The sequence below is a fragment of the Lemur catta genome, chromosome X, assembly GCF_020740605.2.
Source record: "Lemur catta isolate mLemCat1 chromosome X, mLemCat1.pri, whole genome shotgun sequence".
NCBI classification, from domain to species: Eukaryota; Metazoa; Chordata; class Mammalia; order Primates; family Lemuridae; genus Lemur; species Lemur catta.
Window position 1 is genome coordinate 30,317,526 of NC_059155.1, and position 72,089 is coordinate 30,389,614.

Consider the following 72,089-nt stretch of genomic DNA (forward strand, 5'->3'; position numbering starts at 1 on the left):
AAAACACTTCAAAACTTTGAACTTAGGAAACTGCCTTTGTATAAAACACTTCAGAACTTTGAACTTAGGAAATTCCAACTTGTCTTGCACCAGGTTGCACGAGCTCCATAGAGCAGGAATCTATTTTCAACAAGTGGCTTTAAAAAAAACAAAGACAAAACTTTAATATTTTTCATTTCTATCAACAACACATTTTAAAAATGCAACAGTGCTAAAATCCATCAAAGTAAAATGCACTGAATGAAAATTCAACTTACTCAGAAGTAGATTCAGAAGTAGATTCAGAAGTTGAGGTACTTTCGACAACTGAAATCAGAAGAGTTTTACGTTTAAAATAGCATATATGAAGAGTGAGATGCCCTTATTGTGGCTGATCAAAAATACTGCAATAAATATCAGAAATTCAAAGTAACACAATTAGGTATACATACCATTCTCTACTATAACTTGGCAAGTATGAGTTTTACGTTGACTTAAGTGTTTAGCCATACGATCTAAGCCAGAAGAATCAGTTAGGAAATCACATTTAAGGCACACTAGAGTAATGCCCCTGTGGAAAAAAGAAGACAATAAGAAAGAGAAGGTTCTTATCTTTTGTGGAAATCTATACATGGGTTCAATAATTATTTTTCCACGTAATAACTTGATTTTCATTTTATGTACCACGACCCTCATTTCCCAATTTTGTTATATAAACCTGATATATCTAAAATGGTTCTCTAGAAAATGGTACTATAGCCATGTCTAAATTATGCCAGCAAGTAATGCTGTATAAATTGTTCCCTCTCAACTTGTTATTAAAAGCTAGGTGTCAAGAGATCCAAAGTCCAGTCTTGGCTCCCTTAACAATTTTTGTAACATGTGCAAGCCACAATTTTTCCATGACTTTGTCTACCTGCAAAGCAAGGATGTAACATTCATTCAGTCAAATATGTAAGTATACATTTGCTGAGGACCTTCTTCACACACATTATAATACTGGGTATTGTGGATACAATAGTGAATAAAAAGGGTACAGTTTGTAGAGCTTATAATCTAGTGTCTTATTTAAGTGAGAATAAAATTATAAAAGAAATGTGAAGGTTTTAAAAATAAATCATATAATATAATTATTATCAGTTTATTAACAATGCATATATATTCTTTTAACATTGATCATATACTTTAAACTTAAATATTTCACCTGTATAGGAATAAAAACCAGTAGCATACCTTAGACTTACTTCTCCCCTGAGGCTCTAGTCTTAACAGTCTGTTGTATATTTATACCTGTCACTCTTACACATCAAAAATTATCTTTATAAAACTGAAATCATGTACTTTCTCCTCAAAAATCACCTCTCCTGACTGGTCCCTCTTATAATGCCATTTCCCTAATACTGAGGCTCAAAATTACAGTTATCTCTGATTTTCTTCTTCCTTAAAATAGTAAATGTTTTGAACATTTTATAATATTAACAAGTTATTGAGCACTTACTCTGTTCCAGTGTGAGGGTTTTAGACATATCATCTGATCTAAACCTTATAACAACCCAAAGAGGTAGGTGCTATCATTATCACTTTTTTACAGAGGACAGGGTCAGGATTAGTAACCTACCAAGGCCAGGACCAGGTTTGAAACTGAGCCCTTTGATTCCAGAAGCCCATGTTCTTAAATATGATACCACATTGCTAACTTAACCCAGGTCAGTACTAAATCAGTCTTAACCACAATAGCATAACCGGTCTATGCACCTCCTGCAGCTACAACTTACCTTGTATATCCCTCTAAATCGATCTTCCTTTAGTACATTTGATTCTATTCAAAATACCAATGGTTTCCCCAATGTCCTCCAAATTAAAATTAAGTCCAAACTCCTTAGCTTTGTTTTCAAGGATTTCACAATCTGGATCTAAGCTCAAAATTATTCCCCCAAGACTTTGATCTTTTTTTTTTTTTTTGAGACAGGGTCTCGCTTTGTCACCTGGGCTAGACTACAGTGGCATCATCATAGCTCACTGCAACCTCAAACTCCTGGCTAAAGTGATCCTCCTGCCTCAGCTTCCTGAGTAGCTGGGACTACAGGTGCATGCCACCATACCCAACTAATTTTTCTAGTTTTTGTGGAGATGGGTCTTGCTCTTGCTCAGGCTGGTCTTAAACTCCTGGCCTTAAGTGATCCTTCCACCTTGGCCTCCCAAATTGCTAGGATTACAGGTGTCAGCCACCGCACCCAGCCCAGATTTTGATCTTAATATCATATGAACTTCGTGTTCTATCCAAACCATACTACTAGTTATACATTGTGACTCAGAAAAATGTGTATGGTTTGTTTTTTCCTTTCTGCATTTTTATTCATGCTATTTCTTCCAACTAGAATAGCCCTGTGCCTCTTCTTATAAGTAGAAAACTCTCTCCTCTTTGAAATCATTAACTCTCATTGCACTTATTACAAATCTCCTTATATTACTGTAGTTATTTATGTTCACACCTCATAACCAATGTCCAATAGACATTCCTTGAAGGTTGGTACCAAAACTTTCTTCTTCATTACTGTTATCTGTATAAGACCTGCTACATCATGCTATATGTGATCGGCACACAATAAATAGCTAAAGAATAAACATTTCAACAAAATAGTAACCATAAAAAGTACATTATAAAATTATAAATATTCTAAGTCCCATAGACAGAAATGGACAGATTTTCTATTTAGATTTGAGACCCACTCAAGTTGAAAAAAAGCATCTCAGATCTTTAAAATTATATAGTTAATTTAAAAACCAAGCACACAATTAAGTTTGATAACAATATGGTAAAAATCAAATTAAAGTCTCATCTTTAGAATTAATAAATACCTTTTCATTCTTATAAAAAAATTCAGTAAATCTAATGCCTAATATAGCTTATTATTTAATTCCTTAAATTTAGCAATCTTCTAAACACAGGACTAATATATATTTAAAACAAAATCAAACTTTCCTCTGCCCATGAGCTGTTGGTCCAACATCAACCACACATGTCATTTTCAACATATACATTAATTTACTCAACAAATTTTTACCAAGTGCCTACTATGTGCTAGGTACTACTCAATGCCTGGCAAATGTCTGTCAACATGAATAAAATATGCGGTCAAAGGAATAAGAATGTGGAAAAAAAGGTGTTTAGTGGATTCTGAGCTTAGTGTGTGGTGTGACCAAAGTTAATTATCAATGCATTTAGAAATATTAATCAACCAGTCTTTCTGTACAGCAAAAAAGTTGTACACTTTTATTTCAAGAAAACCCCTAAGAATTATAAAGACTATATACTGATTTCAAGTATTACACTGTTTTAATAAACTTACTTCTATTCAAATGTTGTTGCAGAGCTTTATTTTTGTTCTTTTACAATGCAAATGCCTGAAGGTTTCATCTTAATACCTGGCACTGCTAAAAGACAGTTTAGCCAAAGATAATAGGCTATTTCCCCCTTTTGGTCTAAGGATATAATAAACAGAAATCTATCATGTTAAGTAGTAATCATTTAGACTTCCAAAACAGGCACTCCAACATCAGGTTTTAAAAAGTTATTACAGGCCGGGCACGGTGGCTCACACCTGTAATCCTAGCACTCTGGGAGGCCAAGGCGGGAGGATCGCTCGAGGTCAGGAGTTTGAGACCAGCCTGAGCAAGAGCGAGACCCCATCTCTACTAAAAAAAAATAAATAAATAAAAAAATAAAGGAATTACCCAGACAACTAAAAATATATAGAAAAAATTAGCCGGGCATGGTGGCGCATGCCTGTAGTCCCAGCTACTCGGGAGGCTGAGGCAGGAGTTTGAGCTAGGCTAACGCCACGGCACTCTCTAGCCCGGGCAACAGTGTGAGACTCTGTCTTTAATAAATAAATAAATAAATAAATAAATAAATAAATAAATAAATAAATAAATAAAAAGTTACTATGATTTTTCAATAGAGAAAATGGAAAAAGACCAACTAGTTACCTGAGAGTTCCTGAATGCTTCTTAAAAATACAAAACCGTTTAGCTGGGTGGCTGGTATGAGAGCTGGAGAGACAAGAGACAAACAAGATTTTATTCATTTTGTTACACAGCAAGTCATATTAATTTTATGATCACATTTCAAACCTATGCTTTATTTCTTAGTTTTGAATAAAAGATCACGATCTAAATAATAAAATCCTGTTGGTCACTGCTATGATTTGACCCCAAAATTCATGGTAAAATTTAAACACTCCAAGGTGATGGTATTAGGAGGTGAGGTCTTTGGGAAATGATTAGGTCATGAGGGGGGTTAGTGCCCTTATAAAAGTGACCCTAGAGAGCTAGCTTGCCACTTTCACCATGTGAGGATGCAGTGAAAAGTGCTGTCTATGAAGAATGTGCCCTCACCCAGACACCGAATCTGCTGGTACCTTGATCGCAGACTTCCCAGCCTCCAGAACTGTGAGAAATAAATTGGTTATTTATAGCTACCCAATCTACGGTATTTTATTAGAGTAGCCTGAACAGACTAAGACAGTCATCTCTATTTAATTCAAGACTTTTGGGCGGAGAGGATGGGTATATACATACATAATGAGTGCGATGCGCACCGTCTGGGGGATGGACACACTTGAAGCTCTGACTCGGGCAGGGGGCAGGGGCAATAACGTAACCTAAACATTTGTACCCCCATAATATGCTGAAAAAAAAAAGACTTTTATCTTACATTCCATTTTACCTGTATATTTTCTAATGATATATTTCCCTGAGAATATTCTTAGATGATCAGTACCTCACCATTATTAAAAAGGTACTCAGAGTTAAAAATGCAAAGAGCATCAAATTAAATTTTTTCAACTATTAAGAGCAAAAACAATTTAAAATATATTTGCTAATAATATACTTTTCTATAATAGAAATTATGAATAATAATTACCTATTACTTCCTAATCTTAATATGTTTGGGGAGGAGGGATAATCTTAATGATCCTAAAAGTAAACACTACATGTGCTAAATTCCATTGCTTAACATCAGTAAAATGAAACATTTAACAAGTCCTTTGCAATTACTAAGAGAACTTTTAAAGAAAGCATATTGAAGAGGAAGCAGACCTCATTAGGCCTCACTGCAAACCTACTGAATTAATCTCTGTCAGTGGGGCCCAGAAATCAGTTTTAATGAATTTTCCAGCTGATTCTTACGCAAGCTAAAGTATAAGAAGCACTGGCCCTATCTTGCACTGACAAACTCAAACTAGCCAGCACACACCAGGTCAACGGTTACCCCCAGACACAAGGTAACCATCACCAGCATAATATATATGCATGGGAAATGAAAGATTCTGGCTAGATATAATTCCAAGAAAATATCCTCAGGATAGGTGCCACGGTGAATACAAAGAGCTCCTCTCTTAAAGAGCTAACAGAGATGCATATAAGGCAGAATGGCTGAATGTTACAGAACTCAAAAAGGGAATGATCCCTATGAGTAGCTGTGTTGATCAGATATTGCACAGAAGGTGAACTGAGAAGGAAGGAGAGCAGCATTTCAGGGAATAATCAAGAATTAAAAAAAGCTGTCTTCAAAACAGTGTTGGAAGCAAAAAAAAAAAAAAAGAATAAAAAAGCCACTTTACTTATTTTTTGATCCCTAGAGCTAATAAGAGAAAGATTTTTATGTTATTTCTCTTCCTTTTTTTAAAGTTTTTTTTATTTCAGCATATTATGGGGGTACAAAAGTTTAGGTTATGTATATTGCCCATGCCCCCTCACCCCCCCGAGTCAGAGCCTCAAGCGTGTCCATTTCCCAGACAGTGTGCATCGCACTCATTATGTATGTATACAACCATCGCCTCTCCCCCACATCTGCCCAACATCCAATTAATGTTATTCCCAAATGTGCATTTAGGTGATGATCAGGGAAACTTGCTGGTGAGTACATGTGGTGCTTATTTTTCCATTCTTGGGATACTTCACTTAGTGGAATGAGTTCTAGCTCTATCCAGGAGAACATAAGAGATTCTATATCACCGTTATTTCTTATAGCTGAGTAATACTCCATGGTATACATATACCACATTTTACTAATCCACTCCTGTACTGATGGGCATTTGGGTTGTTTCCACATCTTTGTGATTGTGAATTGTGCTGCTATAAACATTCAGGTGCAGATGTCTTTTTTATAGAATGTCTTTTGTTCTTTTGGGTAGATGCTCAATAATGGGATTGCTGGATCAAATGGTAGGTCTACTTGTTTCTGTTTACTTTAGATACTGAATATGGAGAAACTACATTGGGGAAGATTAATCAATTTTGGGGGCCTATCTTCTGGCCACAGAGTTGTTGTAGGCTGAGAATAAAGGTACTCAACCTCTGAGAAAATGAAGCATCTGTGTATACAAAGCTCAAGCCTATAATAAAAGTGCACACGGGTAGAAGTGAGGGTGTACCATTCAGGGGGAGGTACCTGAGGCAACGAGGGAAGCAAGGTGCCATTGAAGTAGGGGAAAGGCACAGAGTAAGAGAACAAAATTGCTCCTAGCGGTGTACTGAGGGACAGGCTGGCTGGGGTCTGGTTTAGAGCAACTTAAGAGAGGGTGCAGAACCACTGTAGCAGTGGGGAGGCAGAGTGCTAAGTTGCAGAAGGTGGACTCTCAGGAAGCCATGTGGTGGCAGATCAAGACAGCTCCATAACTTGAGACAGTGAATTATTTCTAGCTGGTGCTCCATGTTTGTGCAAATGATGCCCTGAAACAGACTGAGCTTAAAGGTATCGAGGTAAAAGTGGTTTGAATCCCAGACAGACAATAATCTTTGACTTATTTTTGTTCTTTATAGATGCCAGTGAGTCAAAAGTGAAAATATTAAATAGAAATAAAGAGCTGGATCTCAGGAAAATTCAGCCTTGAAATCAGAAGATTTATAGTTGAAAGGTAAAAAAAATAAAACTCTGAGTGTTTAAGGTACCAAGAAAGGGATTATAAAGGGGCAAGAAGAGCTGAAGGAAGAAAAGACAATTAAATAGAGGAGTAGCTAAAAAGGAAGAAGAAAAACATAACTTGAAAAGAGTTTCATAAGTGAGTGATCAAAAATGTCAAATACTCTGAGGAAGTCGCAGAGGAGTAAGAATGAAAAATAGCGGGTATATTTAGTGATTAGGACATGACTAATAACCTTTAAAGGAGCAGCTTTAGCTGTAGGTCAGGGTGACACTCAAATTACAAAGGATAAAAAATGACAAGCTAGTAAAGAATATTCTTTACAAATATTGATGGCAAAAAGAAGACAAGAAAATATGCAAAGTAAAGGCAGATCTCTCTTACCCTAAAAAAAAAAAAAATCCTGAAAATATTTGCAGGCAGAAGCAATGTGGTAGGGAGAAAAATATGAATTAAAGGTCCAAAAAAATGGAATAAGGTGGAGGAAATGCAGGAGATGAGGAGCAAGGGTTAACTTTAAAAAAGTGTTAGCCGGGCATGGTGGTGCATGCCTGTAGTCCAGCTACTTGGGAGGCTGAGGCAGTAGGATCGCTTGGGCCCAGGAGTTTGAGGTTGCTGTGAGCTAGGCAGACGCCACGGCACTCACTCTAGCCCGGGCAACAAAGTGAGACTCTGTCTCAAAAAAATAAAATAAAATAAAATAAAATAAAAAAGTGGAACATATCTGTTTCTTTTTTCTTTTTTAAATCTTTTTCTTTTTTTTTTAAATGGCTGTCATTGTGCATGTCTGTTTTCTGAGATTAATGTCTAGATGAAGGGAAAAAAATCTTGAGATAGAAAAATGTTAATCTTGAGAAAAACAAAAAGGATGTCCTTTGAGTAATCAGTAGGCAAGGTTAGCAACTGAAAGACTAGAATAAAATCTTGAGGGTACTGAAAATGGTTTAAACAGATGTAGTAGATAAAAACAAAGAGGTACTTTTAAAAAGACAGGACCAAATTAAAGTTAAAGATCATGAATTCAAAGCTGATTGAATCAAGCAATTCATAGTCTAGAACCGAGCACAGAACAAAAAGGATAAAAGAGTCAAGGATAGCAAGGTTAAGCATAACTGAAGACATAAAGGATTCTAGGACAAAAACAAAGCAGCATTCAAAACAGATGACCTGGAGGGTGAGGTTGACTACAAAATTGGATTGGTGCTGCTGGGTTAGAAAAAGGGGTCAAGAGCCTGAAAGTTAGGGGGTAATGAGAATTCAAAATAAATATTGTCTATGATGAGGTAAGATGGGATGGTGGTAAGAAAAGGGATACAAGTTAGAGGTGGAAGAAGTCAAGGTAGTACTATGAGGTCAGGCTTGTCATCAAGGGGGAAAAACCCCTGTGAGCTAGGTGCTGAAGCTGTCAAAAAATGTGGGCAAATCCGTCAAAGCAGTAGCTATGATCAGAAAGTAATATAGAGGTCTTGCTATGATCTGTAAGAAAACCACTTTTATTGGTTATACCTTATTTCTAACTGAAAATAAATGGAACTATCTTGATTTGAATAATCAATTTATCATAGCTATATCTGAACACTTTTTAGCTATTTAAAATAAAACCCACCCTGAAGGAATAAAGGCCCAGTAATGAGGTCCAAACAAAAGTACTGTGGGCTCTGAAGTCTTTTCCTAGTATAGAGTACATAGCAGGTGCTCAAATAATTTAAATCAAATCGATATATGAAAAGGAATTCCAATAGTAGGATTATGACTGGAATATCGCCATAGTCTCTCATTTTATATTTCATCGAATGAATGCAAAGATGGATGGCTAGAAAGACAAATGCACAGATGGATGGGGGAGGGGGAAGAGAGGGAGAGAAAGGGAGAAAGAGAGAATAAGGTTCTGAGCACCATTAAAAAACCTAGAGCCTCTCAAAGTGACTGCTTTGAAGAGGATAACACTCAGGTTACATATATAGCTGTCCATCAGTATCCATGGGGGAGTGATTCCAGGATCTCCCATAGATAACAAAATCTGCAAATACTCAAGTCCCTGATATAAAATGGTGTAGCATTTGCATATAACCTATGCATACCCTCCTGTATACTTTAAATCATCTCTAGATTACTTACAATACCTAATACAATGTAAATGCCATGTACTTAGTTGTAGACTGTATTGTTTAGGGAATAATGACAAGAAAAAAAGGCTGCACATGTTCAGTACAGATGCAGTTTTTTTCCCCCAAAACACTCTTTATTCAAAAGGAAATTTCAGATGAACATTTTCCCCAGTAAATGAAGGTCACTGATGAGCAGGATGATATATACAAATCATCTGAAGAATATACAGCTGTTACAAACCTATTAATTGGAAAATATGATGAAAGGTTCACTGACTTTGACAATCATGACACTGTAATGATTAGCATTACAAATTAGCATTTCAGCTTCACCTAGTTGATATCACCAAGGCACCTAAAGAACTACAGATGGAATTGATTGAGCTCTCAGTAGATTACATTTTAAAGTCATTGTTTGATGCTAAGAAAGATCCAATTGAAATACAGAAAAATGCAGTAGAATACTCATACCTTGAGCAACATGCTCGAGAAATGCTTTCTTGCTTTTCAAGCACTTAACTGCTGTGAATCTACATTCTCCTACCTAACCCAAATCAAGATGCCCTTTAGTTCACAAATGACTGATACATGTACCTAGAGGATCAACTGAAACTGCAGACCTCCATGCTGCAACCAAATATTCAAATGCTTTCCAACAAAAAGCAGACACAACAGAGTCATTAAAAGGTTAACTTTAAAATTAACAAATAGTTTTGATTTTTTTGAAATTATTAAGTACACAGTTGTTAGATTTTTACAAAATAATGTACATTTTTAGATATATCTAATTGAAGTTTCTTGAATGCAGCCTTATTTGATTATAGCTGAATTTATGTGGCCTTCCAATATGAAAAGGTTCCCCACCTCTGACTTAGAGGATACCAAGAGGCTCCAAGACTGCTTCCTCAACCACCATCCTAAAGTCACACACAGAGTTTAAGCAGACACCATCTTGGAGAGGAGGAGCTAATCCCTCCACATGGATGCTGAATCCCATATATTTTAGCCTTCTTGGGAACTTATGCTATTGAGTATCTTTCTCTCTCTCTCTCTCCCCCTCCCTCCCTCCCTCCCTCTCTCTCTCTTTCTTGTATCTTTTTATTTCAGACGCAATTTTATAAAAAATAATTTCAGTCCACAGTTGGTTGAATCCACAGATGTGCAAACCCATGGATACAGAGAGCCAACTATATTTGGTAAACATACTGAAAACATTTAAAACAACCACTTTTCGAAAGATATCCATAAAATTCCCATAGAAAAACAAACTTCTGTAATAAATCCATTCTAATTTCATTAGTCTAACTGCTCTTACAGTTTTTGTCCCAGTGATTTTGAGAGTTACTATGCCGGAAAATAATACAAGGAACATAGCAGAAGTTCTCTATTGCTAGACCTTTTTAGCTCTTTTCTAATAGGACAACTTTGTTTCCAAAAAACAAACTTCCCAAATGGCAATTTTGATTGGCAGTTTACATGTTTAACTTACCTCATCATATGATTTATAAAGGCTTTGTTACAATTAGTGTTGTACTTGCAAAAATTACAGTGGGTAGATGTGGAAAAGTGGCTTGCAAAATCTTTTATTTTGGAATGACACTCAATGCACTTGTGAATTCCCCGATGACACCTTATGGAGACAGAAAAAAAATGATAAATATATATTGTAAAACCAAAGTAATATCAGAAAGCCTTATTAACATTTTATTAATTGAAACCAAGATGTTTAAATTAATATCTTTAAATACAGACTTATAATTTGAAAATTTGCTTTGAAACAACAGGTTAGAATAAGTGTAAAAATTTAACACCAGGCTGGGTGTGGTAGCTCACACCTGTAATCCTAGCACTTGGGAGGCTGAGGAGGAAGGATCACTTTAGGCCAGGAGTTCAAGAGTAGTCTGAGCAAGAGCAAGACCCTGTCTCTAGAAAAAATAGAAAACTTAGCCAGGTGTGGTGGTGTATGCCTATAGTCCCAGCTACTTGGAAGGCTGAGGCAGGAGGATTGCTCGAACACAGGAGTCTGAGGTTGCAGTGAGTTAGGATGACGCCACTGCACTCTAGCCTGGGAAATAGAGCAAGACCCTATCTCCAAAAAAAAAAAAAAAAAAATCACACCAGTTAATGTTTCTTTCCTGGGAATAAAAAGGATCAAATTAATCGAGTCAAATATCATAAAAGCATAAAATATAAGATTAGTGGAAAAGATGAAAATTATAAAATAAACACAGTAATTCAAGTTCTGCTTAGGAGTTATAAAGAGTACCTTTTTATCACTTGCTTATCTTTATTCCAGATAAGTGATTATTATGTAAATGTGATATGATAAATTATATATAAGTTTTAATATTTACAATTAAATTAGTATTGTGTATCAGGAATAAAAGAGATTACCTTAGGTTCTTCAAAGCTATGCTGACTTTACTTTTTCTGTTGCGTTGACTCTTTTGCTTGGAAGAGGGTTTTATTTTGCATTTGGAGATACGTCCACTTGGCTTACTTGTACTAGGTTTATTTGCAGTGGATGCAGTTGCATGAGACTTACTTGTCTTAGATTTACTTGCATTAGATTTTGGAGGAGTTTTAGGAGTTGTATTTTTAGACTTCAGAGGTAAGACCTGAAGAGAAGAAGTGCTTGGAGTACGACTGGAAGGTGTAGTTGATGGTTTTGATTGGTGAGGTCCAAGTGAAGCTCGAATAGTAACCTATAAAAACAAAGGCAATATATATTTTTAGAAAATTAATAATCACATTAGTGTTAGAAAATATCACTGTAAGTCCTCACATCTATAGTCAATTTTTTTTTTTTGAGACAGAGTCTCACTGTTGCCCTCGCTAGATCGTAGTGGTGTCATCATAGCTCACTGCAACCTCAAACTCCTGGGCTCAAATGATCTTCCTGTCTCAGTGTCCAGATTAGCTGGGACTATAGGCATGAGCCATCACACCTGGCTAATTTTTTCTATTTTTACTAGAGACAGGGTCTCGCTCTTGTTCAGGCTGGTCTTTAACTCCTGACCTCAAGTGATCCTCCGCAACCTGGCCTCCCACAGTGCTAGGATTATAGGTATTAGCCACTGTGCCGGCCAGTCAATTGGTTTTTGACAAGGGTACCAAAATAATTCCAATGGGGGAAGGAACCATTTAACAAAAAGTGCTGGAAAAACTGATACTAACATGCAAAAGAATGAATTTGGACCCCTACCTCAAAATGTATTAACGACCAATTTTTTTTTTTTCTTTTTGAGACAGAGTCCCTCTCTGTTGCCAGGGCTAGAGTGCTGTGGCATCAGCCTAGATCACAGCAACCTCAAACTCCTGGGCTCAAGCCATCCTCTTGCCTCAGCCTCCCAAGTAGCTGGGACTACAGGCACACGCCACCATGCCTGGCTAATTTTTTATATATATGTTTTTAGTTGTCCAGCTAATTTCTATTTTTTAGTAGAGATGGGGTCTCGCTCTTGCTCAGGCTGGTCTTGAACTCCTGAGCTCAAACGATCCACCCTCCTTGGCCTCCCAGAGTGCTAGGATTACAGGTGTGAGCCACCACACCTGGCCTAAAGACCAAATTTTAAGAGCTAAAACTATAAAACTCTTAGAAGAGAAATATAGTAGTAAATCCTTGTGGCCATGGGTTAGGCAATGGTTTCTTAAATATGATGCCAAAAGCACAAGCAACCAAAGAAAAAATAGATGAATATGCATTTCTTCTAAGAAGATATACAAATGGCCAATAAGCACATGAAAAGATGCTAAACATCATTAGTCATCAGGGAAATGCAAATTAAATCTCCATTGAGATATTCCTTCACACCAACTAGAATGGCTATAATAAAAAAAAATGGATAACAACAAGTATTGGCAAGGATGTAGAGAAATGAGAACACTCATACATTGCTGGTGGGAATGTACAATGGTGTAGTTACTTTGGAAAACAGTTTGGCAGTTTCTCAAAATATTAAAGATAACAGTTACCATATGATCCAGTAATTCCACTCTAACAGAAATGAAAATATATGTCCACATAAAAACTTGTACATGAATTTTTATAGCATTATTATTATTATTATTATTATTTTGGAGACAGAGTCTTGCTCTTTTGCCCTGGCTAGAGTGCCATGGCATCAGCCTAGCTCACAGCAACCTCAAACTCCTGGGCTTAAGCAATCCTTCTGCCTCAGCCTTCCGAGTAGCTGGGACTACAGGCATGCGCCACCATGCCCGGCTAATTTTTTATATATATTTTTAGTTGTCCAGATAATTTCTTTCTATTTTTAGTGGAGACGGGGTCTCGCTCTTGCTCAGGCTGGTCTCGAACTCCTGGGCTCAAACAATCCACCCGCCTCAGCCTCCCAGAGTGCTAGGATTACAGGCGTGAGCCACTGTGCCTGGCCAGCAGCATTATTTATAATAGTCAAAAAGGGAAAACAATCCAAAAGCCTACCAATTGACGAATGAATAAATGTGGAATATCCATACAGTGGTGTATTATTCAGCCACAAAAAGAAATGAAGTACTAAAACATGCTACAACATGGATGAACCTAGGAAACATTATGCTAAGTAAAAGAAACCAGTCCCTAAAGATCACATATTGCATGATTCCATTTATAAGAAATGTCCAGAATACGAAAATTCATAGAGACTAAAAGTAGGTTGAAGTTTGCACAGGGCTGGTGGAGAGGAAATAGGGAGTGAATGCTAATGGGTATGGGGTTTCTCTTGGGAGTGACAAAAATGTTCTGAAAGTGTTGTAATGTTTGTAACAACTCTCCAAATATGCTAAAGACCACTGAATTGTATAATTTAAATGGCTGAATTGTGTGGTATATGAATTATATCTCAATAGAGCTGTTACAAAAATATCACTGCAATAAGTCAAATATCATCATTTTAAAAGTAGCACAGATAAGTCTCCCATTTATTCTAAATGGTCATACCAATTAAATGAAATTTACCTTGATATTTATTTATTGTTATAGTTTTATATTGATGGTAGTTACATGGATATTAAAGAATTAGGAGTTAGTGCAAATTATATGAATATCAGAAGAGCACACGCCATGGCTGTTTTAATGCTTTGATAGAACTAAAAGGCTTTCAAAATTTAAATCTCAAAGCCTGAAGTAATAACTCTGGAAAGGCCTGTATGACCCTTTGGTAACTACAAAACAGATGTCCAGTAAATGTGACCTTCTCTTTCCAGGAGCTCACTGGACAGAATTTTTGCTTCTAAAGGTTATGGTGGAGGTTACATCAATTCCTCATATAGCATGGAGATTGTAATAATGCTTAGAATTTCCTTAACTGGAATATAAAATTTGTCATTTAGTATTTAGAAAAAAATGTTACTTTATATCCATTGGTTAATAATGGAAAACACAATCACCTACTAATATTCTCTTTAATCATTTGACTATACTGCCCCCATATGCTTGAGGAGCAACCTCTGTAAAGTCCTATGAAATACATGTGGTTTAGTGTCATACAAAAGCCCTATAGTGGGGAGTCATAAGACCTGAGGCTAAATCTCAGTACTACCTCTTCCTAGCCATGTGACCTTGAGAAAAAAATTTATCCTCTCTAAGCCTCTTCATCTGTAATTTGGAGATAATACCTGCCTTGCCTATCTCATTTGATCATTAGATAGATAACAGAGTGTATGAAAAAGCACACTAAAAGCTTAATTCTAAAGTGCCGTAAGATATTTTGTCATTTATAATAATATTCTCATTACTATTGCTATATTATTAATAAGAGGAGATACGAGAGAGGACTGCACTGCCTATGTTAGTATTCTGCACGTCTAATCCCAAAATGGAATAAATGGATTATAGTGAAGGACACTGGATGTTCAGAACATTGCTTTACATTATTTCAGTTAATTCAAATAGCAGAAATACTCACATTGAAAGGTATATACTCAAAGCCAAATATAAACGTTTGGGGTATTTCACTTTGGGTTATACATCCCTCCATTGGAGCAAATATTCACAAGCTAACTTCATATAAAGAAGTCAGAGAAAACACATGCATATAAGCAAACAGGGAAAGAAAGAGAAATCTGCAATCATATGTGTGCTTGCTCACTAAAAGCAGCAATGCTACCCAGAAACAGAATTTGCTTCTCTGACAGTAGATTCAGTGATACTAACTTCAACAAACCTATGACATTCAAGGCACTAAGACAGATACTGCGGACACAAGATAAATTAAACATGATTCCTGATCTCAAACACCTTATAGTCTAGCAGCTGAAACAAACATATACATTGACAACTGGAATAGCTCAAAAACAGCCCACAGAACATTGAAACAACCTGCTGACTTAGTCTACGGTTAATTTAGTTGTACTAGAAATACCATTACAACAAAGTACATGTCAATGTCAACTAAAAAATCAATTATTAAAAGTTATTCTTTCCAAGCATGAGAATGATAAAACCTATGAAGTTGGTTATAATTAATTAAAATAAAAAAATAGAAAAAAGAAGAATGATAAAACCCCAAATTAAGGTCTTAATAACAACCATAAGTGAACTTAAATATTATATTCAATTGATAAAACTAGGCAGAAATTTATTTCTATCATCACACAAAATATTAAAATACAACATATTTAAAACTCACTTTTGTTCCTGGAGGCAATCCTTCTAGTTCTTTAGGCTTTATAAATGTACGATGCTGTATCTTATGATCCATTTTCTCCTTGCAGGTCAAAAATTGTAGTCTGCATTTTGTACAACGATGAATTCCTTTTTTCTGTTTACAGAGAATATTAAAAATAATAATTTCTACAACACCACAAATTCTGGGAACTGAAACTGCTCTTAATTGTAATAACTAAATAATTTAAAAACCACTATTTTACCATCTTCTACCATAGATAATACTAAAATATTATTTCATTTTTTAAAAGCACTCCTTGTATTAGTATTTGAGTTTCAAAAGTATTTGTTACCAAATAAGCATCCACCATGAAAAATGTCAATTAGGTTCTAATTGGAAAAGTCCTACACTGATTATAGAAGCATAAATAAAAAGATTCCAATCTATTGTTTGAATTGACTGAGTCCTGTCTCAAACCTAGTCCAATTATTATTTTATCAGTGGGAAATAGAACCCAAGAGAAATTTAAGTCACTTGTCTATAGCTGGTTAGTCTTCTTTCTACTCTGTATTATCAATTTTGATCTTTACGTATATGTGCTCATTAATTTATATGTAAATTTAGAACATATAAATACAAAAGAATGTTTTCTTTAAAGATGTATCTCCACAAGCATCACTATTTCCATATAAAACACAATCATTTAGGAAAACCAAATGAGGTAACGCATATGAAAGAACCTAGAACAGTTACTGGTATACAGTAGGCATTTGATGAGTAAAAGTTCTTTACAAAGTTCAAAGCAATATATAAACATAATGTGTTTATATTACTAGCTCAGTTTCATCTTCAGACCTTTTCAGAGCATTGGATCATATCACAGATACAGTCAGCATAAACAGAATCATATCTGTATGTCCTCAAGAGAGTGGGGGAAAGAGAAGCAAAACTCAACCAAGACATATAGATAGCAAGTTAACAGGACAGATAAGAGTTCCCCAGAGTACAGTTCCCAGAAATCTTCTCTACCTATACCTATTACTTCATCCAGTTTCATGGCTTTAAAAAGCATCCATCCAACTGTCTACCTGACAGCTCTACTTGATATCTAATAGACATTTCAAATCAACATGGAAAAAATTGAAGTCTAGATTCCCTCCCATCCATCCTGAGTGGGGAAGGCCACAAAATCTGTTCCTTTCCTAGTTTTCCCAATATCTCAGTATATGGGAACTCCATATACTTGCAGCTGCTCAGGACAAAAAACAAAAAACCCCAAAAACCCAAAAAACAAAAAAACCCCACAAAACTTGGTCATTCTTAGCTGTTCTCTTTCTCTTACACCTCACATTCAATTCATTATTAAAACCTGTCAGCAATACTATAAAAAATTACACTCTTTCCACTTATTACCTTCAACCACTGCTACCACCCCTGTCTAAGACTGACATGAGGACTCTTACAATAGCCTCCTGTCTCTTCCTATTTCCACCTTTCCCCCCGCTACAGTCTATTCTTCCCATAACTGTCATAGTGATCTTAAAATGCTGCAGATCCTTCCCATGCTTAAACCCTCCAATGGCTTTCCATAACACTCCAGAATCCTGACTCTGGCTTACAAGATCCTACGCGATCTGGCTTGCATTCTATTGCTACAAACTCATCTCTACTAGTCTTCCTCCCACTTGTTTACCATGCTCCAGCCACAGTGGCCTCCTTGCTGTTCCTTGAATGACCTAAGTATATGCTCACCTCACTGCTTACTTACTGTTCCCTCTGCCTGGAATATCTCCCCCCAGACAGTTATGCGACTTACTCCCTTATTCCCTTTGGAGAGGCCCTCTTTGATCACCCCATAGAAAAACCAGAAACTATTCTTTCATCTGAGCCCTGGCACTCCCTATTTATCTGTATTTACTTTTCATGGTACTTACCCACCAGCTGGCATATATATATATATATATATATATATATATATATATATATATATATATATATATTCAGACATCAGACAGACACACATAGACACACACTTATCATTCTCCACCATATTGCAAATTCCAGAGGGCACAAACTTTGCTTCCCTTACTTCCCAATACCTAAAACAGTCCTTGACATGTTAGGCACTCAATAAATATTTGTTAAATAAATAGTGAGGCAGACAGCAAGAAACTGACAAACAGTACACATGAGCAGCAGGCACAATTTAACTACTACAAAATATGTGACATTCCATTCAGTGAGCATTTATTTGTCCAGAGCCATAATGGGAGACATTAATCTACTATTCCTTTAGTTGGACTCAAGTCATGCACATCTCTCTTATGCATGTATGCTTATAATATACTAAGGATGATGATGATACAGTATGTTTTTGTATAACATGATGTTCAACCAAAGAAACAGTGATTTATTCCAAGGGTAGAGAAAAATTTATCCATGTTGAACTTTTTGACAAGCATACTATATTGTTTGAATGATCTGAGGGATTTTCAAGGGTAATTATGACTATCTGTAATTTATGCTTTTAGACCTAATATTAATGTGGAGTATTAATCTGTGGTAAAAGCTTGGGCTGTAATTCCATTTTTGGCTCTGCCATTTATTAAGAAATACGTCATTGGGCAAGTTACTCTCTATAAAGCTTTGTTTCTTCATTTATAAAATGGAAACAATCATTACCTGCTTCATAGGGTGATTGTGAGGATTAAGTAAGAGAATGCATGTAAAAGCACCAGTAACTCAAATGGAAAGTGATTAGTATATGTTAACTGCTTGTTATTATTAAAGCGCTAATGAGGATATATTTAACACATCTGGACTCTTTCATCCTTCCTGAAAAGTTGCACAAATTGATTGGTAGCTCTAAAATCACTTAAGATATGATATATTACTTTTAGGAAAAAGTTGCAACCAAAGTCTTCAAAAAACCCAAAATGAACCAGAGTCAACAATTTTTATTATCTAAATTTGCACTAATAATGTCATTGTAATTACAAGCTTATAATCCTGCTTGGCTCTGGTTTTTGAGTCTTTTGTGAATAATTATGCAAATTGCAAATATCTTAAGGGAAGCCTGATGATCCTTCTTATCAATAGAATCCTTTCACTGATGACTCCCTACATCTGAGGTACTTCAAACTTAAAAAAACTGAGCACCTCAAATGAACTCAATGTTTATGTCCCCTCCAATTCATATGTTGAAATCCTAATCTTCAACGTGATAGTATTGGGAAGTGGAGCCTTTGGAAAATAATTAGATTATGGATGTAGAGCCCTCATAAATAGGCTTAGTGTCCTTATAAAAGGGACCCCAGAGAGCGCTCCTGCCCCTTCCATCATGTGAGGACACAGTGAGAAGAAGGCCATTATCAGACCCTGAATCTACTGGTGCCTTGATCTTGGACTTCACAGCCACCAGAACTGTGAGGAACAAATGTTTGTTGTTTAAGCCACCCATTCTATGGTAGTATGTTATAGCAGCCCAAATAGACTAAGACTGCACTTGCGGCATGCTGGTGGGCCCCAAGACTACTCCCAGATTTGATGATTCAGTAATCAATCCTTCAGCAACTAACTGCAGCAGTACGTGTAAAGTGTTTGACAGGGAAGCTCTCTTGAGTCTAAGAGCCCAGGTTTTTTATGGGAGTAAGTCACCAAATCTTCATACCCCCATAAGAAAAGCAGGTGGTCACTATAATCATATTTTTTCACAAATTATATAGACAAGCTTATACAATATGGCTCAAGGTTCCAGGCATGTAACATATTCTTATTAGTTAGTAACACAGGAAACATTTTAAGAGCTCAATTTCTAGGAGTTAGTCAAGTGCCAGTTATATAAGCAGGCCTTTCTGAAATTGTACAACATGTGAGCAACTCAGACCTGCTGGGATAACTCTTTCCAATATACATGGCAAGTTAACACATACAACTTAGGGTATGAAGAGTGACTATAGATCAGATGAACCACTTACGGACACAGCTCACATAGTGGGCCCACCCACATCTTTCTTGCTTTTCTAAGCATGTATCACTTCCTCCACATCTGTATCTATACCACTCTGGATCTTAGCAAAGCATAAGGGAAAGAGTTATGTTAAAATCCTCATAATTAAATAGTCAGAGCCATTGCTCTATATTTCATTCTTCTTTTCAAAATCAAAGACCAAAAAATGAAATACAGAGCACGAAGAACAGTGTTTCCTAAACTCTATTCCTCAAGAAATGTTAATAGATATTGTGCAAATAAAGAGTTCAATGGTTAAATAAGTTTGGGGAACATTACATACTATGTCCCTTGCTCAGAGATTTACAGTATCTATTAGCATTATTAAAGGTTCTGAAAAATCCTCTTTTAAAAAATAAACAAAAACAACCCTATTAAATTTGTAAACCCAGCCATTTACCAAATTGCCTTTACCAGGAACAATTTTAGAGGGGAACATTTATTAACATCTGACTGAACACCGTTGGGGAAACCCTAAAATAGAAAGACTTTGCCAAAGGTTCTTAAGGGTAAGGTGGCCTATCAGGATAAAAAAAATAAATACGCTGGTACCATCTCAGTCATAATAGGGGTGATCCTAAATGTACTTGGGAATTCTACTTTTAAGATTTTTTTCCAATTAACATGAATAAATTGGCCATGACAATGTAATCAACAATAAATGTAATGAGCTGATCAGTGAGGAGGCAGAACTTGATTACATGATCAGATTCAGTAAATCCACTGACTTCTGATTTTGGCAAAGGCACTGTTTATGTTTCAAACACTCAAGAATAGCCCATTTCATTAAAGTTTTCACCCCAAAGGACAGTCTAATTGTTTCAGGAAAAGAACCAGTAAGCAAAAATCAGAATTCAAGGGAAAGGTGCAAGCATTAATACTGGTATCCCAGAAATTATATAGAAGAAGTAGAAAAAGTCATGCAAGAAACAAGTTACAACCTAAATATCATTCGCTGGCATAGTTCACATATCTGGTATTAAGTGTTCTTGCTGTTTGCTTTGTTTCCGGCTGCTACAAAAGCCCATTCTGGGTCACTGATGACAACCACATGTCTCATAACAAAAAGTGTGCTAGGAAGTAGAAATAAAATTTGAAGACAAATAGGAAAACAGAAGGTTTTGAGTCCTCAATCTTATCTTCCTCAATTCAAACTTATTATTTTCTCTGCTCTTGATAAGCACCTTCAAAATCATTCCCACTCCCACCATTCTTAGACCCTGAAATATCTAACCTAAATGTTCCACTCATCTTCCTTTTTTCCCTCCACTCCGGGGTTCCTATTTCTAGCTATCTTTCAGAACTTTTACTACTTATGAGCCTCAATGTCACCAGCAAGCAGGCAAGGAAGAGAAGTGGAAGTTTCACAAGCAATTCAACATAAATTGTACATTGTTTGTGTCACTCAGAACAACTTTGCTTTCTTTCCAGAACAAATCTAACCAAGGTTCTAAGATATAGATCTGTATCTTTTCACTAGGACAACATGAATAAATGAGTACTGCTTAATCTCACCTGATGCTTCATATAATGATTCATGTAGGGGGTTGCCATTCTACTAACTTTGAGGCAAAATGGACATAGCAAGTTCTTAGTGTTTTCATGGGATGCTCTAAAATGAGCTTCTACATCAGAAAATGTTGATGATCTAAACTGGCAAACCTAGAAATATAAAGAAGGTTTAGTTTAAATTGAAATTTTATAACTTATATGCAATTACATCAAAGTAGCAGTAACAGGTCATTTGTTTAGAAGAACATTATATACTACTAGTTCAGCTCTACTACCTATACAACCAAGAATCCTATTACTGTAAGTAATAAAGATAATCTTTGAAACATAAATGTTATCTTTCAAAGTTTATAGGTATATTCCAAAATGTAGCTAGACTCCCTTCTTCTTTTCAGATCTACCACTCCATATCTTGATGTGAATCTTTAAGCTGACATCTCCTGTTCTATAAAGTTTTTCCTGCTATACAAAACAGAATATTCTCTTCTTTAGATTTTAAATGGCATCCAGGCTATACTAATGGCAATTTATTTTTATCTTGCTTTCTTATTACTGGAAGCCACTTCAAATTATGGAAAAACACTGGTCTCAAAGCATTTGATTGGGTTCTCTATAACTAAAAGCATTTCCTATTTCCCTGGTGTGTCTGCATTCTTCCTTATATGATAAGCCATATGTTTGTCTTTCTCCTGCTTAGTGCAGGGGTCAGTAAACTATGGCCTGCAGGCAAAACCTAGTCCACCCCCTTACATATGACATGCATGAGTTAAACCAAAGAAGTTTCCACTAATGAAGAGGGTCTTCAATTTTAACATAGTAACTAATTTTATTTAAATGGTTAAAAAAATCAAAAGAACAATACTGTTTTGTGGCATGTGAAATTAAACAAACATTTAAGTACACAATAAAATGTGTGTGTACCTGGCAAATATATGGCATTTCACCGGGTTTATGAGTGTCCTTCATATGTTGTAAAAGAATATGCTCTGTTTCAAATGATAATTCACAGATTTTGCAAATAGCTGAAAGCAAAAAACAAACATATTATACCATTTTGAATATGTATATAAAAAAGACTCATTTTGTACATCCAAAACAAGCAATGATAGCAATAGTAGTAGTGACGGTGGTTCTAACAATTCTATACCTGTTAACTCTGTAATGTTGTACTAAGGACATTACTGATATTACCTTATTTAATTCTCATAACACCACTAAGGAAGGTGCTGCTATTTTTATCCCCATTTTTCAGATGAGAAACTGGAAGCACAGAAAAATTAAGTAAAATGCTTGAGATCTTGCATCTGTATTAAGAGGCAGAGCTGGGATCTGAACCCAAGCTCTCCACCTCCAGAGTCTATGAATTTTAACTACCACTATAATTACTTTTTATATTTAAGCATACATCAAGGCCCTTGATTTCACATTTGAAAACCATGGAGTCTAATGTACGTGTTCTAATTTAGTCCCCTATACACAACGTATGAGTTATGACAAGGAAGTTTCTAATAATGAATTATTTACAAGAGGGACTTCAATTTTAGCAACAATTTTTTTCTTTTCTTTTTCTCTTTTAGAGATGGGATCTCACTATGTTGCCTAGGCTGGAGTGCCATGGCTATTCACTGGCATGATCACAGTGCACCACAGCCCCAAACTCCGGGGCTCAAGCAATCCTCCTGCCTGCTACAGCCATGTGCCATCGTGCTCAGCTTTAGTAACAGATTTTATTTAAGTTTATATAAGTTATAACTTATTTTTCAATTTTGCTCTTAAATTACAAAGTTTATTTCTTATTCTTATTTTTCTGTCAGAATGTTTTAGGTTTCCTCACGGTTCAGATGATCAAAATCTAATATACAGGACTTCAATGAAACTGTCACTTACTAGAAAACTCATGGGGTGTGTGTGTACTCTCGATGTGGCACTGCAGCTGGAAGGGCGTGGGATATTGCCTGTAGCAGTGCTGGCAGGTGGTGTGGTTTTCCCAGCTCTCAGTGTTCTGCTTCTCAAGTTCCAAGTGGTGTTTCATATGGTTCATAAACCTATAAATGATGGTCAACAGGTGCAAAAAGTCAGATTTATAACCAAAGAAAAACCTCACAAATAAGTATCTGAACCTACATTTTAAAAATGTAGTTGTATGACTCAATATCTCTAAGCCTGAAAGCCCTCTAGAAAAGTGTGCACTTTAAATAATTTACTTTTATTAAGTGGCTTAGTAAACATTTTTACGAATGAAATTTTTGCTTTTAAAATTATCCATTAATGTAGTTAGTATGAAATATCACTAATTTTCTATGAGTCTTCATCATTATTTGAGATTTAAAAATATTCTTTTGGCAAAGAAAAATAGGGGGCTTTTTCTCCATACATGAAACACTATTTACAGTTTATGTATTTATTTTTTTTTGAGACAGAGTGTCACTCTGTTGCCTGGGCTAGAGTGCTGTGGCGTCAGCCTAGCTCACAGCAACCTCAAACTCCTGGGCTCAAGCGATCCTCCTGCCTCAGCCTCCCGAGTAGCTGGGACTACAAGCATGTACCACTATGCCTGGTTAATTTTTTTCTATATATTTCTAGCTGTCCATATAATTTCTTTCTATTTTTAGTAGAGACGGGGTCTCGGTCTTGCTCAGGCTGGTCTCGAACTCCTGAGCTCAAACAATCCGCCCGCCTCGGCCTCCCAGAGTGCTAGGATTACAGGCGTGAGCCATCACGCCCGGCCTACATTTTAAAATATAATACTTAAAGGAAGGGAATCCTACCACCAAAAGCAGCTACAGTCATAAGAGAAATCTTCTGAAGGCCTTGAAGATACACAACAGGTTTCAAGCTGCTTAGAAGATAAATTATTGGTATTTTTATTTGCATCTTGGTTTCCAAATGCATGCAATAGCGATTTTAATGCCCATAATTACAAGAACCTTTTATTTTATTTAATGATACTGGCTTACTGTTAGTACAAACTGTTCATTCTTCCTGCAGACTGTGCCCTTTGTAGCACTGTCCATTTTTCAGTTTTACATTCTGCTATTTCATCTTCTGTAAAAGGCTTCTTATGAGAAGGAACTATGATGTTCAACAGCAGACAGTACAATACAAATGGGTATAACTATTTCAAAGAGCTTACTAAAAGCTCTTTTCTGAATTTCAAAGTAAAGTTATTCAATCAAAACAGTAATTTTAAGACTGGGTCAACTATTTACAATTATTCACTATGAATCCCTAAAGAAAATAATTTTAAAATAAAGTATCAATGTCATCTACCTAGATAGCAATCATTATGAAGGTTTTGACATATCTCTTTTTCACACCTCTAAAACACTCTTTAGGGCTGGTTATGGTACACCTTGAACTATCTTCTTTCCTCCTTTGGTTTTAGTACATGTCTGTACTTTACTTTGAAAAGTATCCAAAAAATCACATGGTTCTATGGATAGTTATGTGGTAAAGCAAGTATAGCAAATGTTAATGGTAGAATTGAGGTGATAGACAGATATTCACTGTAAAAACTTTTCAACTTTGCTGAATATTTGAAAGTTTTTATAATAAAATGTTGGAACAATAACCTCACCCGATATAAACATCAGGTTACTTAAGCAATGAAAAATACCAATCACTATGTCTTGTTACTTTGTTTTGTTAATATCTCACTTAAAATGACAGATATGTAACATGCTATGTAAGTCAAAGATTGCAAAGTACAAGTTCCTAGAATTTAAAGCATACATGAATAAAATCTTTAAAATTCCACTGGGAGTTAAATCTGTGTTTTAAAATGTGTTAATTTATAAAATCAAAGTAGACATGTTTCATAGAACTGGTACTTCTCTAAAGATCACCAAAAAAAGATCACTTTCTCTACAAGGTAAATGTGCTAAAAATTATAAATATGAATTGAAAAAATTGAGCTTTAAATAAGACTAGTATGGAGGTCACACTGGATAAGGTGGTTCTTCCTGTGATACAAAGAAAAGATTTAAAGACAGTTAGAAAATAAAAATATCTCACAAAAACTCCTAGTTCAATGATATAGGGGAAAGAAGTAATTTTCCCCTAAGTTAAAATACGTTTTATCCTTACATAAGCTATCTGACAAAAATATAACTAGGTGTATCCAGGAGTCAAATTTCTAAAATACAAGAAAGTACAAAAGCTTTTCAACACAATAATCTGCCTGTGTTCTTAGCAGAAAGTGTTCAAATTGCTTACCTAGGACGGCACAGAAAAATAAAGACACAATATTCCTATCTGTAGTATCTCAATTTTTAAGCAGAAATAAAAACAAGTACTTACATACCTAATATTATTTTTAAGAACTTTCAAGCAACTGAAGCATTTAAAAGTTGTATAAGTCTTCTGTTCTCCCTCAGCAGCTCCTTCATGTCTTCCATAATAAAAGTCACTAACTAACATGACCAATTTTCCTTTATCTGAATCAGTCTTATTTTTGTCTTCGTCACTTGAAGGTTCTCCTTTAATAATTCCTAAAAAGTTATCTATCATATCTGGACAACAATGCTGAAAGAGGAAAAAATACAAGCCTTATTTATATCTCTTTTAAAAATTAGACACCAAAAAATGATTCTGTGTTTACAACTAGGGCCAGATGATATAAGACTATTCGTGGCAATGTATCTGGAAAGATACCAAAATGTTGTCTTCCTTCTTTCTATACTCTAAAAAATTCAAATAATGGACATCTACTATCTTAATAATGCAATAACTTCAAAAACAAATTGAAAACCATAAGATCAGGGATGTTTATATATCTAACACCCTTTTCCTTGCAATTTTTTCTTTTCAGATGTAAATATTTAATAATTTGTTTCTTAGCCAAAAATAATACATTTCACATCTGTGTCAAGATATATCTTAAAAAGTAGTTTTACATGTCATTATGTATAAGCTTAATTATCAAATAACACAGTAGTATTTCAGTAAAGCCTGGTTGGAACTAGATTTTGAACACAGTTAACTTGCCATCCTCCAGACTCAAGGTGCTAGAAAATGTGTGGGACACAAAGAAAGAAGCGTCAGTTACATGTTGAAATCCTCAATACATTCTATCTAGAATGCTTAAACATCTAAAGGGGGCTGGGCATGGTGGCTCATGCCTGTAATCCCAGCACTTTGGGAGGCTGAGGGGAGGAACACTTGAGGCTAGGAGTATGAGATCAACTTAGGCAACACAGCGAGACCTCACCTCTACAAAAAAAAAAAAAAGCCGTGTGTGATGGCATGCACCTGAAGTCATAGCTACTTGGGACATGGAGGCAGGAGGATTGCTTGAGCCTAGGAGTTGAGGCTACAGTGAGTTATGATCACGCCACTGCACTCACTCCAGCCTGGGTGATATAGTGAGATCCTGTCTTTTAAAAAACAAACATCCCCTCCCCCAAAAAAAACATCTGAAGGGAAATTCACCTCATATAAACTGATCCTAATGTGTAATACTTTCACACAAGAGTCTAATGAGATAAAACTAATTTACTTATTATACATACTTTTTAGTTGTAGGATTTCTCTAAAAGAATTTTCTAAGATAACTAGAGAGACAAAATAGAATGGAGAAAATATATGCAAACCATGTATCTGATAACATATAAGAAACTCCTACAACTCAGTAACAAAAAACCCAAATAAACCAATTTAAAAATGAATGCAGGAATTGAATAGACCTTTCTCAAAAGAAGACATACAAATAGCCAACAGGTATGTGAAAAGGTGCTCAACATCACTAATTATTAGGGAAATACAAACCAAAACCACAAGGAGACAAATAGCACCTCATACCTGTTAGGATGACTATATCAAAAAGACAAAAGATAAGTGTTGGTGAGAATGTGGAGAAAAAGGAACCCTTTTACACTGTTGATGGGAAAGTACATTGGTGCAGCCACTATGGAAAATATATGGAAATTCCTCAAAAAATTAAAAAATATATAGTCTAGCAATCCTACTTCTGGATATACATCCAAAGGTATTGAAATCAGGACCTAGAAGAGAAATCTGCACTCCCATCTTCACTGGAGCATTATTCACAATAGCCAAGACATGGAAGGAACCTAAATGTTTATCAATGTGTGAATGGATAAATAAAATGTGGTATATATACGTACAATGGAATATTATTTGCCCTTAAAACAGAAGGAAATCCTACCATTTGTACCAACATAGATGGATTTGGAAGACATTATGCTAAGAAAAATAAGCCAGTCACAGAAGGACAAATATTACATAATCCCTATTATATGAGGAATCTAAAATAGTCAAACTCATAGACCCAGAGAGTAGAATTGAGATTGCCAGGGACTAGGGGGGAGAGGAAGGGGGAGGTATTAGTCAAAGAGTACAAAGGTTCAGGTATGCAAGATGAACAAGCCCTAGAGATCTCCTGTACAGCATAGTGCCTATATAGTTAACAATACTGTATTGCATACTTCAAAATTTGGTAAAAGAGTAGATTTTCTGTTAAGTGTTCATATCACCATAAAAAGAGGGCAAGAGGAAACTTTTGGAGGTAATGAATATGTTTATGGTACAGATAGTGATGGTTTCACAGATGTATACTTAACTCTAAACTCATATAGCTATATACATGAAATAGGTACAGCTTTTTGTTATACCTCAATAAAGTTTTTTTTTTTTTTTTTAAAGACAAGACTACGTAATAAAACAAGTTAGGGTAGAAAATAAAAAAAACTTTCCTAAAAATCCTAATGACATACACACAAAGCAACTACAAAATGAAATACTTTAACCATAACCAAAGTGATTCGGAAGGGTTGAAAATAAAAAGATAAGCAAAGAATGTAACAGACATATGGAAACAATAAGAAAGCAAGGACTGTGAGCCTGATATTAAACAAAGCATTAAACAATAAAACAAAAAAGGATACTATAAAATACTAAAGGGTGCTTTCACAATGGAGTTATAACAGATAGATCCATCTATATTCTAAAGAGTAACACCATGAAACAGAGTTGGAAGATATCAAAGAAAATAGTACTAATGTGAGACTTGGATTCATCTTTCTCAAACATAGGGAGGTGAAAGTAGTGATAGACCCAATACGATTTTGCCCTAGAATAAAGAGACATGTATTTGGAATCTTAGAACTACTTTTTTTAATCCTTTTTTGTAAAATGCTGAATTTCAATAAAAATTTGCCAATCTTTAAAATAGTAAGCAATATCTTTTCCTAAGTTGCTTCTTTGCTTTGCACCCTTCTCATCCCTTCTTTCCCACATATAATCTTACCTTTTTTCTTGCCTCCTTCCCTACTTCCTGACATTAACACTGGGCATGCAAGCAGAATACAGAATATCTTTACACACACACACACAATAGAATACTGTAATATCTGCTAAAATATTTTAAGGTCAGTGTTACCTAAATCCCATACTTCCTTAGTACTGTGAAAATTACCTAAAACCTAATTTCCAGAGCTTTCTATATTAATATAAAGCTAGAATTCATTTATAACTATATTCTAGATTGAAATTAAAACTATCATTTCATATGAAATGCTCCATTATTAGGAATTCATTTCTGAGTGTTGAAAATTAAAATGTAAAATTAAGATTTTCATTGAGTAATGTGACATGCATATGTCACCATGGACAAAAAATAAGGTGAACAAAAGGAATTTTTAAGTTACATAAAAGATCAAGCACCTAATAAAATGCCTGCTTTACAAGAAATTTGAAGAATAGCATGTCAATAACATACTTTAATATATTATTTTCATTTAAAATTAAAGTGCAATATGCCTATATTGTAGTGTATATGAATTTAACTAAAAAGTTTTTACTGATACATAATATTTGTACACATTTATGGAGTACATGTGATATTTTGTTATGTGCACAGAATGTGTAATGATCAAGTCAGAGTATTTAGGATATCCATCATCTCGAATATTTATCATTTCTATATGCTGGGAACAAGTGTTCTCTTCTAGCTATTTTGAAAACTATGATACACTGCTATCACCCTACTCTACTATTGAACATTAGAACTTATACCCTCTATCTAACTGTACGTTTGTACCCATTAACTAACCTTTCTTCATCCTCCCCAGCCCTCCATACACACCCTTCCAGCCTCTGGTAACTATAATGCTACTCTCTACCTCTATGATATCAAAATTTTTAGCTCCCACACATGAATGAGAACATGTGATATTAACATCTGTCCTTCTGTGCCTGGTTTATTTCACTTACCATGATGTCCTCAGTTTCATCTATAATGACCTGAATTTTTAAAATTTCATGATTGGGAAACATTTTTAAGTCTTGTATAAAGATAATCATTGTGAATATCAATTTTTAGTAAGTTATATGAAATACCAATATGAGAAGGTTTCCTATCTAAATATCTAGGCAAACTGCATTTACTGGGTATCAATCTTTAATATTTTCAAGGACTTGTAAACATTTTTAAAAATGGAATTTTGAAAAACCTTACCTTCATGTGCCATTTCAAAGGATCCAAAAGGTTGAACTGAAGATTGCACTTTGGACAAGCTCTTAGGAAAGGTGCTCCAGTTTTATACTGAGTTGATGAGGTATTTATACCTAAAATAAATTAAAGATTTTAAAGACTCAAATCCATCTTTTTAAAACCTTAAACAACCATTAATAATCGTTTAAAACCCATCATAATTTCTAAAATTTATGTAGAAGTAATACAATTTCTTTTTATATGCCAGATTTCATATTTACCTGTTGATAGCATAGCCTGGGAAGATGTCCCTGAAGGAGAGTTAACTACAGACAGTGAAGCCGAGGGCTTTCTTTCAGAAACATCTGCACTGGTCTTTGGCTTTTTTGAATTAACACTGTTCATTTTAGAAGTAGAAGGACGTTTGAATACAAACGAAGTTTGATCCATACCTATGAACATTTAAATAGTGTGAAAGATAATTGTAAATGTCCCAGTACAGAATATTGCTTATATAAAACTACTACTAAAATGGCCTTACATTTAAAATTAAGTAAAAATATCTTAGAGCTAAATAAAAGGTAATATAATTGAATTAGCATATCATACAAATGGCAATAAAGAATCATGAAAATGTATATGACAAAGGAGTAGAAATTGCACCACTACTATGAACTACACAAATGTGACTAATTCATAAAATAAACTTTATGAAACAAAATTCTAAAGATGCTTTCAAACAAAGACAACATAAACAGGTACCATGAAAGAAGTCAGACCAAAAAATTCTGAGCAAAATAAGAGAAATAAAAGTTAAAGCACAAAGAATACTCTGAGCTAAGTTCCTATAAATGAATGCATCTTTCGATGCTTAAATGCATTTAAGCTTGTAAAATATTTTTAAAATTTATTCTAAACATTTACAGAAACCCATTAAAATGCTATAAAAAAACTTCAGGTGTCTAATGGAAAATTCAAGTTAGTTCTTTTTCCATCTAAAAACCTAACAAGTGGTTTAGATTAAATTATGTTTATTCCTTATGTACAAAGTGGAAACAACTAATCTTGAATGATAATACCTCATTCATTCATATGAAAAGGTTTGGAGTTAGTATAATGGCTTTCAAACTATGTTCCCCTGAGCCTAATGGGTCTATCTTAGGGAATATAATGGGTATGCCAGATAAAGAAACTCTCCTTTTATGTTTTCTTTATTAGACTTTTACATAAAATTTTGTTTGAGTAAGAATTTCATTGCTAAAAATAGTTTTGAGTTTGAAAAACATCACCTTAAAGGCCAAAAGGATTATATAACTTAGGGCATTCACAAGAGAAATGGGGCTATTTAGGCTCTAACCAGACCCAGCAAAAGTGATTTTTGAAAATAACAAACAATTGAGCTTCGAGTCAGTGACAAGCTAAAAAAAATGAAAATAACACACAATTAACTGTACTTTGCAATAAAGGTTCTAAAACTGCACATCATATTTTAAAGCTCACAACTGGCCAGGCATGGTGGCTCACGCCCTGTAATCCTAGCCCTCTGGGAGGCCGAGGCGGGAAGATCGCTCAAGGTCAGGAGTTTGAGATCAGCCTGAGCAAGAGCGAGACCCTGTCTCTACTAAAAAATAGAAAGAAATTATTTGGACAGCTAAAAATATATATAGAAAAAAATTAGCCGGGCATGGTGGCACATGCCTGTAATCCCAGCTACTAGGGAGGCTGAGGCAGAAGGATTGCTTAAGCCCAGGAGTTTGAGGTTGCTGTGAGCTAGGCTGATGCCACGGCACTCTAGCCCGGGGAACAGAGTGAGACACTGCCTCAAAAAAAAAAAAAAAAAAAAAGCTCACAACTGCATACGAATAGGAGAAGCAGTAGAGTACATATATGCCAGCAAAATAAGAGTATTATATTAGTGGGCTCCTCTATCAATCTTTCATTCTTTGAGATAACACAGAAATGATTTTTTTCATCCTCAAAACACATGATCACTGACAGCTATACTGAAGGAACTTAGGATTGATTTTTTGTAATCACTTTAACATTCTTCTGAGATGCTTAGGTTACTTGAACAACAAATGAGTACTGGTATTTTGGACTAGGCAACTGATTATGTAATATAATGGGCTGGATAGTAAAAATAGACTGTTTTAATATATAATTTTTTGAGCATGAGGAAATCCAAGTTAAATAAAATCAATCTGAGCTCAATAGTTTTAAATTCTGACCTTTTATTTATTTCTGTTGTGTTTGGCTCATGCCATTTCCTTCCCTCAACTTTTCTTAACTGTGCCAATAAAAATCCTATTCTCATTCTTCACAATCAAGTCCAAATCCAACCTTCTCTAAGAACTTTCTATGATCATCCTATACAAGAGTCCATTAATCATGCTTCTGAACATATTAGCAGATATTATCATTCATAATTGTCATTCTAACAACTGTTTATTGTCTTTTAAAGCTTATAATGTATTTTTCAAGTTTCACTTATATTATTTGGGCCTCAAAAAAGCCCCAAAATAAGTAGAGTAAGAATTAAAATTTCATCTCCAAATGGCTCATTTCAGGTGTAGAAAGTGAATGCACAATGTGAGGAAAAAAAAAAAGAATCTATTTTAATAATGTGAGAAAATTGAGATATAAAGAGGTTAGTGACTTGACAGCGGTCACAGAAATCTTTAGAATAGAGGCTTAAACCTGTATCTTCCTAATGAGCTATAACCCTATTTACCATTCAGGGAAAAGTTCCATTCTCTACAGTATAAAAGCTTAGAGGGAAAGTAGGAATCACTATCTTTACCCTCTAGAAGTTCAAGAATTCAGACTTTTCCTATGAATAAAGACCATGTGCTTTTAAAATCAGACTTAAAAATTTTATCTCTCCTTTTATTTTTATTTTGGTTCTTGGATATTTTACTAATTAGATAAGTGACACCTAGATAGATGAATATCAAACCAAGTATTATCAAAATGTGAAAATATTTCTGGCTACTCATATTACAACAATTTTTTTGTTTTGGTTTGATAAATGTTGTATACTAATTTTTTAGTAAACAATTTAAACATTCAAAATATTCTTGTGTCCCTCTTTCCATTTAGTGAAATATATCAAATTAGCTAATATAGAAACAGTAATTGCTTTGATTATATGGAATTTTTCAACTACATAAAATTCCTTCATTGGCATACTATTTTAGGTTAATTAAGAAATTCATTATGGCACACATCAAAGAACTGTAATTCTTCAATTTTCATTATTCCTTCAATGGATATTTACTGAGTACTTATTATGTACAAATCACTATTTCTTTAGTTCTGCCATTTTGTGACACTACTGTATAATCACATTTAATTATCATATCTGCATTGTTTATTTGGATAGAAAGACACTAGCCTATGAAGAAATCAATTATAACCATGCACCTTTTCTCATAATAATGGCCTTCCAAATAATTAACATTTTTTAAACAGAGTATATAAGGCATCAGGGGACTTACCTGACTCACAGAAATTATATTAAGATTTTTCAGCCCATGGCTGGTTCCAAGTGAGAATGAGCTCAAAGAATACATGCTAGCCAACTTAACAGGACAAAATATAATGTTCTATTATTAAATACAATTTTATATAATATCACCCAAGAAAGACATTCAGGAATGATTAGCTCTATCCCATCTTACAATATGTAAAAAACTTAACATGAAAGTATGGGGCTTCAAAACAGAAACATAATTCCATAAATATAATTCCAAGTCTCTGTTCATAATTTTTATGAAGGAGTGCTAAACCAGACCTTCTATAAAAACTGCTGGTCCATCTGGGGACAGTGGTACTGTATCCTGGGTCAAGTCAAACAGTGAGACTGAAGAATCATCTGATCCAGCTGGTGATGACTTCTTTGTAAAATCCTGTAAAAAGTTATAATTATTTTGTTTCATAAACTTTTATAAAGGTAAGCTTAACTGTATGTCAGTACTATGAAGAACCTTAATGACTCAATTACTGCTATGTAAAACACAAAGGTAATTATTACTCTCTGCCAAAATTAGCATCTACTGGGTGAGGGGTATACAGGAACTTTGCATTATTTTTGTAATTCTTCTGGAAATATGAAACTAGTTTGAAATAAAAAGTCAAAATTAAAAAATAACGATAATATTATTGGCAAAGTATAGGCTGTATTTTGGAACAACTTTTCTGTAAGAAAATTTTAGCAGTATCTATCAAAAGGGCTTTCAAAAGTTCATATCCTTTGATCCAATTACTCCAATTATTCTAACTTCTTAGAATTTATACTAAGGAAATGAAAATGTTTAATGGAGAATTATTTATAATAGCAAAAAGTAAAAGCTTATGTGTTCGACAACAGAGGAATGTTTAAATAAATTAAATGATAGTCTATCATACATCATGGTTTTGAAAAACATCTAGTGACAAAGAAAGTGTTCTTAGTACAATGTTCAGTGAAAAATGAGGAAGAGGTATCAAATATGTATGGATATGGTCCTGATTAATATACTTTATATGCTACATTAACCATCTGCAGAAAACAAAAATCAAAATACAGTATGTGTTCTTCTCTCTTTTCTAATCCGCCCCTCTTACACAGTATTTTTATAATGGGAATAAAAAGATTTTGCTTTCTTGTTTTGTGTTTACAAGTTGAGAGATGATTAGGTTTTAAGAATTTTACGGTCCTACTAAGTTTTCTAATGACATGGGTTTGTTAAGAAGTTATTGAGACAGACACTGCAGTGACCCAAACCATTCCATTCCTAGAATTTGAGGCATAACAGGAAGATTTCTGCATTTGAGCCTTAAAGTATATTACACAAAAGCAATAATGGGTATGACTTAATTGTAACGAAGCACAATCTTACTGCAAGGTAAGTATTTTCCCTATATATTTGCACTTAAAAATGGAAATTACCCCCTTATAATTTTTAAAAATAGTTTTTTAACAGAAGTTCCTCCAAATAAAGGTAACACTTTAAACCCTCTCTGAGGTGACATCTCTGGTCAATTAAGTACCACAATTTCAGAGAAGAGATACATTATTCAACAGATAACTTATTAAATAATTCTCCAATTGGGAATTTCTTATGTCTCATAAAATAGTTCAGAAAGATAACAAATACAATAGTAATGTAGAATAGACAATAGAATGTGATTCAGAAGACTTGTCCTTATATTTAACTATGTAACCTTGGGCAAGTCACTTCTAAGCTTCAAGCTATTTACCTTTCCAACTGAAATAATAGCCACCAATAATTGTCTTTAAAATGTGCTTGCATCTTTCACAGTACATGTATTATACCAAGTAGTTGTCACAAGAGTACTAATAAAGACCTAATATTACCACCAATTTTACAGATAGATAAAGTAAGGTTTTGTGTGGTTAAGTAAGGTTGCCAATACAACCCAGCTTGTTACTGGTGATGGAGCTAGAATTAGAACTCAGGTCTGCCTAATTACAAAGTCTGTGTCCTTAAGCTGTATCATATTGACTTTAAAAGAAATTAATAATAATAATAATCTCCCTCCCTGCCTGAAAGAGTTGTTGAGGTAAAGAGAATGAAATAGTTTTAAAAATTAAAAAAAAATTCCTTGCATAGATTTCTCAATTCATTCAAGAATATATAGCTGTCATTCTCAGCCCTGGCTGCACATTACAATCATCTGGAGAATTTAAAAATGTCAATATAGTGAAAAGGGCAAATGTCTTACTGTTAAGACAAGAGTTTTAACCTTATAGACCCTTGAAAGTCTCGGGGAACCCCAACAGTCTGTGGACTATACCACTGCTCTTAAGGCAATGTTTCCATTTTTAAAGTATATACTTAAATGGATGAATGGATGTATAGGCATATTTTTAAAATAGGATTTAAATCCCAGATGAATCATTTACCAGCTGTATGTCCTTGAGTAAATCATTTAGCCTGAGTCTCAGTTTCCTCAACTATAACATGAGAATAATAATAGTGCCTACCTCACAGGGATGTCATAAGAATTAAACAAGATTAATTTATATATAGCATTTAACAAAAAGACTTATGCATACTAACAGCCAAATAAATATTAAGTACTACCATTATCTATTACTTCTGTTAAGTGTTTAAAATTAAACTACGGGCCGGGCGCGGTGGCTCACGCCTGGAATCCTAGCACTCTGGGAGGCCGAGGCGGGTGGATCTTCTGAGCTCAGGAGTTCGAGACCAGCCTGAGCAAGAGCAAGACCCCCATCTCTACTAAAAAATAGAAAGAAATTACCTGGCCAACTAAAATATATATAGAAAAAATTAGCTGGGCATGGTGGCGCGTGCCTGTAGTCCCAGCTACTCGGGAGGCTGAGGCAGAAGGATCGCTTAAGCCCAGGAGTTTGAGGTTGCTGTGAGTTACACTGATGCCAGGGCACTCACTCTAGCCCGGGCAACAAAGTGAGACTCTGTCTCAAAAAAAAAAAAAAAAATTAAATTAAACTACGAAGATATGTTTTCAGAATAAACAGCAACAATGACTTCAAAACAATCTTCCTAACTAAGAACACCTGGTTCAGTTTACTATCTTAAAAATGTTGCCATTATGCAATATTCATTACTGATTATACCTTTTTAGTCATATTTAGATATCATAGTTTTCAATACCATAACCTATTTAAGCATATCATTTGATTATTAACACGTTGGGTAATTAGCTCCTACAGTTATTATTTTGGGTATTGGTTGAGCTATATCATAAGGATGGTGATATTTTCTGATGGTGATTATGCCTCTACTGAGTGGTAACTAGCTATTATAGTTCACAGTTTTAAGTCAGTATTATAATATCCAATGTGTCCCTGAACTAAGTATGTAATTTCAGAAACACTTACAGGTTTAGACACGTTATGAACAATAACAGAGCTATGTGAAGATTTAGATTCAGGATGAAATCTAGGCAAGGCAGCCACTGGACTTGATGCTGGGTCTTTGTAGTGTTGACTTGTAGGCTTGAATACATCAGGAATACCTGTATTTTAAAATTAAATAATATATTGAATATATTTCTATATAACCAACTGTGTCAAATTATTTCACTTTAAAGTTAAAATACTGTAGTAATACTGTACCTGGACTGAGTGCCTCACTCTTTATTCCCTTTGAAGATGAGCTGGAGTTACCTCTGTTCAAAATATCTGTAACAATTATGTTTATTTAAAATTTGTTATGTGAATAAAACACATATTAAGACAACAGAAAAAGCATTCAAAAATACATTAACACACAACGAGCAGGTGAAGTATATTTCTTTTCCTTAATAGTGAAAGGTTGTGTGACTTGAAATCAAGCCCTTCCCCAAACCCATGCCACATTCACACCCTAAAAGCCTGGAAGATTTATTATGGGTGAGCGGATTGGATTATCTGTTCCACTACTCTTGAGTTCTTTTTTTTTTTTTTAAATCTAAGCACAGAAATAGCATCGTCTTGAGTTCTGAATGGGAAATTATCAGACTTCAAACTAGACTAAATTGAATTTAAGAGTTTACCAGAGTATCTGATTAACTTGTTTCAAATCTACCACTATATCAAAAGTCAATTTGAGCCCAACTGGATGCTCTGGATCAGTTTAAGATCGCACACTCTTGTACCCACGTGAATCTGTAACTTCTTGATTATTAAGGGATCAAATTGAAATTTGGAAGAGCAGAGATTTGTCTAAAATTGCTTATCAGGAAATGGTATAGAGCTTTAAAAAGTTCCATAAAAATCTCAAAAATTTCTTTTTTTTCTCTCCTAGTACAAAAGAACCAAATCTCATAAAATAATTCTATAAAGTAAAGGGTCATGCAAAAGTAGGGTTATTTTATGATCATGGAAATGCAGTACTCTATGACTAAACACAACATAAGTCTTCTAGGAGAAAAATCTGCTCAAACAACTTGATATTGTTTTCATTCAGGAAGTCAAGATAAGTATTTACTCAAATCATTAAAAAGCAGCTATTTCTACGTTTCGGTGGTTGTAGTTTACCAAACACAAGTTTTCTATTCCTTCCCATGGTAGTTCTACATAAACATTTAGCTCATGTTCCATATGCTAAAAATATTTTATGGCTTATACATAAAACACCAATAAAATCATTTTAAATTATGAGTTAACAATTTATAAAAGAAATACCACTGGGGCCAATTCCTTTTTTGATAGAATCACTTAAAACTAACACACATTATTTTAGTTGAGCACTGTTAACAGTCATTTACAATTAATATAAATCCAACTTGAATCTTAATTATCATGCTTTCAATAAAATGATTTGAGTGACAATTTTGAAATGTAACATTTCAGCATAAAAGTCATCACAGTGACTAGAAATAATTAAGAGAATACAATAGTCTGTTCCACTATCAACAATAAACGTGCCAAATATACCTAGTCCATTTCATAATTTAAGTGGCACTCCACTTAGCACCTCCCAATTTGCCACAGGAAATGATGCTGAGAATTTAATTGGCTAAATTATTCTACCTCTGATAAAATTGAATAGAAGCGCTATTCCAAGTTTAGAGTCAAGAGAAGGAAGAAGTAGGCTTTCAGAAAATTTAAAATTCATCTCTTAACCACACTATTACCCACTGCCATGGTAAATAAAGGAAACTGGTATGCTGGTTACATTCCTTGGTAAATTCTCCAGGCTTAAAAATAAATAAAATGGGAAAGGATCTGTTTCCTCTTTCTCACCTGAAATTCAGTATGTTGTCCCTTGCACTTTACATAATTTTGAGAGGACATTTTCACAAGTATCACCAGTATCTTCACTTTAACACTATAACAATATCAAGCCTAATTACTCTAACAGAAATCTAATAATCCACAAAGGTATGGGACATATTTTGCTAGAAATCCGTAAGGATTTAAGTGTGCCAACTGCCTGCACTGTCTAACTACAGTGGCTAAAGACCAAGACCTCCCTCTTTCATGAATATAAACAGTAGTTGCTAGTAATAGAAGTATAGCCAGAAGCTATAGCACATGTTGGTACACAGACCAGAGATTGTATAATCATGCAGTGCCTATTCATTTTGTAGTCATATATCAAGATGACACTTTGATGACACAGCTGCCTGGATGTGAGAACTCCCATAAGACATTAACACAAATTTATTTAGTATATTCTGATATTTTAAGCAAAGCATTCCAAACACTTCCTTTTCTGTACATCTGGGCTTAAGGGAGAAAAAGAATAAAAACTAACAAACAGATAAGCTACCTGGTTCCATTAAAAATTATGATTTCCAATCTCAGAAGGCCTACAATGCTGTTAGGTAATTGTAACCTCTAGTTAACTTAGTTATTTCCCTTTTCTCATATCTGATGCTTTTACCTCTTACGTCCTTACTCCAGTTCCCAACTATATCCCCACCCTGATTCTCACAAGTTCTTATTGTCCTTTATCCTCCCTTTACCTCCAATACTTACAGAAGGACAAGGACATCAAAGACCTAGAAGATGGCCCAGAGGTCTTTCCATTAGAAACAACCATCTTATGAAACTTTGCTGAAAGTAAATGCTTACTTGAAATGGCAGGTTTTGAACTTAATATTTCTCCAACAAAGATCAGTTCGTCATCATCATCTTCATGCTTAATTTCTTCTGTTTTCTTCTGCCATGGTTCTAGCTCTTCTTCTTCACATTCCATAAAGAGTTCTGCCATTTTGGGATTACCTAATTTTCAAAAGGAGAGAAACAAACCTTATTTTCAAGAAGAAAAATACTTTTTGGCAATACGTAGTATATTTAAGATGTACTCTAATAGCCCTAATGGCAATTACGGAATTGATATTTGTAGTCAGTACATGGTAGCAAAGAACTCAGAACTCAATCTCTAAGATCTAAACCAGTTTTACTAGCTAGCTAAAGAAGGACAGCAGTTGTGTACAGCGGCCAATAAATTTTAGGATTAAGTACAAAGTGAGTTTCAGTTATATGACCAGAATATAATTACATCTACAAAAAGGATTGTATCCATTATCTGATAAAAACCCCACCTGTATTAACAAAAGGGAGATAAACTAAGAATGAGAGGCAATAGGTAAGAGATATACTAAAAAAACTGAACCAGATTCAGGTATATTAGGCACAGAGCAAAGCAGGGATGATGTGCTAGACTGAAAATAGGCAAATTAAGTGAAGCTTATTCCATTCCAGGGCAGATCAGAAACTTCTCACCTGAAGAAATTAAGTAAAGAGCATACTATGAATATCACCAGTTTACAAGTTCTCACCAAACACAGAGCTGCTAGGGAACACTTCAGTGCCTCACTTTTTTTTTTATTCTTATTTCAGCATATTGTGGGGGTACAAAAATTTAGGTTACATATGTTGCCCTTGTCCCCCCACCCCCCGAGTCAGAGTTTCAAACGTGTTCATCTCCTAGGCAGTGCACATTGCACTCATTATGTATGTATACACTCCACCCCTCCCCCACCCACATCTGCCCGACACCCGATCAATGTTATTCCTAAATGTGCTCTTAGGTGATGATCAGGGAAACCAATTTGATGGTGAGTACATGTGGTGCTTATTTTTCCATTCTTGGGATACTTCACTTAGTAGAATGGGTTCCAACTCTTTCCAAGAAAAGACAAGAGGTGCTATATCACCATTGTTTCTTATAGCTGAGTAGTACTCCATGGTATACATATACTACATTTTATAAATCCATTCATGTATTGATGGGCACTTGGGTTGTTTCCACATGTTTGCAATTGTGAATTGTGCTGCCATAAACATTCGGGTGCAGATATCTTTGTTATAGAATGACTTTTGTTCTTTTGGGTAGCTGCCTAATAACGGGATTGCTGGATCAAATGGTAGGTTTACTTGTATCTGTTTAAGGTATCTCCATATTGCTTTCCACAGAGGTTACACTAGTTTGCAGTCCCACCAGCAGTGTATGAGTGTTCCTGTCTCTCCGCATCCACGTCAACATTTGTTGTTATGGGACTTTTTGATAAAGGCCATTCTCACTGGAGTTAAGTGATATCTCATTGTGGCTTTGATTTGCATTTCCCTGATGATTAGAGATATTGAGCATTTTTTCATATGTTTCTTGGCCATTCTTCAATAAATGGTGCTGGGAAATTGGATAGCCACAGGTAGAAGACTGAAACAGGACCCACACCTTTCACCTCTCACAAAAATCAAATCACGGTGGATAACAGACTTAAACCTTAGGAGTGAAACTACTAGAATTCCAGAAGAAAATGTGGGAAAGACTCTTATAGACATTGGCCTAGGCAAAGAATTTATGAAGAAGACCCCAAAGGCAATCACAGCAACAACAAAAATAAATAAATGGGACTTGATTAAATTAAAAAGCTTCTGCACAGCCAAAGAAACTGTACGAGAGTAAACAGACAACCTACAGAATGGGAAAAAATTTTTGCATGCTACACATCCGATAAAGGACTGATAACTAGATTCTATTTAGAACTCAGGAAAATCAGCAAGAAAAAAATCAAACAACCCTATCAAAAAGGGGACAAAGGACATGAACAGAAATTTTTCAAAAGAAGACAGAAGAATGGCCAACAAACATATGAAAAAGTGCCTCACTCTTAAATGTGGATGAATCACCAATGAGCACCAGAAATTTGAGGAAAACCTCCAATGTTAAATATCAAAGCAATAAAACAGACCAAAAGATATTAAAGAAAACAGAAATAATACAGTTGAGCAGGAGAATATTTAGGATCTTTAGAGAGATAAGATTATAAAAAGTAACATTCAGAAAATAAAAAGACTAAAATCAAGACAGCCAAAATTCAGTTAAAAAGCAACCAAATGCCAAAGTTGAGGAAATATGGAACTAAAAGATAAAAAAAATTAAATCAAGAAGACAAGATTGTTAGAAAAATCAATTTCAAAGGTACAACATTCACCTAATAAACGCTATAGAGAATAGAGAAAAAGGAGAGGGGAGGTAATCAAAGGAAGATTAAAAAAAAATTCCCTGTTCTAAAGGACATAAATCTCCGGAATGAAAGGGCCCACTAGCACCCAGCACAATGATCAAGAAAAAAAAAACCTACAATAGAGAGATATATCACAAAATCTGAGAATGTTGGAAATAAAGAGAATATCCTAAAATCGAGGTGGAGGAGGAAGAAAGTTAAAATAATGCTTATAAAAGTCTTAGTAAAAGTAATTTTCAGTTTAGAATTCTACACTCAACCAATCTTTTCATCAAGCACGAGGTACATATTCTTTCATCAAGAATAAAAACCAGCAATATCATACAAAATTTATTTCCTCTTCACCCTTTCTTTCTCAGGAAGAATCCACCAAAATACAAGACTCAATCAAGGAGGAAGACGCAGGATGCAGAAAACATGACATTCAACACAATATAATTTTTACATATACAGGATCTCCTTTCCCTCCTTCTCTCCCTTCAAGAAACTGTGGTTATACAACTTAAAGCCTTTCCAGATTGCTTGACTTTAAACAACTGTGTGTGTATTGTTTTGGTTAGAAAGAAGTATTTACAGAGACCTAAACTAAAATCATAGCAATGGGGTAGATATAAGTGGTGGAGTGAGATGTGGATGGAGGGACAACCAAAAAAGAAATAAATCCAAACAAAACAAAACAACTTCAGGGTTCTAGCTTAGACAATACCATCTTTGTCTTTTAAATGCAGTCATTTCTAAAAGTAATTTTATTATATTACAATAATGCCATTTCTACTTTTTACTCAAAACTAAGACCATACTTTAGCATGGTGTTAAAAGGCACTACTTGAAAACAATGATTTGGGTATAGCATACATAACAAAAACATCTTGACAAACTGATGCCATTTTAAAAAATGTTAATTTAATTTCCCTTTCTATACAGGTATGCCACAAACCATTTCTTAGCATAATGTTGCTTAATGTTTAGCAGTCCACCTACCAAAAAACCAAGTAAACCAAACCTCCCAACAAAAAACCTTCTCATCTTCCCAAATGTAACCAATATTATTAACTGATCCCCTTCTTTTCTAAACAATACCTCAAAAAATATCATATAAAACATTCTAAATCAATTAAAAACATAATTCATAGTTTAGCATTTGCATATTTTGAATACTTGAAAACACCATCCTCAATGTGTCCCTCGAAGCCCTCATTCATACTGCTTCTTCCACTTAGAATATCCTTTCTCCTTATACTGTCCACATCATGGAGTACAGTGGAAAGAGCATGGACTTGATGTCAAATTGAATAGTTCAAATCCTCATCGTACCATTTCTAATCATGTGTCTCTGAAGAAATTACTTAAACCTATTTCCTCACCTCTAACATGAGTACAATAGGTACAATAATAGAAGTGGTAACACAGATTCAGGAAAATGCCATATAAAGTATCTAACTTCAAGCAAATATCCAACAAAATATTCATTCCCTGCCCCTTTCCAATCTTAGTTCAATTATAACTTCCTCAATAAACCATCAGACCTATTTTTCTTTCACTTCTTACTGCATTGACAGTCTATACTACGCTATTCAAGATTTACTATCTATGATTTCAAACTGCTTACTATTTCTTCATGTGTCTTAAACTAACTCCTAAGTAAGCTCCTTGGCAGTGAAGAATGTATTTTCTTCTTCCTTTGTATTTCTTCCTACACACAGTAGTCTACTGGATATGTAGCAGGCACTTAACATATGATAATTCTATGTACCAAGAAACTAGGCAGTCAGGCAATGCCAAATTTAAAGAAATGAGAGAGACCCACATATACTGTTAACTAAAAAATTACTTGTATTAATGTTGATACCATGTGGACACATAGGTCTTCCTTATTCTTTTTAATTAGGTACTACCATTGTCAATATAGCCAAGTTGAACAAAAATTTTTAAAAGGTACATAATAGCATATATAGTATGATCTTATGTATAAATAATTTTTTTGTCTATGCATAGAAAAAGTTTGTGATTATGTAGACCAAACCTACAAGAGTAGTTATCTCCAGGGATGAGGAGAAAACATTTCATTTCTACTTTACTGACATTTTTACTGTATATTGTTTGTTTTTTTTATTATGAGTATACATTAATAAATTTAGGTATTTCTGTTTTTAAGAAAATGTGCCCACTTCTATCTCTAACCTTTCCTCTTGAAGAAAAATTATCAGTACAAAAGCCATGCATATTAGTATCAACTGCGGCAGCAGTACTTACTTTTTGGTTGGAGAGGGTTGTTGTCATCCATCAAGTTGCAGGATCACCTAAGTATCAACAAATGACATCTATCAATTTTTTGAGTCACTTTAAGTAACACCAAATATTGAAACATGAAACTTGGGATCCAGAAATTTTTGGATATAATTTTGATCTCCAGTAAACTTACCATGTAACTCCAGACAAGATAATAAGTTGAGTCTGTTTTCCACCCTATAAAATAAAGACATCCGCTATTAGTGTGGATTTTGTTAAATTAAATACACAGATTTTATCTTTTTCTTCTATAAAAAGCTCATCTTTTGAATTTGATATGTTTGATATACACATGTAACTAACTTTACATAATTATTTCATTCCTGAATGAATGCAAATTTAGTAAATAAAATGTTAAATGTATGAAGGAAGCATTTACTACTCGAAAAAATCTGATGAATTATTAAATTACAAATAAATTTTAAAAGGCATCTTTATGTAAAAATGTAATGTATCTCTTTTAGTAAATCTGAATTTTGGAATGCGAAGTGACATTACTCTTTAATATTACCTATTCTTCACATTTCAGAAATACGTTATTATTGTAAGAAAACACACACATTTATACTTTTAGTTTTTTTTTTAAATCAACTGTAACTGAAAAGCAACAGAAAATTTCTTAGATAAAATTCATCATATCTTAATTCATTAAAAAATACTCATTGTCTTCTTGCTCAACTTAATGTGCTCAATTCTAGGGAAAAAGACAAAGATAAATGAGGCATAGGCCTTGGCTTCAGAAGTTTACAATCTAATATGTCACTGGTTGTTTAGGCTTTTAAAAAATCTGTTACGAGTAATCACTCTATGGTTTTCCCCATGTACATGTTAAAAAAGCTGTTATATTAAATATTATCAAAAAACATTTCAATTGCTTTATTTTAAACAGGAATTTGTATTCTGAGTTCTCATGTATATACCATATATTCTACATACAAAATAAACACTATTAAAAAACTATTTAGGTTATAAAACAAAAAGGGTCAAAATTAGACATCAAAAATCTAAAGTAGGATATACAGAGCTAATTCAGTCTAATTATTCCCAGAGAGACAGAAGCAAACTTTCCTGAATTCCAAATTATTTGGACTCAATTAGCCCAAAGGAAAAAAATTACTTTAATTCCACAAGAAGTTACTGGTATAAATGTTAGTTAGCGCTTGTCCCTAAACTAGAATTAAGGTAATACATATGTCAAGTAGACAAATACATGACAATTCTTGCTCACCATTAAGGATCTGCTGCTACCAAGAACACAGAATATTTTTTGAGTCACAACTGTACAATCTGTGATACTCATATAACAACAAAAAAAATTGTTTTAGAGACAGGGTCTTGCTATGTTGCCCAGGCTGGAGTTCGGTGGCTATTCACAGGCATGATCATAACATACTACAGCCTTGAACTCCTGGGCTCAAGCAATCCTCCCACCTCAGCCTCTGAAGTAGCTAGGACTACAGCATACAAGCCACCATACCTGTCTCTTCTATTAAATGATCATATAAAATATTTATTGGCACAAACATCCTAAAATGAGCAATAAATGTAAAAGTCGTCTACATAAACAAGTCATATCCACTGCCTATGGCTATATAGGTGGCTTTTGAGGCCCACAGCAGTCACCAAGGAGCCTCAGTTGGTACATTCATGAACACTTTAAAAAGTCAGAAAGCCTTGGATGCCATTAGAAACATAACTTCAGTCTAGAGCTGTGCTATCCAACGAGGTAACCACTAGCCACATGTGGCTACTTTTATTTAATTAACAATAAAAATTCAGGCCGGGCGCGGTGGCTCACGCCTGTAATCCTAGCACTCTGGGAGGCCGAGGCGGGTGGATCGCTCCAGGTCAGGAGTTCGAGACCAGCCTGAGCGAGACCCCATCTCTACTAAAAATAGAAATAAATTATCTGGACAACTAAAAATATATATAGAAAAAATTAGCCGGGCATGGTGGCGCATGCCTGCAGTCCCAGCTACTCGGGAGGCTGAGGCAGGAGGATCACTTAAGCCCAGGAGTTTGAGGTTGCTGTGAGCTAGGTTGATGCCACGGCACTCACTCTAGCCCGGGCAACAAAGTGAGACTCTGTCTCTAAATAAATACATACATACATACATACATACATACATAAATAAATAAATAAATATTCAGCTCCTCAGTTATTCTAGCCACATTTCAAGTGCTCAAAAGCCACAAGTGGCTAGTGGCTACTATATCGGATGATGCAGCTACAGAACATTTCTACTGGACAAAACAAATCTAAAGACTATCATATTTAGTTCCAGTTTAAAAAACAAATAGACAAATAAATTTCATGGATTCCTTTGGGGAAGGATTGGAACCCTCCAAAACTATCACCACAAGAAAACCCTCAAGTCACCACTTCAGAGTTTTGGTGGCAAGGGAAGGAATTGTATGGGGGATTAAGTCAGCTGTCATAGAAATGGACTATCCGGCAAAGACATGCAGTAGGGATCTTAGAGCTCCTGTAATATTAGTAGTGAACTTCAAAGGGTCTCTAGGTTCTGCAACTCAGAGTTGGCATCAAAACAGGCAAAAAAAGGAAAAGAACTCTATTTCAGCTATTTATTCAGGTGGAGATACTTGCCCATGTTTAAATACACTGTTCCTACAGGAGAAAATGAATTCCAACTAAGTGACTAATGAAACACTTCTTAAACACAACCCATTCACTTTTTGGAGACTGCCTGTATAAATAATTATTATTACTATTTAGTTATATTTTGGTTTCAGCTTTTATATATTTAAAATTTAACCATCTTTTAAAAGAGCTTGTTCTACAAAAAAAATTAAAAAATGATGGATTAACATAGTTAAAATGGTAAAGTGTATGTGTATTTTACCACAATCAAAAATATTTAAAAAATTAATCGATCCTATTTTGTACTCACTAGGATAATCAAAAGACAGATAATAACAAGTGTTGGCAAGGATGTAGAGAAATTGGAACCCTCAAACACTGTTGGTGAGAATGTGAAATGGTGCAGCCACGTGAAAAACACTTTGGCAGTTCCTCACGAAGTTAAACACAGAGTTGCCATGTGATCCAGCAATTCCACTCTTACAGACAGAGACAATTGAAAACACATGTCCACACAAAAATTTGTACACAAATATTCATACCAGCATTATTCATAATAGCCAAAAAGCAAAAACAACCCAAATACCCACCAATTCAAGAATGGATAAACAAAATGTGATATACCCATAAAATGGAATAATATTTAGCAATAAAAAGGAATGAAGCACTGATACATGCTACAATATGGGTGGGCCTTGAGAATATTATACTAAATGAAAGATGTCAGTCAAAAAGACAACATATTGTATTTCATTTATATGAAATGTCCAGAAATGGCAAATCTATAGACAGAAAGTAGAGTAGTGGCTGCTTATGGCTGGGAGGGTTGTGGGGGAATGACCACTAATGGGTACAGGGTTTCTTACTGGAGTGATGAAAACATTCTAAAATTAACTGTGATGGTTGCACAACTCTGTGAATATACTAAAGCCATTCAATTGTGCACTTTAAATGGGTAAATTGTATGCTATGTGAATTGTATCTCAATAAAGCCATCAAGAAAATAGTAAGCTAGTAGAATACAAGCCTGGGAGTGACAGTCACTTTGTGGAAAAAAGAGTACCTAATAAAGAACCCAATAAAGAGGATAGCAAAGCCATAAGATTCTGGGGTGGAGAAAGAAAAAGGGTAGGGTAGAGAGACATTCAAGTCCTGATGATACCATTTAAATACCTGAAGCTAGTCATACTTGAAGCAAATTATCCATTACAGCTTTTCAGTTGAGAGGAAAAAATTATTCATTTTTGGTTTATCCTACTCTGAGCTAGGTTTCTGGCACTTCTATTCAAGAGTAATAATAAACTCACCAATGGATTACCTCAACATTTTCCAAACCAGGGTCAACAGACCTCTAGGGAAAGTATACATATTCCAGATGGCACAAGAGAGCTCTATAATATAATTCTGTATTTTTGTTTTGCTGTCTATCTAAAAAATTAACATGAACATACTCTGGGCATCATCTGGATGACCACCTAATAACTAAGCTTGGCTACATAATTTTAGTACTCATGTTTCTGTTTGTATTTACAACTGCATTGTCACCAAGTACTATCATTTTTATTGCTGTGGCTTATTAGCAGAGAGAAAATATCTAAATGATACATATGCACTAAATGAAGGGTAAATGACAATATGGTTAGCTATAGAAATGAAGGCATTAAAAAGGGTTCAAATAGAAAAATCTTGACATTATTTATATAGGTATGAATTGTAGGTATGAAAACTCAATAGAAGTAGGCAGTGACTTTGCTTCAGCAAAATATATTATTCATTCAATATATTAAGTTAATTCAAATAGCATTGGTTGGTTTTGTAGTCTCACTTGATTGCTTTGTTGTACAATTGTGTAAGAACTCAGAATATTTTAAACATTTTAAGTATGGGGGTGTCTATGAAAATGTTTTTCTTATAACAGGAAGTGATTGGTACAGTACTCAAATCCAAGAAACACCAGTAATATACCTTGGTTCCTTAGAAAATTTCACTGGCATCTAAACAATTCACCCTCAAACCAGGTTTTAGGAACAAATCACATACAATTCAAAAAGCAACAGAGACTCCCCATCTTTTCTGTCTAAGAACTTTTTATATTGTGAAAATTATATATTTTTTGAAAGCTTGAACACATGAAGTCTAAGTACATTTTGAGAAGATAACTTTACTATTTTCCTCCTAATTTATTTGTTTTCAGTTTTTGTCTCTGAATTTCAATCTTCATCTATTTGTAGAAAATAGTTTACATTAAGATTTAAAATTCATTACCATAACACTTTACAAAGTTTGCCTACATTTTAAAATATTTTCTCTTATGTTAGTTTCTGGGAGGGGGAGCACTCTAATAAAATTTGCTTTTTACCAAGTAATTTTATATTATATTCAGGGTAAAGACTTTCTAGGCATATGATTTTATTATAATTCATATGTAGATGACATAACCTGGGGAAAAGACTAATACATAATTACTGGCCTTTCAAAGCCAATCTGTACAGTAAATATATAAGTTTCATAAGATATGCTGTAATTCCTAAAGTAACCCCAGGAAGTATATATTATTAATGCATAATATATCATTAATATATATTATTAATTAATTAACATTTTATAGGAGTAAAACTATCCACCAGGGAAAATGTCAAGTAAGTTCAATGATGGGAACACTGGACATAGGGACTGAAATTTGAGTGGGAACTTCTGCCCTATCACGTCCTGTTCGCTAAACCTATGGGAAGATTAATCAACCTCCTTGAGCCTTACTTTCTATCTGCAAAATAAAAACAGTAATACTTTCCTTACAGCACTACTGTGAAGATTAAATAAATAAAATACACGAAATATTCTTATACAGGACTTTGTAGTATTTTGCTTAACTGCTCCTTTAAAAAAAATTTTTTTTACACAACTATCATTGTATAAAAACAACTTCTTTACCTGAAGTCATACTACAAGTTGATGAGTACAAGTACTAAAAAGAAAACAAAATTCTACTTCACATATAGAACTCAATTAAAATACTATCACAAATAAACTACATCAGATCAGTAGTTCTCAAATTCCTTTGTCTCAGGACCTCTTTTCATTCTTAAAACTTACTGAGGATCCTACTGAGCTTTATGTTTATGTGGATTATACTTATTGATACCATATTGGAATCTGAAACCCAGAAAGATTTTAAATATGTATTCATTTATTCAAGATAAAACCATTACACGTTAAATATAAATACTTTTAATGAAAATAAACTATTTTCTAAAAAACAAAAAATCTAGTGCAAAGAGTAACAATGATTTACATTTCCTCAAATGCCTTTAATATTTGTCTTAAGACAGCTGGATTCTCTTTATCAGTCTCTGAAAAAAATACTGTATGATCTCACTTATACGTGGAAAAGAGTTGATCTCATAAAAACAGAGAATAGAAAAGTGGTTACCAGAGGCTGGGGGGAGGGAGGAACAGAAGAGACAGGAAAGGGAAGATGTTGATCAAAGAGTACAAAGTTTTGGTACAAATGGAGAAATAAGTTTTAGTTATTTATTGCCCTACAAAGTGACCACAGGCAATAATAATGTATTATTTCAAACTTGCTAAAAGAGATTTTTAATGTTCTCACCACAACAAAATGATCAATTGGTAAAATGATGTATATATTAATTAGCCTGATTGAATCTTTCTATAATGCATACATAGATCAAAACATCATTGTATTCCATAAATATACACAATTATCAGATGTCAATTAAAAATAAAAATTAAGAAAGGAAACTGAAAAAAATGAAAAAAAAAAAAAAGAAAAGAAAAGAAAGAGGAACACTCCCTAAAAGAAGACCACTTTGCAAAGAATGAATCAAAAAGGCCCAGACAAAGATTATAATTTCAGGAATCATTTCTATAGTTCTTTACTAGAGAAGTTTCTCTGAACTTGTAGAGCACTGGGGGAAAAAGTCTAGACATACATTTTTGATCAAAATTACTGAATAAATCAAATCTTCCTGAATCATTACTTGGAACAACCTGACTGAAAACCCAGCATTTTTAAGTTTTTCTGAGGCAGAAGATACAGAAAAAATTTAGAGTTATATATCTAATCAGTGAACATAAGTGATAAATATTTCTGATCTTTGAAAAGTGACTTTTGAATAACAAAATGTTTTCAATATAAATTTCCAATATCCTGTTATTTAAAGCTGTAAATTACCTTCTATTTACAAAAATTGCTATTCTCTTTTGGTATTTCACCTGCCCACTTCATTAAAACACCAGCAAATAAATTCTTGGTATAGTTCTAAACATCGTGTTGAATAAAGAAAAGAAAACAAGCAGGAGAAAAGGAAGGTACAGAACTGTATATCCCATTTCCCTTACTCTTTTCTCCCCTACTAAACGACACAATGCTGAGTAGTAAAATACTAGACCAAAAAAAGCCAAACTGGAGCAAAAAAAAAAAAATCTAACTTGGGAAAACAGGTTGGACAGGAAAAGCTGAGATTTGGAGTTCTTCAACATCAGAACTTTTTCAATAGGCCATTCTTCAACTTTTCAACATGCTTGGAAATGTTAAGTAATAAAAAGTTGAAAAAATATGAAGTCTTAAAATAAAAATATAAAGAAAAAGGGAATTGAATAATATTTCTTAAAATTTTTAAGTGAGCCTCCTCATGGGTTATTTATCTTTACCACCTCACGCCCATAAAAAGTGGCATATAATATAGTGAACTGAGCATTGGATGTGGGTCGGAAAACCTAGGTTGAAAAATTGGTTCTAACACTTCCTAGGCACATGACCTCCATAAAGTTCTCCCCTTGAGTCTGTTTCCTCACCTCAGAACAGTTCTACCAACACCTCACAGACCATCTCAAAAGGGGTGATTATCACTGAAATATACAAATGCAAGATACAATTATAGTGGAATTTGTGTTTATGTTAAAACAAAGGTACACAGCCTTAACATAGTTTTATAAGCAAACCAGTGCCTTCATAGTCTCAGTAAAGTTTCTGCTTAAGGAGACCGTTTGAGTTTGCACAGTAACTAACTCCCAAACCAGGACACCTCACGAATTCTAAGGAGGCTTTTGTAGTCTAAAACTCTACTTCTAGGTTTCAATTTTACGTTTAACGGCACTAAAAGACATTAAATCTCGTAGTCCAAACCTGAAAACAATAAAGCCAAAAATTCAGGCTCACAGATTAAGAAAAACAAAAACCCAAAATTTAATCTTTTCAAACAAAGAGAATCCCTTGGATGAAGGTCTCCCATGCCAGCAGATGCTGGTTCAGTTGACATTTTCCTCTCAAATTTTTCCTTAAAAAGCATTAAAACTTGAGATAAATTGAAAGGAACTCCCTCCATCTCCAGAGCAGGAAAAACCTCAGAACGGGATGATTTTTTCCGTCTCATTAAGTAAAACCTGCAAAGCTCACTGTTAGAAAACAGTATATCTAACTCCACGTTTCTCCTTAGGGCTCTTATCCTCTAGACAATAACGGAATGGAGCACGATTTCTGACAGAGAAGGGAAGTCCCTTTGGTAGCGAACAAGGGTGTGCGCGTGGTAACCTATGGGCGGGGGCTTGGGCAGAAGGAAGGGGACACAGAATCCCTTATGCCTTAAAGTTCGAAACCCCCTCTAGTCTCTTTTGGTATGACTGAAGAGACTTGGGGGTGGGCGGGTCTCCGTCAGACATCAGCATCAAACGTACAAAAGACCAAAGGGAGTTGCCTCTAGAAAGAAAAGCCAAAACCGGACTGGGGACGGACTCATAGGCCTCGGGAGGTGAGAAGTCGGCCGCTGAGGCAGCGATGGCCCGCGCGGCCACTGCCCGCGGAGCAGCGGGCCGCCAAATCCCACAGCCAAGCGGCTACCTTTCCGCGATCCCTCCCCCTTCAGGGCCGGCGCAAAATGGTGGCCCACCAACTGCCGCGCCGCCAAGCCTGTCCCCTCCCCCGCGCTCCGGTCGAGACTGACGACCCGCGCGGGCATCGAGAGCCTCAGCCGTGGCTGCCCTCAGAGCAAGGCGGCCACGGCCGCGCGGGAGAGCCGCTGCCTGCTTCCGCGCGGCACAGGCGGGGGCGGGGTACACTTACCGAGAGCAGAGCAGATCAGCCTGACCGGGGATCGGACGATGAGGAGGATGAGGAGAAGGTGGTGGAGGACGAAGAGGAGGAGGAGGAGGAGGAGGAGGAGGAGAAGGAGAAGGAGAAGGAGAAGGAGAAGGAGGAAGAGGAGGAGGAGGAGGAGGAGGTGGAGGAGGGGGAAAGGGAGGAGAGCGAAAACGCCGCGTTACCGCCTCAGCAACACGGACTGCAGCAGAGACTCCCGGCGCGGAATGAGCGCCTCAGCCCGAGGTTGGGATTTATAACTACGCGCGTTGCCTCATGGGTAGACGCCGGCTCCACCCTCCCCGAACATCCGGGTACCCTTTCTGACTGACCGTGTTTGGCGGGCGTTGACATGTGCAACAGTTGCAAACCCTCGAAGGCAGCAGCTCGCTGGCTGTGGGCGGTGTCTGTCCGTTGGCCGCGGGCTGCGGACAAAGGCCGCGGAAAAGGGCGAGAGACCAATGCAGATGCAGATCTACTCAGCGAACCATACACTTAACCCCATGTTGCAATTCTGAAAGCGTGGCTGTACATTTTATCTGACCACATGGAAATGTGAGTTCTGTGTTCTCCCTGTGTGTAAAGGCTAAAGGCACCAGCTTAAAAATACATATTACTTATAAAAACCTGTTCCCGAGGCACTTCTCACCTTTTATCAGATAACCGAAAGAAATATAAATGCAGTTATTAATTTCACCGCATTTGTTTTAAATGTACGGTTTTGCTTGCGTCTCTCTGTTATTCCTAATTCTGTAATAGTTACAAAAATGTAAAGAAAAAACACAAGAGAAACATTGCCAAAATACTGCACATTTTTTAAACGTTGTGTTTTGAACTGTAAAGGTTTCTCCCCAAGTTTCTCCACAAGGTCTATGGCACAACTGCTTTCTCTCTCAAGAGTTACCTAAACTTAAAATCTTGCCTGGCGCGTTCCTTAACACACACATAAAAGTCCAGTCACTGAATCCTACCCAATGTTTCCTACTTGAGCTAGTTTCTTCTTTCTCGTCTATAGCTTCTGACCCCGAAAACAAGCTTTACAGGAAAAGACGGCGAGTCAAAATAACAAACATAAAAGTTTAAAGTTCCAAAATCTTGGAGCATTCATAGTTGGTCCCCACTTCCAGACAGGCTAATAAGAAAGCCCACATACCTGCTTTGGTGCTGGGAGGAAATTGAAAACTAGCAAATCTATAGCCTGCAAGACTCTGGCACCAGTGGGATATTTAAAACTCGCAACTCTCCAACCTGCCCTCCATTTCTTTCGGCACACGTGGGAAGTTTAAAATTTGCAAATCTGGTCCGGCGTGGTGGCTCACGCCTGTAATCCTACACTCTGGGAGGCCGAGGCGGGTGGATCGTTTGTGCTCAGAAGTTCGAGACGACCCTGAGTAAGAGCGAGACCCCCGTCTCAACTACAAATAGAAAAAAATTAGCCAAACAACTAAAATATATTCAAAAAATTGTCCGGGCATGGTGGCACATACATGTAGTCCCAGCTACCTGGGAGGCTGAGGCAGGAGGCTCGCTTGAGCCCACGAGTTTGGGGTTGCTGTGAGCTAGGCTGATGCTGCGGCACTCTAGCCCAGGCAACAGAGTGACTCTGGCTCAAAAAACAAAACAAGGCGGGGGGGGGGGGGGAGTAAAAAAAAACCAACAAAACAAAACAAAAAACAAATAAAATTTGCAAATCTACAGCCCGTGCTGGGGGGAAGTTTTCCCTAGTCCCACCCCCAGACACTGTAAAGGCCCATAAGACTCCTTCTGCCACTTTCAAGCTGTTTGCAGCACCCTTCCCACCTGCACCCGGTTCCCTAGGTACCAAAATTTCTCTCAAATTCTCTTAGTGTCATGAGCCTCCACATCTGACCTAAAATTAGGAGGGGGGGAAAGTCAATCTGCCTCAGTAGGATGAGCAGAAAACGCTTATACACCAAGCTTCCAATCTAATTTATTTTTTTTCATGAAAAATATAACTGCCAAGAAGACCAGAAAATTCTGGTCAGTAAATTTTCTGTTAAAATTAAAGCTACATGAGAAGGCAAATCATAATTAAAAGGATGTCTGGTGAGAATGGAATCAGCACATGGAAATTGTTTGAATGATTTTGACTGCTCTGTTCTTAAAACTCTTCTCCAAGCTTCTGGAAAACCACTCTATTGGTTCTCTTCACTAACTGGCCGTTATGAGAAATAACTATTCTCATTTTTTTTAAGGACTGCCATATATATATATTTTTTCCGAGACAGAGCCTTGCTCTCTCACCCTGGCTAGAGTGCAGTGGTGTCATCATAGCTCACTGCAACCTCAAACTCCTGGGCTCCAGTGATCCTCCTGCCTCAGCCTCCCAGGTAGCTGGGACTATAGGCATGTGCCACCACACCCGGCTAAGTTTTATATTTTCTGTAGAGACAGGGTCTTGCTCTAGTGCTCTTGCTCAGGCTGGTCTTGAACTCCTGACCTCAAGCAATCCTCCCGCCTCGGCCTCCCAGAGTGCTAGGATTACAGGCGTGAGCCACTATGCCTGGCCAAAGACTGCCATTAAATGAGGGTTTACTCCTGTATAGCCTTTTTTTGGCAATTTAAAATATTGAGACAAATACATATAAATCCACCATTTAAAAGTGTGCAATAGAGTGATTTCTCAAATATAAATTTATGATATTATGCACCCATCACCACTATCTAATTCCAGAACATTTTCATTATTCCCCACCCCTTAAAACCGATAACCTGTTAGCAGCCACTTCCAATTCCCTCCTATTCTTATGTGCCAGCAATAATTGATTAGCTTTGTGTATCTATGGATTTGCCTATTCTTGACACTGAATATAAATGCAATCATACAATATGTAGTTTCTCGTGTCTGACTTCTTTCATTCAGCATAATGTTTTTTGAGGTAGGTTCATCCACGTTGTAGCATGTATCAGTACATCATTCCTTTTTATGCTGCATAATATTTCATTGTACAAATATATGACTTTTTGGCTATCCATTCTTCAGTTGGGCATTTGAGTTGTTTCCAGTTTTTGCTATTGTGACTAATGCTGCTATGGACATTGGTGTACAAGATTTTTTTAAAACAGCTTTATTGAGATATAGTCCACATATCACACAATTCATGCACTTAAAGTGTGCAATTCAATGGTTTTTAGCATATTCACAAATACATGTGACCATCACCACAGTCAATTTTAGGACACTTTCATTACCCCAAAAAGAAACTGTGTACACATTGGCTACCATGCCCTTACCCACCCACTCCCACCCCCAGCTACCCTCCAGCCATACACAACTACTAGTCTACTTTTTGTTTGTGTGGATTTCTCTGTTCTGGATATTTCATATAAATGGAATTATATAATATGTCATCTTTCGTGACTAGCTTCTTTCCCTTAGCATAATGTTTTCAAGTTCATCCATGTTATACCACATGCTTCTTTCCTTTTTAATGGCTGAATAATATGCCATTGTATGTCCGTAGCACATTTTGTTTATCCATTTGTCAGTTGATGGACATTCATGTTGTTTCCATCTTTTTGCTAATATAAATATCCATGTACAAATTTTTGTGTGTAAATATATTTTCAATTCTCTTTGTTATATAACTAGGAGTGTATATGCTGGGTCATATGGTAACTCCATGATTAACTTTTTGATGGACCAACAAACTTTTCCACAGTGGCTGTACCATTTTTCATTCCCAATAAAATTTATTTTGATTCCAATTTCTCCACAGCCCTCCCAACACTTTCTCTTTTCCATTTTAGCTTTTGTTTTTGTTTTTTTTTCTTTTTTTGGTTGTAATTATCCTAGTGGGTATGATGAGGTATCTCATTGTGGTTTTGATTTGAATTCCTCTAACGAGTAATGATGTTGAACATCTTTTCATGTGTTTATTGGCTATTTGCATATATTCTTTGGATAAATGTCTACCCAAATAAAAAGTAATAAAAAGTAAAAAAAGAAAAGATTTGCAAGACAAGACATAAATTCTGTACTTAGAAGTTATTCTGAAATAACAACAATAAATTGATATTTGGTATTAGAAATTGATTACTGTGCCATTTTAGCATTTTACATGGTTTTACATATTTAATTTTTTGTTGATTGATACTGTACATACCAATAAGCTATTGCTTTGAGTTTTAAAGTTTTAAATCTAGATCTTAATATATTTTTTCTGATCATTAAAGAAATAGAAGTTAATTATAGAAAAATTTGGGTGTTTAGGAAAGTTTAAAGAAAACAAAAATCATGCATAATGCCACCATCCAGAGGCAAACATTGGTTAAATTTTATTTCCTTGAATTCTTTATTCTCCCTATTTTTATATAATTAAGGTTGGACTATATAAACAAATTGCATTCTGCCTTTTCCAGTTAATGTTATATTTTTCAGGTTCTTTATTGCCAAGAACTCTTAGTTTTCCCAAAGGACAATTATTCATATTTTTGTATCTGCAGCAGATGTCTTAGCCTAGATTATATAGAAAACATAGCCTAAGCAGACTTGAAGGCCAGCACTTTATTGGGAACTGGCACAGGCATGGGAAAAGGTCAAACTATGGTGGAGTCTGTGTAATTCCGCTAGATTATAACTCCTATGAAGGCCACATGGCACATAGCACAAAATGCTGCATTTACAGAGTTAGTGCTCAACAGATGTGTATTGAATTTAGCTAAAATGATTGGTTTCTGAACTGAAGGCCAAATGGCTTCCTTTTCCTGAATCTTCCATTCAGAGAGTGCCTTTCACCTGCCACCTTTCATTCCTCAACCAAAACCTTCAATATTTTCACCTCAATCATTTGAGTTTATTTTTACACCATACTTGTGAGATAGGAAGTGGTGAGAATAGTTTTATTTAATTTACCAAGAAGAAAGACACAAAGAGATGATCTGGCTTGGTCAAGGTCCCAGAGGGTATCTACGGCAGAGCAGGGATGGCCCATTGAGTCCTAGGGCTCTCAAGCCATTGTTCTGATGTCCCTGTGTAGTGGTTTTGATATCACTTTCTTCTTTCTCACTAGCCTGCTAATTATGCATGCCACTCATATTCAGGAACATCATGGGCCTGAAGGTCAACCACAGTCTCAGTAGGAGGTAATTCAAGTGAGCAAGTAAGGCACAATATAGATTTTCCTGCTTCAAATGTGCATGAAAATTGTGGCCCCGTAAGTCTGAAAACATGTGCAGGAGAGAGTGGTGCTGGGTTTTTCCCCCTCCAGACATAAAAAGAAAAATATATCAAGTGGTCTGAATGAACCACAGCTAAAAATCAAGTGAGAAACACACCAGCTTAAAATACTTTGCTATTCCCTCATCTTACAGTGGTGGAAAAAAAATACTTTACTAGAGAACAGTCGAGAATGTTGAAAAGAGTTCTCCACCAGTCTCTAAATAATCAAGAGGGATGCCCCCTTTCTTCCTCCTTATGGAGTGGCTAGGGATCATTCTACATGCAGTCTGTTAAGATAGCCTGGACATGGTGGAAGATTTAGTATAAACCTTGACAAAAATGTTGATTGCTATTCTCCTAACCAACACTTTGACTTTATTCCTTATTTATTTTCACGTTAGAGGGCAATATCAAAGTGTTCAGAAGATGAGGTCTAGATCTGGAGAAGATCCAAAGGAGAAACGCAGGGGAAGAGAGAATGCAGCATCGAAAGGGAGCATGCCTGGGGGTTGAGGCTGTTTGTGTGAGATGATTGTGAATTAGCCCGTGGGTAATGTCCTGCCACTCATCCCTGCAGACAAAGGCTCTGGGGCCCAGGACCTCTTGTTTCACTGGATCACTGACCCTCCTTTGGTGCTGTGAGTGCCACCCAGAGGCTGGGGCGGAGGGACGTGGGTGGGCTGGACCTCAGCTCTTGTCTTGGGGTCAAACAGGTAGATTTTGCTCCCCTAGAAAAAGTCTTTTACGGTTAAGTATGATGTTCTTTTATCGTTAAGCAAGCTGTAAGTTTTTGTAGATATATATTCTTTATCAAGTTGAGGAAATTCCGCTCTGTTCCTAGTTTACTAAAAGCTTTTGTCAGGAATGGGGGAGGTTGGATTTTGCCAAATGATTTTTCAGTGTCAAGTGATGTAATCATAGGATTTTTCTTTTTTAGATATATGGTTGATTACATTGAATGATTTTTGAATGTCAAACCAGCCTTTCACACATGGAACAAATCTCACTTGGTTGTGGTGTATAATTCTTTTTATGCATTATTGGATTCAGTTTGCTAGTATTTTGTTGAGGATTTTGCATCTAAGTTCATGGGAAATATTGGTCTGTGGTCTGTTTTTTGTACTGTCAGCCTGGTTTTGGTATCAAGGTAAGAGTGGCATCATAAAATAAGTTGGGAGGGGTTAACTCCTATTTTTTAGAGGAGATTGTGAGAATTGGTGTTATTTCTGTTTAAGTGTTTGGTAGAAACAAATGAAACCATCTGTGTCTGGATATCTCTTTTGAGGTTTTAAATTATTATTATTATTATTATTATTATTTTGAGACAGAGTCTTGCTCTGTTGTCCGGGCTAGAGTGCCATGGTGTTAGCCTAGCTCACAGCAACCTCAAACTCTTGAGCTCAAGCAATCCTACTGCCTCAGCCTCCTGAGTAGCTGGGACTACAGGCATACGCCACCATGCCCAGCTAATTTTTTCTATATATTTTTAGTTGTCCAGTTAATTTCTTTCTATTTTTTAGTAGAGACTGGGTCTTGCTCTTGTTCAGGCCAGTCTTGAACTCCTGAGCTTAAACCATCCGCTGGCCTTGGCCTCCCAGAGTGCTAGGATTACAGGCCTGTGAGGTTTTAAATTATGAATTCACACTCTTTAGTAGTTATTAGAGTATTCAGATGATCTATTTGGTCTTTGGTGCATTTTATTAGTTTGTTATTTTCAAGCAATTGGTTGACTTTGTCTAAATTCTAAAATATATTTTCGTAGAATTGTTTGCATTATTCCCTTACCATACTTTTGGTGTCTTCAGCATGTGTAGTGATATTCCCTGTTTCCTTCCTGATATTGGTAATTTGTCTTTTTTTTCCTTTGCCAGACTTGCTAGAGGTTTGTCGATTTTATTGATTTTTTACAAAGATTCAGGTCTTTGTTTCATTGATTTTCTTTATTGTTCTTCTGTTTTCAATTTCACTGATTTCTACTGTTAGACATAGGCCTTTTGGGAACTCAGTAACTAGTGTACAAAACTTGTGTAACAAATAATCATGATTGTACTATCCTATTTATTTGAAACAGCCAGGAAAAGAAAATCTATATATACAGGCACAGAAAGTAGATTAGAGGTTATCTGGGGCTGGGGGTGGATATAGGGATTAACTGTAAATGAGCCTGAGGGATTTTATTTGGTGGATGAAATGTTCTAAAACTGAATTATGATGGTTGCACAGCTTAGTAAATTTACTAAAAGTCATTGAATTATACACTTGAAATGGGTGAATTTTATGTGTAGTTTGTATCTCAATAAAGTTGTAAAAACAAATAATAATGATATAATGTGAATAAATGCAATAGTAGAACTATGTAGTAGTCTTAGCACCCTTTAATGGCCAAGGAAATAGAGACTAAGTGATTTGCCAAAAGTCATATAACTAGTTATGATAGGATTAGCATATGAATCTAGTCCTATTATAGTAATAGTATAATAAAAGAAGAGACATAGAGGTATATGCCAGGAAATATCTACTGTTCCCACAAGTAGAAAGGTCCCTCTCTCAGAAAGGTCCTCACCCTGTGAGACAGAGGTGACCCTGAGTGCTGATCCCACACACATACTGCCAGTTGTATAAGCTAGCTAGCTTCTGGCTTTGGATTGACTGGGGTTCTTAGTTTCAAACAACAAATATAAATTCTGAGTGAATGAGGTGGAAAGAAATTGGGCAGCTCACAGAATCTTTGTGAAGGTTGAGAACCAAGCTCAGAGCTTGAACAGGAACAATGCCCAAAACCATGCTGCAGATTCAGCCGCTCAGTGAGAAGACTACTTTAAATGATGTTACTCAGTGTGCTGGACTCTGCCTCTTCATCTACCACCACTACTGCCATGGGAACTCAATTTGCCCACAACTGTGGCTGTTACAAGAAAGAGAACTCATTGCTATCCTAGCTTTTATGTGCTACTATTGATATTAATAGTTCCTGACTCAATTTCTTATGTAAGTGTTTCTGATTGATGGAGTGCAGGTCATGCAACTAAATTCAGGCTGCAGGAGAGGCTGATAAAGTATTTGACATTTTCTATCAGATTCCATAGTGGGACCCAGGCTCAATTTTCCTCCAAGACTCATATATTGGTGAATTCCCTAAGTGCAGAAAGTGAGTTCAGATGCTGGATAGTGCGCGTGTGCGCACACACACGCACACGCACACTTTCCACTGCAGCCTTGCTCAAACTGTGGTCCACAGACTAGTATTATTGGCATCAACTGGAAGCTTGTTAGAAATGCAGAACCTCTGGTCCTGCTCCAGATCTCCAGAATCACAATCTGCTTTTCAACAAGCACCTGAGATAATTTGCATGTACATTAAAGTTTAGAAGTGCTGTTTCTACTTTGTACAATATTTAGTCCTTTTTAATTTTCACAGATCATTCACCATTACTCTCTATTGATCCCATAGGGTTGCTAGATTTAGCAAATAAAATTACAAGACTCCCAGTTAAATTTGAATTTCAACATAAATAGTGAATCATTTCTTTAGTATGTCCTGTATTTTATCTGGAAACGCTACTTATCCACATACCCCTCTCCCCACAGTTAAAGAATGAACAAAAATAAAGAGAAATGGACAAAATGGCCTACAGGAAGGCATGCACAACAGTTTTGTTTTGGCATGGAGGATTGTAAACAGCATGACAGCGCAGCATGCAAACTCTACACAATTTCAAGCACACTGAATGCATAAGCATCCTATTCCTAAGGTCCCTATAATTTGAAGAATGAGTGGCTTCCCCCATTAACTGGTCCATAGGATAAGGTTGTTTTTGTTTTTTAAAATGTAACTATGAATTGCAATTACTTTTACTTAATGAATTTTGACCAAAGGTACTTTTATCCCACATAACCTTACTTTCATTGCTTTCAAAATAGGGATAAAATGAGTCTCAAGGTAAATAGAGAAGGCTGGGTGCAGTGGCACACGCCTATAATTCTAGCACTTTGGGAGGCCAAGGCTGGAGGAACACTTGAGGCCAGGAGTTCAAGACCAGCCTGAGCAACATATCGAGACCCCATCTCTACAAAAAATAGAAAAATTAGCTGAGCATGGTGCCTGTAGTCCCAGATACTTGGGAGGCTGAGGCAGGAGGATGGCTTGTGCCCAGGAGTTTGAGGTTGTAGTGAGCTATGATGATATCACTGCACTCTAGCCTGGGCAACAGAGTGAGACTCTGTCTAAAAGAAGAAGTAAATAAAATATGTGGTAAATAAAATATGAAAACATGTGCTGGCTTCCCTCTGGAGAATGTTTCATCTTTTTCCTAAAGAAAAGAATTGTTGCCCATGTCCAGGAGTCTTAGGAAAATAGCTTTCAAACATTCAGCATAGGAAAGAAGCGGATTGTATGATGTATCAGTCAAAATTAGAAGCATCATGTTCAAAAATAAAAAGAAAACTTTTAGTACTCCAAAATATGTACCAATTACCTTTATTCGTAAGACGGCTTAATTCATCCTAACATTTTAGCCAATATAAATATTGCCAAGCAAAGGAACCAAGTAGGGACGTTTGGGTGGTTGGGAGACAGTGATGTTCTGTTTCTCATTCTTAGGAGTAAGGGAGTAGTTTTCTAGATAAAAACTTCTTGCATAGGTGAATAAGAAGTGAGCCATCTTCAGTGAAGCTTACCAATAAAAACCTTTCAGTAATCATACTCCCATAAAGTCTTATCCTCTTGGCTATGATGAAATGTCCAGGAACTGTTAGCAGGATTATGGTTTGAAGAAGTGGAATTACCCTTAGGGGCTAATGAGTACCAGAGACTAAATATACATATCTCCTCCCAGAGGATTTATTTCATGTCTGCTCCCCACCTTTTAATTCATTGTTTGCAAACCCCATTCTAGAGGCAGATGTCTCTAATAGGTCAATGATGCCTCAGAGGTTTTTTTTGGCATTTTTATGGAATTTCTGTAATGACTAATGATTTGAGCATCTTTTCATATGCTCGTTTATTTTATGTGTCTTCTTGGGAAAAGTATCCTCTCAAGTCCTTTGCCTATTTTTAAACTGGGCTGTTGTGAGATAATTTTTTATATATTCCGGATATTACCTTCTTATGAGGTACATTATGTGTAAATATTTTCTCCCATTCTGTGGGTTGTCTGGTCATGGTCTTAATAGTGTTCTTTGAGGCACAAATGTTGAGTTTGATGAAGTCCAATTTATCTACTATTTCTTTTCATGATTGTATTTTTGTTACCATAATTAAGAAACCATTGCTTAATTCAAGGTCACAAAGATTTAACATATGTTTATAGTTTCCAGTTACATTTAGGTCTTTGGTCCATTTTGAGTGAATATTTTGTATGTGGTGTGAGGTAGAGGCCAAATACATTCTTTTTCATGTGAATTTCCAGTTGTCAACAGAACCATTTGTTGAAAACACTGTGTTTTTCCCCATTGAATCAATGTGGCATCCTTGATGAAAATCAATTGGCCATAGATTTATAGGCTTATGTGCAGACTTCTATTCTACTCCATTGCTGTGTATTTCTTTCCTTATGGCGGAACTATACTGTTTTGATTTCTGCAGCTTTGTAGTAAGTTGTTTAGTTGGGTAGTGTGAACTCTATCTACCCCACTGTTTTTTTTTTTTGTCAAAATTGTTTTGGCTATTTAGGGTCTTCCAGAATTACATGTGAATTTTAGGCTAGGCTTGTCTATTTCTGCAAAAAAGGTAGGTGGTATTTTGATTGATAGGCTATGCATTCAGACTGCAGATCAATTTGGGGAGAATTACCATCTTAAAAATATCACCTTTCTAGTCCATGACACCAGGTTGGTTTTCCACTTATTTAGGTCTTTTTAAATTTCTTTCAAGAATGTTTTGTATTTTCCAGTGTATAAGTCTTTCAATTTTTTGGTTAAACATATTCCCTAGTATTTTTATCCTTTTTGAATGGTAATAGATTTTTTAACAGCTTTGTTGAGATATAATTCACAAACAATGCAAATCATCCATTTAAAGAGTACAATGCAACTTCGGGAGGGATGCACATGGAGCGGTGAGGGAGGAAGGGGGCTCCCTCCTAGCCAGCCAGATCAGCCAAATCAACCCTGGCGATCAATAGGGTGACAGATCTCGCAGCCAGATTGCCCTCTCATCAAACTGGCACTGACTGATCAACACTAAGGTGCTCACACAGTAGTAATATTCTTTGGGGGCAGGGGGATTGGGTGGTGGGTAAACTTACAACTAATGGACGCAGTGAGCATTGTAGGAGGGAAGGGCATGTCTCAAATCATGGTTGGGATGTGGCAAATTCATAACATGTAACCAAAATGTACCCCCATAATTTCCTGAAACAAAAAAAAAATTTAAAAAAAAAGGAGTACAGTGCAGTGTTTTTTTATGTAGAGAAGGGGTCTTGCTGTGCTATCCAGGCTGGTCTCAAACTCTTGGCCTCAAGTGATCCTCCCGCCTCGGCCTCCCAGAGTGCTAGGATTACAGGCGTGAGCCACCATGCCTGGCCTGCAATGGGTTTTTGTATATTACATTTTTAACTTTTAAAAAAATTATGGGAAAATGTGTATAGCATAAAAATTGCCACTTTAACAATTTTAAGATTACAATTCAGTGGCATTAAATGTATTCACATTGTTGTGTAAGCATTACCACTATCTACTTCATAACTTTTTCATCATCCCAAACAGAAAATCTGTAACCATTGAACAATGACTTCTCATTACCCTCATCCCCCAGTGTCTGGTAACTTCTATTGTACTTTCCCTATATACAAATTTGTTAATAATAGATACCCCATATAAGTGGAATCATACAATATTTGCCCTTTTGTGAGTGACTTATTTCACCTAACATAACGTTTTCAAGGTTCATCCATGCTGTAGCATATATCACTCTTTCATTCCTTCTTAAAACCAAATACTATTCCATTGAACCACATTTTGTTTATCCGTTTATCTGTCAATGGACACTTGGGTTGCTTCCAACTTTTGGTTATTGTGAATAATACTGTTATGAACATGGGTATACAAATACCTATTCAAGTCCTTTTTTATTATTTCAAAAATTTATGGGGTACTAGTGTTTTTTTGTTATATGGATGAACTACATAGTGCTGAAGTCAGGGCTTTCAGTGTACCTGTATATTGTACCTGATAGGTAGAGTTTTATCCTTTAACCCTGTTCCACCCTCCCTCCTTCTTAGTTTTCAATGTCCATTACACCACTTTATGACCATATATATCTCTCATTTAGCTCCCACTTATAAGTGAGAACATATGGTATTTGTTTTTTCCATTCCTGAGATACTTCACTTAGGTTAATGGTCTCTAGTTCCATTCAAGTTGCTGCAGTGGACAGTATTTCATTCCTTTTTACAGCTGAGTAGTGCTCCATGGTGTGTGTGTGTGTGTGTGTGTGTGTGTGTGTGTGTGTGTATCACATTTCCTTTATCCACTCATCAGTTGATGGGTAATTAGGTTGGTTCCATATCTTTGCAATTGTGAATTGTGCTGTAATGAATATATGATAGCAGATGTCTTTTTGATAAAATGAATTCTTTTCCTTTGGGTAGATACCCAGTAGTGGGATTGCTGGATTGAATGGTAGGTCTATTTTTAGTTCTCTGAGGAATCTCCATACCGCTTTCCATAGCAGTTGTACTAGTTTACATTCCCACTAACAGTGCGTAAGTGTTCCCATTTTACCACATCCGCATCAACTCAATTATTTTGGGTATATATCCAGAAGTGAAATTGGTGGATCACATGGTAATTATATATTTGACTTTTGAGAAACTGCCAAACGGTTTTCCACAGCAGCTATACCATTTTACTTTCCCACCAGCAATGTACAAGGGTTTCAATTTCTCTACATACTCACCAGCACTTGTTATTTTCCTTTTTCTTTTTTTGAATAACAATGATAGTGTGTGTGGAGTGGTATTTTTTTGTGATTTTAATTCACATTAGAACGATGTTGAGCATCTTTTCATGTGTTTATTGGCCATTTGTATAGCTTTTTTTGAGTAATGTCTGTTCAAGTTCTTTGCCCATTTTTAAACTGGGATGTTAATCTTTTGGTTGTTGAGTTGGGAAAGTTATTTCTGTATTCTGAATACTAGACCCACATGAGATACATGATTTGTAAATATTTTCTCCCATTCTATGAGTTGTCTACTCGCTTTCTTATTAGTGTTCTTTGAGGCATGAACATTTTTAATTTTGATGAAGTCCAATTTATCTATCTTTTATTTTTGTTAGTTGTGTTTCTGGTGTCATATTTAAGAAAATTTCATGATCCAAAATTAAGATCTATACATATATTTTGTTCTAAGAGTTTTATAGTTTTAGGTCTTAAGATTAGTTTGAGTTAATTTTTCTATATACAGTAGTATGAGATAGGGGACAAATTCATTCTTTTGTTTGTGGATATCCAGTTCTCACATAACCATTTGTTTAAAACACTATTTTCCCCCATTGAATGGTTGTGGAACCCTTGTAAAAAATCAATTGACCATACTTGTATGGGCTTATTCTGGACCCTCATTCTATTACACTTATCTATATTTCTATACTTATGGCAGGTCCACACTCTTTTGATTACTATAGCTTTTTAGCATGTATTGAAACGGGTAAGTGTGAGTCCTCACACATTGTTCTTTTTCAAATTTGTTTTTGGTACTTGACAACCTTTGCAATTCCACCTGAATTTTATGATCAGCTCATCCATTTCTTCAAAAAAAGGAAGGTAATATTTTGATCGGTCTTACATTCAATCTGTAGGTCAATTTGGAGAGTATTGCCATTTTAACAATATTAAATCTTCTAGTTCATGAAACAAGAATGTCTTTCTAACTTTTTAGGCCTTTTTTTTTTTTTTTGAGACAGGGTCGCACTCTGTCGCCCCAGCTAGAGTATAGTGGTGTCATCATAGCTCATTGCAACCTCAAACTCCTAGACTCAAGTGATCCTCCTGCCTCAGTCTCCTGAGTAGCTGGGACTACAAGGCGAGTGCCAACATGCACAGCTAATTGTATTTTTTGTAGAAACAGGGTCTTGCTCTTTTTTAGGTTGGACTCAAACTCCCAGCCTCAAGCAATCCTCCTGCCTTGGCCTATCAAGGTGCTAGGATTACAGGTGTGAGCCACTGCATCTGGCCCTTTTGGGTCTTCTTTAAATTCTTTCAACAATACTTTGTAGTTTTCAATGTTCATGTCTTGCACTTTTTGGTTAAATTTATTCCTAAGTATTTTATCTTTTTCAATGCTATTCTGAACAAAATTGTTTTCTTTTCTTTTTTTTTTTTTGAGACAGAGTCTTGCTCTGTTGCCTGGGCTAGAGTGCCGTGGCATCAGCCTAGCTCACAGCAATCTCAAACTCCTGGGCTTAAGCAATCCTTCTGCTTCAGCCTCCCGAGTAGCTGGGACTACAGGCATGTGCCACATGCCCGGCTAATTTTTTTTCTATATATATTTTTAGCTGTCCAGATCATTTCTTTCTATTTTTAGTAGAGACAGGGTCTTGCTCTGCTCAGGCTGGTCTTGACCTCCTGACCTCGAGCAATCCTCCCGCCTCAGCCTCCCAGAGTGCTAGGATTACAGGCGTGAGACACCATGCCCGGCCCAAAATTGTTTTCTTAATTTTGTTTTCAGATTATCTAATGATAGTATATAGAAAATACTACTGTCTTTTCTTTAACAGCTTTACTGAGATATAACTCACAAACAATTTGCACATTAGAAGCATAAATTTCAAAGGTTTTTATTGTATTTCCAGATATGTGCAACCATCACCAAAGTCAATTTTAAAACATTTTCATCACCTGAATCAGAAAGCCAGTATACTTTATTACCCCCAACTTTCCCTTCCCCCTTCCCAGCACTAATCAACCACTAATCTACTTGTTGTCTGTATATATTTGCATATTCTTTGGTTACCCTGTTGTTAAAGCTTTCTACTGTGTTTTGAAATTCCCTAAATGACTCTTTCATTTCTTTAAGTTCCATTATATCTTTCTTTATGTTGTCTAGCTCTCTAGTGACTTTTTCATTTTTTTTCATTGATTTCTTGAAATATGTTTTTGGGTTTTTTTTGTTGATTTTCAACTTTCTCTTCAATTCCATTCATCTTATTTGCCATCCATATTTTGAATTACATTTCTGTCATTTTGGCAATTTCCTTGTGGGTGGAGTCCACTACTGTAGCTTCATTGTTCCCTTGGAGGTGTCAAACTATTTTGTTTTTTCATGTAACCAGGGTTCTTTTGCTGGTTTCTTCTCATTTGGCTCCTCTTCTCTGGCTCTGGGTTAATAGGCTTGCAGGGCACCTGTTCTCCTTTGCTGGGACTCTCTCAAAGTCCAGGAGTGACAGCTACTCAGGGCTGGGTGGTCCTGAGTGAAGTGTTGGGCCTCAGGGAGGTTCTACTGGCCCAGCAGTAGTGGTAGGGACTCAGTGGTGGGGTCTTGGGGTCCAGACATAGCTCTAGAGTCTCAGGGGTGGATTTGCAGGCCCTGCAGGGGCCCAAGAGCTACAGGGGCAGAGCCTTGGACTTGGGCACAGTGAGAGCTTCAGATCTGGCTCTGGGGATTTTGGGGGCAGAGCCACCCATACAGGGGAGCTGTTTCACCAGCGTGGGGATTGCTGATGCCCAGTCATGCAGGCAGGGCTTTGTCTTAGCAGCCCTGGTCTGTGTAGGGAGGGAGGGGTGGCTAGGCCAAAGAGCCGCCTCCCCTACTTGTATCCCAGAGCTCATGCGGAGCAAAGTGAACTGAGGCGGCCAGCAGTGGAGGAGGAAGGCCGAGCTCGCTCTCCCAGCCAAAGGGAACTTTAGTAGGGGTGGTCGGAGTTGGCGATGGGGCGGGCAAGGAATTGCGGGCTGGCGGGGTGTTGGTGAAGGAGAGGAGCCCTTGCCCGGCACCCCAGCTCCCAAACTCCTTTGTACTGCGCCTAGTCTGGAGTCCCTTCCACATGTGAGGGCGGAGTGGGGGTGTAGGCACGTGTCCTAGGTCACGATCCCGTGAACGGCGCGCTGATTGTGCGCCCTGCTCCGCGCTCGTCCTAGGCAGGCGCCCAGGCTCTGGGGCGCACTGGAGAGCCGGCGGCTTCGGCTGCCGAGCCAGTCATGTTGTCTTGGCATGTCCAGGGCTGGTCAGCCACAGACTGGGTAGCAAAGGTAGAAAGAGGCCAAGCTGGGGGAGGAGGACGCCAGGCAAGAGCAGGACTAGTTGTTGGTGTTTCTGTTTCTTTTTAATAACAGGAGCGCGGAGCGGGGCCCGCAATGTGAGCGTGCTGCTCACGGGATCGTTACCAAGGACACCTGCGCCCCCACTCCGCCCCCACATGTGGAGGGGATTTCGGACTACGCGTAGTACAAAGGAGCGTGGGAGCTGGGGTGCCGGGCAAGGGCTCCTCTCCTTCCCCACCAACACTGCGCCAGCCTTGGACCTCCAGAGGGGAGCTGTCCGACCCCTGGGGCCTCTCTGGGGACGGCAGCAGTCTCAGACACGGCCCCGCCTGAGGCGTGTTCCCCGCACCTTGTCAATTCTATCATTGCCAAATGAGCAAGTCCCTTTAAATCTCCCCTCGCCCCCACCGCTCCTCTAGGCGGAAGCCAAATTGACCCCTCATCCGGCCGGAGCCCCGTGCGCCGAGGAACCCGCGTCGCCGCCTGGCAGAGGGCGCTGAGAGCGGACGTTTGCTAGAGAGGCGGTGAGTTTCTGGAACTGCCGCGTGGCTCCCGGAGATGCGGAGGAAGGCGTGGGCTAACCTACCCGGCGAAGGCATTGGGCTCTCCTGCCTCCCGCCCGCTCTGCTTTTGGGACGAGTGGGGAGGGAGTATTGAAAGTCAGCCTGGCGCCCCCAATCTTCTTCCTTTTCCCCGAAGCCCTCCCTCATCTCCCCACTCCTCACTTTGGGCTTTGGTGGTCTCTCACTGAGCCACTTTCTTCCGCCTTAGGACTCGCTAGAAGTGGCCCAAAGGTGAATCCCAGCAGCCGCGCCTGGCCGATGTAGGGAACTACGAGGTGCTTAGCGACCTGCTGGACTTCAGTGCATTGTGAGAACTTTCTCGGCATCTTGGGGTTCTGCTGAGGTTTACAAAAAAGAAATAACAGGAAAAAGAAAGGTTGATGTGGAGGTTAGGCAGTGTGAACTCCGCCTGCTTTGACCGGTAGTTCTCCGGGCTTGACGTCCAGCTTCATCGAACTGGGTATCTGAACTTAGATGTAATGACTAGACTTGCAGATTTAAAACTTTAATGCTACAGAGGTCATTTGATTTAACCAGTTGAAGGAGAACAGTGTAATCATGAGTCACCCTCTGGCCCTGATGTTTTTTAGGGACTTAGGGATTTTATATTAAAAAAGAAAATTAATTTTTTTCAACATCCCTTTTCATTCCCCTCCCCAAGATCTGGTTGATATAGTTTATGGTACCTGGAAGACGTCAGTTACAAGAAAGCCAGTCCAGGACTAGAATTCCCAGCCATTTAAGCTGGGCACTTTTATTTTAAGACTGGTTTAGGATTTTTTTTTTGACATGGAAATAATGTAATGACTTAAAAATACCAGCTGAAAGCAAAAGGCCCAATGCCCTTTCTTTTAATGGGCTGGATTTCATTATTAACTTTTGGTAGGAAGCAGGACCAATACCTGCTCTATATAATAACTGTGTATAATGAATCTTTAGTGTTTCATTGACCAAGATTTTTACTGCATATATGCAAATGTAAATGTAATGAGATTCATTTTCTTCTAAAGTGAAGATCATAGTCAAAACTTTACAGTTTAAACAAAATAATTTTAGACTCTTTCATGTAAGTGACTGGTTTTCCGGAACAGACCTTAACCAATATTTTCAAGTAGTCTTAGGAAATAGTATCACTTGATGTATTTGCCTTATATTTGTGGACTGTTACTTAAAATGTTAATGAAATGAATTATACAAATGAATAGAAATTTAGATTTATCTTCAGATGCCACCCGTTAAATGAGTGAGTTTTGTCCTACATTCAGATTAAATTACTAGCATCTAGAATAAGTTAAATTAGATTCTCATTTCTGCAGTAAAGCTGTCTTTAAATTTACTTTCCGTGCATTTATAACTAATCTACTCTGTTATTAAACATTTATCCCATTGATGTACTTTATTTTTCTAACCTTTAAAAACTCATAATTTTTGTGCATTTTTCTTTTATTTCCTAGAGTAGTTGCTAGGATTTTTTATTGATTCATAATAATTCTACATATTTATGGGGTACATGTGATATTTCATACATGTATACAATGTGTAATGATCAAATCACAGTAATTGGGATAGCCGTCACCTCAAACGTTTATCGTTTCTTTGTGTTGAGAACATTCCAGATCTTCTCTTCTAGCTATTTTGAAATATACAATAAATCATTGATAACTACAGTCACCCTACTGTGTTGTTGAACACTAGAAATTATCCTTTCTACCAACTGTGCTTTTTTATCCATTGACCACCCTCTCTTCATTCCCCTCTCCCCTTCCCAGACTCTGGTAACCACCATTCTACTCTCTACTCCCATGAGATCAACTTTTTCATGCCCACATGAGTGAGAACATGCGATATTTGTCTTTCTGTGCCTGGCTTATTTCATTTAACATAATGTCTTCCAGGCTCATCCATGTTGCTGCAAATTACAGGATTTCATTTTTTTATGGCTGAATAACACTCCATTGTGTATATATACCATATTTTCTTTATCCATTCCTGGATCAATTGCCACAGGTTCATTATATATCTTGGCTATTGCAAATAGTGCTGTGGTAAACATGGAAGTGCAGATATCTCTTGAATATGTTGATTTCCTTTCTTTTGGATATATACTCAACAGTGGGATTGCTGAATCATATGGTAGTTCTATTTTTAATTTTCTGAGGAACCTCCATTCTGTTTTTCATAATGGCTGTACAAATTTACATTCCCAGCAACAGTATGTGAGAGTTCTCCTTTCTCTGCATCCTTACCAGCATCTGTTATTTTTTGTCTTTTTGATAATAGCCATTTTAACCTGGGTGATATGATATCTCTCTGTGGTTTTGATTTACATTTCCCTGATCACTAGTGATGCTGAGCATTTTTTCATGTCTATTGACCATTTGCATATTTTCTTTAGAGAAATGTCTATTGAGATCATTTGCTCATTTTTAATTGGATTATTTGTTGCTTTTTGCTATTGAGTTGAATTCTTTATATATTCTGGTTATTAATTCCTTGCCAAATGAACAGTTTGAAAATATTTTCTTCCATTCTGCAGGTTGTCTAGTCACTCTGTTGATTGTTTACTTTGCTGTGCATAAGCTTTTGAGCTTGATATAATTTCAT

General features: G+C 36.2%; 1 protein-coding gene across 1 annotated transcript; it reads right to left on the minus strand.

Annotated features, from left to right (window-relative positions):
- Positions 1-253: 253 nt before the first annotated feature.
- Positions 254-52,612, minus strand: ZNF280C (zinc finger protein 280C). Its single transcript, XM_045538014.1, has 19 exons — positions 52,526-52,612; positions 43,975-44,018; positions 43,806-43,852; positions 39,151-39,300; positions 36,706-36,771; positions 36,469-36,605; positions 33,391-33,505; positions 29,879-30,049; positions 29,622-29,731; positions 25,449-25,669; positions 23,033-23,190; positions 22,067-22,167; positions 21,149-21,295; positions 15,646-15,777; positions 11,411-11,721; positions 10,506-10,646; positions 3,970-4,032; positions 432-550; positions 254-306 (listed from the first exon to the last, which is right to left on the minus strand). Exons 3-19 carry the CDS (start codon positions 43,834-43,836, stop codon positions 254-256), a joined length of 2,226 nt encoding a protein of 741 aa, XP_045393970.1. The 5' UTR covers positions 43,837-43,852; positions 43,975-44,018; positions 52,526-52,612.
- Positions 52,613-72,089: the final 19,477 nt, after the last annotated feature.

Coding starts and splice junctions, on each gene's coding strand:
- ZNF280C (XM_045538014.1), bottom strand. CDS start 43,836: ATGGATGACAACAACCCTCTCCAACCAAAAA. Junction 30,050..33,390: donor ACCAGCAGTTTTTATAGAAG/GTCTGGTTTAGC, acceptor AAATGTTCATAG/GTATGGATCAAACTTCGTTT. Junction 15,778..21,148: donor ATCATTATATGAAGCATCAG/GTGAGATTAAGC, acceptor CTCTGTAAACAG/AAAAAAGGAATTCATCGTTG.